At 53.6% G+C, this 71116-nt stretch overlaps 2 long non-coding RNA genes across 2 annotated transcripts; both read right to left on the bottom strand.

The window, feature by feature from the left end:
* Window positions 1–17925: 17925 nt before the first annotated feature.
* On the bottom strand, window positions 17926–27999 carry LOC133236815 (uncharacterized). The gene is made up of 3 exons (XR_009733055.1): window positions 23790–27999; window positions 19718–19759; window positions 17926–19122 (listed from the first exon to the last, which is right to left on the bottom strand). It is a non-coding gene; the product is annotated as an uncharacterized LOC133236815 (long non-coding RNA).
* Window positions 28000–52428: 24429 nt separating this feature from the next.
* Window positions 52429–70666, bottom strand: LOC133236814 (uncharacterized). Its single transcript, XR_009733054.1, has 4 exons — window positions 67227–70666; window positions 66793–67054; window positions 57954–58018; window positions 52429–56320 (listed from the first exon to the last, which is right to left on the bottom strand). It is a non-coding gene; the product is annotated as an uncharacterized LOC133236814 (long non-coding RNA).
* Window positions 70667–71116: the final 450 nt, after the last annotated feature.

Below are 71116 nucleotides of genomic sequence, written 5' to 3'. Positions count from 1 at the left end.
GTTGTTGTTATTGTCCCTTATTTATTTGTTTAGCCGTTCTCATTGTGCAGCACTGACGTCTCTGCTGAGGTTTTTTCCTTTCTTTTGACTTTTTAGAAGCCAGGTGCCTAGGAGTTGCGTGTGTCTGCAAGGCTGGGGAGGCAGACGAGGACCGGTGCATGCAGGTGCCTGACCGCCCTGGCCGCGACCGAGGCTGACGGCCAGAGCGGGGCCCTAGCCCGACCCCCGAGCTGTCACCCTGGGGCGTCTCTTTCTCCTGCAGCCCCAGCTCTGCTGGCCAGGCTGTAAAGTGACCAGAGGCCCCTCTGGTCTCACCCACAGGTGGGCTTGGCCTCTGGGAGCCTGGAGACGTGAGATCTTGTTAAGACCCCACCAGCCGGTCCAGCTCGTGGAATCCCCAGGCAGCACTGGTTACCCATGCATGGCCTGTGCTTCCCGCCCCAGGGCCACAGCCTGGACGGCCGCACTCAGGCCCCACTGGCCCCTCAGGGGTGAGGCCCCCTCGGGGGTGAAGAACCCGCCACCCCCGGCAGAGCAGGAGGGCTTTGCTCAGCTTCTGGAGTGCTGAGACAACTCAGGACCGTCAGCCCAGTCTTGCCGGCACTCTGGGGAGGACTCGTCACCTCCGCGTGCTGCTGGACACGAGCTTTCCCAAGTGCTTTGATCGTCCTCTGACGGTGCAGCCCCTCCACAAAGAACAGACAAACAGAGCTGAGTTCCGGCTCGTCCGCTCGGGGTTCACGGCCCCTCAGCCCCCAAAGCAGACTTGGCCATGGATGACGAGGCTTGTCTGTCTGGTGGTCTGATGGATACCACGGCCTCCATGCTGCAGCCGTGACTCTGGCTCAGTGGCTGCTTCCCCTGGGAGTGGATGTGGCTGACGCGGGGGCCCGCCAGGGGCTCTTGACCAGCTGTGAGTTTCCCCTCCTCTTTGAGGCCAGCCAGGCAAGGAGCACTGGCCCTGGCCTGGCTCTGGAGCCCTGGTCACTCCCACTGGCCTCCCCGCCTCCCATGCTCAGCTGCCCATCACCCGAGGCCACTGTGCCAGAGGCAGCCTCCGGCCCAGCCATGCCTGCGGGGCCTGCAGAGCAGCCTCTGCCAGATGCGGCCTAGCGCTCCCCCGGCCGCTCTGCCCACTGCAGGCTACTGCCCATCGCTGTTCGGTCAGACAGGCTCAGCCTCCACCCGAACCCTGCCTGACTTGGCTTCTACTTGAAAAAAGATAGTATCAATGGTTCCCTATACAGAGATTTCCAAATATAGACTGAGGGTTAGTTTTTTAATCCCAACTCCCAAAGAAGCTAAATGTAAATAGAATTTTTAAATGTTTACAGGCGCAGAGAATATATTGGTGGTTCTCAGTGTAGTTCAAATTGTTAATGGCCTATTGAATTTTTATGTTAAAATTATATATTAATTTACAATTTCACTATTTAATTTCCATTATTAATGTCTTATTTAAAATGTTTTTTAAAATCATTCAATAGTTTTACAGTCTTAACCAGCAGAACTCTGTGGCTTATAATTATTTGCCAATTTCTTTCTGTTTGAACTATTAAAAGATAGCAGGGAGGGGCATACAGCAAACACTCTTCAAAATGTTTATTTGAAATATCTTTTGTTTATTAGCAACACTTGTGAAGTTTCTAATTAATACAAACAAGGCTCTGACAGCAATGGATCAAGGGTTTAGGATTACACTAGGTGCTTGTAGTAAAAATAGCATTTTATAATTTAAGTGGGACAATTAAGACATTTTGCTTTTGATGTTGATTGAGGCTTTCCAGAACTGTCGTTCACTGAGGTGATCTCTCTGAACAGACAGGATGCATTGGTGCCTCTTTTGAAATGCTACACTGTGGGCAGCTGTGTGCAGGACACAGACCCGGTCCCTCAGCAGGGCTGTTCCCTCTGGGTCCGAAGGTGCCTCGTGGCTGCAGGCCTGTGAGCAGTGGCGCAGGCCCCTGGGCGGGCCAGGTCGTGGCGGGGTGGATGTGAACCAAGCATGGAGAAATAACAGGAGACGGGGAGGCCAGTCCACCAGATCCATGAGCCCTCAAGACTGAAGTTCCAAATGCCAGCTTCAAGCTCCCTTTCCACACCACAAACCCCTTATCACTGAGGGCTAGAGAATCAGAGCATGTCTGTGCTGGGAGCAAGTTGAGACATCATTCCGTGAATGCTGTTCCCTTCACAGGTGGGGCCACTGAGACCCAGAGAGGTGGCCTCGTCGGTCCAAAGTCCCACAGTCACTGCAGAATTAGACTGGTCCTCAGGTCTGCTGATGCTGGGAAAAGCCCCTGATGCTGGGAAAGATTGAGGGCAGGAGAAGGGGACGACAGAGGATGAGTTGGTTGGGTGGCATCACCGACAGGATGGACGTGAGTTTGAGCAAATTCCGGGAGATGGTGAAGGACAGGGAGGCCTGGCAGGCTGCAGTCCATGGGGTTGCAAAGAGATGGACACGACTGAGCGACTGAACAATGACCAGGTGTGCTGGGCCTAACCAGACCTCTTCTGCTGCAGCCTCTGAGTCAGCGGCTCTGCTCTCTGACCCTCCGAAGTCCTGGAAAAGTCATGGCTGGAGGCTGGATCCCTGGTGCAGCATCTGAGCTCCCTGGACAGAGCAGGGCCCCTGCCTTTCAGACACAGACAGAGAGACAGCTGGGATAGATGGGGCTTTCCCGGCCTCTGCTGCCCTGGGAACTGGGAGGAGGAGCGGGGCAGGGGGTCCTGTTTGAGTGGGCAGGGGACACGCTCAAGAAGGGGAGGCCCTGCCAGGATCAGATGGTCTTCTCTGCTCACCTGTCAGCCAAACATGGAAGGTGTATGCAGAGAAGCCGTCAACAGCCAGCGTGGGGACGACCCCTCCAACCTCCACCTGCTCTGGAAGTGCACAAAAGTCTTGAGAGGCTGCACACACGTGGTCAGCGGGCAGAAGCGAGTCTGGGTCCCAGACATTCTGCAGAATTGCTCAGACACCTGGAGTCACCGCCAGGCACGGCCAAGAGTGAGCCGGGTCCCTGCTCCCAGCGCAGGGAGTTCAAACAGTGGTTCTCGAATCAGGACCACGTGAAGACCTGACTGAGATGGGCCCGCAGGAAGGCACTGTACGTGTGCTGGCACCTTGGGCCCTGCCAGTCCAGACAGCCTGCTCCTCACTGCCACTCCAGGAGGCCTGCTCTCTACTTTTGGTTCCAGGGATGCTAAGATGGATGCTCCCCGAGGTCGGAGCTCTTCCAGCCACTCGTAGATGGAGCGCAAGCGCTGTGCTGTGGGGTCAACAGACAGCAGAGAGGGCGGGTATTCTTGTTTGATGACACCCCCGACTAACAGAGGGCCTGGCCTGGAATCAAAGCCCCTGGCTGATCATTCCTCGGGGCTTCCCTGGTGGCTCGTAAAGTAAAGAATCTGCCTGCAGTGCTGGAGACCTGAGTTCAGTCCCCGGGTGGGGAAGATCCCCTGGAGAAGGGAATGGCTACCCTCGCCATCACTTCTTCCCCAGTCAACCTGCTGAAAGATAAATTACAGGCAATAAAACCTTGTCCTCAGTAATGGTTCTTTACTGAAGGACCCTGTGCCTTCAACCCTCCTCTTAGGACACAGCTTTCTGCCCAGGTCCCCTCCTGACCTCCCACCCCGCACCCTCAGAAGCAAAGCACACAGTGTTGAGGCCCAGAAAAGTTATTTTCTTTTGGCCAACAGCAGGCACTTGGGTTTATGCATCTCTGTGCTAGTATCACAGGGGCTGCAACGGTGAGAAGCTCAGGACCACGGACTGTGGGCTAGGAGGCCCGGCTCTGTGACCAAGGAGGCCCCTAGCCCAGAGATGTTGGGGGTCATGCGAGACACGTCAGCTGGACGGAGGTGGGAGAAGCCTTTGAAGCTGCGTCCTCTGAGCCCACCGTCCAGGCTGTGGCCGGGGTGCCAGGTGGCCGGGAGGGTGAACGGACCTGAAGGCAGGGGAAAGCACAACTCTGCCCTCTGGCAACCAACTGCATTTTCTTCGGGCCAGTCTTCTTTACACTTACCCTTAAGTATACACCCAGAAATAAAATTCAAATACAGCTCGGTGGTTCTTCCAAGGAGTTCAGGGCCCTGTTGATTACAGGAGTATGCCATAAGCGAGAAGGAGCATCTTAGGGCCGTTCTTGGTAAACACGGGTTGACACGAACCCGTAACACTGCACTGGACCGTGTGTCTTTTCTGCTTCATAAACCTCCGTGACCGAGGAGCGGCCACTTGAGAGACGAGGGCACAACCCAGCTCGCCTTCAGGGCGTGGCTGCTGAGCCTGGAAGGCTAGGCCAGGGTGGCGGTGGGCTGGGGGTGGAGGGAAGACAAGGAGCCCGGGACGGGGCCTCTTCCCGGGGGGGCCGCCCCGACTGGTCACCACGCTGGCCCGCGGGACAGGGGAGGGCTCACCCCCGGGTGGCCCGGGACAAACAGGAAATTAAACGCGGTTGTTTCAAGGCCAAGATGTGTGCCAAGGCCGTCAGCTCCCAAGCCCAGCCTGGTGTTCGGGTGCCGCGCGGGGCTCGGTGAGGCCTGTTTCCTGCAAAGGCTCACAAAGGCCCACCAGCAGTGTTTATAAACCCACCAGCGGGGCCGGCTGACCTCACGACGGGCCGGGTCACGTAAACAGCTCGTTTTTCTGCAAACGGACACGCACAGTCCCCTCGGGCTGGAGCCGCTGTGCCGGGACCGTGGGAAACACCCCCACCCTGAGGGGGCAGCCTGGCCCTCGGAGCAGCGAGGCGGGGGCCCGATCCGCACAAGAGCCAGTAACTTGTTTGTAACTGCTCCAGAGCGGAGGCAAGATTAGGGCAGAACACGGAGCACTGAGACGCGCGAATCTGGGGTCAGTCTATTCCAACAGGCTCTCGGCACACACGTGTGCGTGTGTGTCCCCGAGAGTGAGTGAGTGTGTGGTGTGTGCGCGCACATGCACACATCCCTTGGAGGTTTGCTCACTTGGTAGCATTAATTTTAAAAGGACAGGCCCAGGGGAATTTTATGAGGTAACATCTTAGAATGTAGATATTATAAACGGGATTTCTGTTCTCCCAGTAACAGCAAGCGGGTGAAATTAAAAGAGAGAAACAGAATTAAGGAAGAGCAGCCCCGGCTATCTGAGACGAGCTCCAATATGTAGAAGCATCTCACTCCCCTGGCAGGAATCTCCAGGGAGACGGGGAGGGGTGGTAATTGCTTTTAACCCAAGCAGTCTGCTTGGTCTTCATTTGCCCCAGAATCATGGAGCGTTGACACAGCTGGAAACAGTGCTGACCGCCGAACAGCAGGTGTGAGGAAGTGAGTTTAGAGCGATTTAGAGCTGAGTCATGGCTCCAGGGGCAGGACAGCGGCGAGCCCCTGGGTGCTGGCCGCACGCCTGGGAGGGGCAGAGGGACACTGCCTCCACACAGAATAGGATCTATGACCCCTGCATAGACGCTCAGTGAGCACCAGCACAGCCCCGCGGCGGCGTAGGCATGACGTTTCAGGTGCCGACAAGGCTACACCCTGGAAAGCAGACGCGCGAGCCTCACGTCTGGGGGTGTCACAGTCTCCAGAGAAGCTCAGGGAGCGGGTGGGGGGGTGGGAGTTTGGCTCACCGTAAGGTCAGTTTAAAAGGGAGAGAGAGCAGTCTTAATCTATACCCTAAAGTATAGAGTTTGGAATAAATTTCAGTCTGAGACCAGATTAGTCAAAAAATGTCTTTGGTTTTAAGCAGGTGTGTGAGTTACGGAAAGTGTTTTGGGAATCCTGAGACCTGGAGCTGGGGACTAGGTCCCAGCCTTCAGACAGGTCATCCCCAGGAGCTCAGGGGTGGGAGGCAGAGGGGTCCGCGGGTGGAGAGGTCTGTGTTCACCTTCCATGAGGGGTGGGTGGCACCAGCCCGGGGCTGAAGTCGGGAGAGCTGAGCCCCCCAGGCCTCAGGCACTGCCTGGGGGCTCAGCAGCTGCACTGACGCCTGAGGCCTGAGCCCGGAGATGCGGATGAAGGCCAGGCATGAGCCCACACCCTCGGGAGCCTATCCTCGGGGCTCTGAGAGGCGGGCTTACCCCAGGATCACGGCGCGGAGAGACATGGGCACCGTGAGGGAGGGGCTTGCGAGGACGCGGCCTCCTCACCGGCCCCGGCACGATGACCGAGGCACGGCAGGGGTCACTGAGGGCTGGTCGCACAGAAGATTGACTCTTCAAACGGGGACCTGGGCGCCCCACGCCAGGCTGCAGAGAAGCCAAGGCATCAGCGCCCATGGGGGAGCGCCGGGGTGCCCTGCTGGCCACCCTGGGGGTCTGCCTCACCCAGCCCCCTGCCACAGGCCCCCCAGCGGGTTTGGCCAATGAGAGGCCTTGGTGGGCCCTGGAGGCAGGAGGAAGGGAGAGGGGGGTATTTCTTCCTTCCTACCTGGCCCCATCCCCTGGGATCTGACAATTCTGGAGAAGGCAGGTGCTTGGAAGCAAAGGTTGCTAAATGCCCGAGCTGCAGGAGGGTGGGGCAGCCCCTCACATCCTCCCTGGCAGGGATGCGGGCGGCCCTGTGGCCGTGAGGACAGTGAGGAATATCCACCAGAGTTTAGGAGCTACCGACCTCTGACTCCAGCAATGAGAAATTTGTAGCTCGAGAGTCTCGGAACCTAAAAATCTGTGAACTTACGTAGAGCCTAGGAATCCATCTCTCCCCGGGGCAGCTGTTCTGTGCCCATAGGTATTCGGGGTTGTAACAGTGGACGATTAGGGGCGATCCTCTCCATCAGTAGGAGCAACTTGAGACGGACTACACCCTGTCCAGACTACACAACGTTCCTCCCAAAAGGGTGAAGAAGACAGTCTGTGCTGACCCGGCAGGGAGCCCCGCCTGATGCTCCTGGGGCGGTGAGTACAGGGCCCTGGCCCCGTCACTCAGGAGGCCCTGCTTTGGGGTGTTGCCACCCCGTAACCACTGTGCAGGGCGCCTGTAACTCCGAGTACACCACGTGGCTCCTCACTGATCTCAGAAGCCGCTTGGGGTGCTCCCTGGCAGCCCTGGCCACGCCTGCCCCAGTGGCCCATCCACTGGGCTCTTAAAGGAGACCTTGGACCCTGAGCCCCCAACGCTGTTACTGCAAAGACTGGAGCCAGAGTCATCCACCAAGCATTTTCAGGAAAGAACCAGAGAGTGAACCCTTAGGTGTTGAGAGTCCCCCACCTCCGTCATGACCACTGGGCTTTGCTCCCATAGCCTGAATACACAGAGAGGGCAGTTTAGTTCCCATGAAGCAGTGTATACAGTCACCAGAGCTGGAATTTCATATCATTTTCACCTCATGAAATTTCCTGACTTTCCTTCAGCACTTGAAGATGTGGAAACCATCCTGAGCTCGTGGATAGACGTGACAAGCTGGGGGCTGGCTGTGGTCCCCAGCCTCTGAGGATGGCAAGTATTTCATCTCCTCCGTAAGACTCTATACCTTAGGCCCTGGAGCCCTGGACCAGAGGCACCTGGACAATTTTCTCTTGATGGATGTGCTGAGGATGGTCATGTGGGGAGAATAAAGAATTGTTGATAAAGAGGTGGTTGCCTGCGGCAAGAAGCTTAACACGACCATAGCTTTTCAGAAAAGAGGGAGAGGTTAGAAGCAGAAGGCTTGGCAGGAATGTTCCCCACGGGGGTTGAGGGCACAGCTCCCTTCAGGGTGAAAGCTCTGAATCCACCTTTGAGGATGATCAGGCTCAGCCTGCCATGAGGTTCTCCAGTGCCAACCCCCCGGGTAAACCGCCACCTGGGTTCATGGTGCGCTCCCCGTCTTCAGCGGGATGGAATGCTCGTGAGGGGTAGGTGGGGTGGGCCATGGGGGCAGTCCATGAGCCAGGGCGCTCCGAGCTGCCCTGCTGTGGGGTCAGTGCCCAGGCTGGGCCCTGAGCCTCCAAAAGTCCAGCCCCGCCTGCCCTGCCTGGGATACCTCTGAACCTTCCCCCACACAGATGCACAGGACTCAGCCATACCTCCCGCTTTCCTCATCTTTGTTCGTGAATTTACCAAATTAATGCATGCCGATTCTGAAAGACAGATCCAGCCATTTCTGAGTTCGGCAAACAGAAGGCCAGCCTTACCCCTCTCTCAGCAGCTCCCCTCCTGGCTAACATCTCACCTCGAGTGCAAGCGGCGTCCTGCATAATCCAGGGCCTATGTTCACACATCGGGTCTGTGTTTGGGCTGTTCTTTATGTATTTTGTCCATCTTTTCATCCTCGTCTCTTATGCCTTCATGAGGTCCCCTGCCAGGTCCGTGCATAGGGACCCACATGTGTCATCTGCAGGGCATGCCACCCTCGCCCAAGTGGAAATGGAGCAGTGCATTCATCGGTTTACCAGTGACAGACGTTTGGATCAGCTCCACTTTTTTGGCCATCAAGCATAAGGCTGCGGTAACATTTGTGTACAAGTCTTTGTGGGAGTTCTCACTTATCTTGAGTAGATACCCAAGAGTGGAATTGCTGGGTCACATCGTAAATCTCTTCTTAACATTTCAGAAAAGTGCCAGACTGCTGTCCAAATTGACTGTACCAAGTGTAAAGGCTGGAGCGTTGCTATTTGCTTTTAAAAATACTTTGAGTTCTTTTTAGCTAATGTCGCAGCAAATCAAGATTAATCATTGCAACTTATTGGCCATTCTGGGGAAAAGGTAGTTACTTTCAACGGTTCTGTACAGAACCAATTTCATCTCAATGATTTGTACTGATGTAATATCTGGGGTATCCATCCACCTTCAATTCAAAACAATAATCAGAATAGGAGACTTTGCCCTGTTCTGACATTTCTATCAAATCCTTCATGCCTGGAAGTTAACGTTCTTGACTAATGTCTCTGTGTGTAAGAGACAAGGGTCAAGCCAGAGACGAAGAAACCCAGATGCAAGTTTACTACGTAAATAAGTGTTTGATTGTCTGAAATGCCTGTAGTCCTTACGTTTGAAATGCCTCCTAAGTCAGTCGTGTGTGTGTGTGTGTGAGAGAGTCTCTCAGTTTTGTTTCAACTCTTTGCGACCCCGTGGACTGTAGCCCACCAGGCTCCTCTGTCCATGAGATTCTCCAGGCAAGAACAGTGGGGTGGATTGCTGTTTCCTTCTCCAGGTGATCTTCCCGACCCAGGGATCAAACCCAAGTTTTTCTCATTGCAGGCAAATTCTTTATGCTCTGAACCACAGGGAAGCCCAGTGACAATGCACACTCTCAGCCAGCCAGGAGTGAAACCTGGAATCTTCTGATCTGCGGTCAGACGTGTTATCCACGGCGACAAGGGCTCCTGCACGAGTCAGTCATGCCCAGTAGCAATGAGCAAGCATATTTCTGTTTATCACGCATGTCATGCCCTGTGATCTTTATATTTCAAGGAGGACTTAACATCCCAGCCCATTAAGAGATGTGGCTCTATGATACGAAAACAGCAGTGATAAGCGGGTCTCGGGAGCCACTTGGGAAGGGGCACCGTCCAGTGATCAGACTGAGCGCTGCCTGTGTTTAATCTCAATCCTTTTAATCCCAAGTGTACAGCAATTCCTCAGGCCAGAAAGGCCCCTGATAAGTGGTCTATCTGCTCCCCACACCCCCTCCTGGAAGTCAGGAGTGCTGCTGAACCAGCTCAGGTAAGTAAGTCTACCTTATGTGGGGAAAACAGAGCTCTTCCCAGCAGCCGGCTACTCTTAGAGTCAAGACAATTCCAAGAGAATTCTGTAGGTGGGACTGTCTCCATCTGTGGTGAGCTTGGACATACATGAGGAGCCCCTCTGGGTGTCCCTGGACCCCTGACCCAGGGTTCCGAACCGCCCGTGTGCCCGTCTCCCCAGGACACCCCTGAAGCATCACCCTCTCTCCAGGACACAGATGGCTCCTCCCCAGACTCCCTGCAAGCCCTGGCCGAGGCGTGCGGGGTCCCGCCCCAGCTTCAGCCAAGCAGGAAGCAGGGTCTGTGCTGAGCCCCTCACACGGCAGGGGGTGGGGCGGGGGGCTTCGGATCAAGGCTCTTTCCCACAGCTCGACTGTGTGTTTTGGCTCTACTGAGACTCGACTGAGTTAACACTGAGAGACCAACATTAAAAGACTCTATGTATGCAGCCGTGTAGGAAGTTCAACTTTAAAAATAAGCATGTCTTTCAAGTCCAAACATAATGTTTTGGGGTCACTGGGGTTCAAACCCGTGAGAAAGAAGGAATCCGTCAGGATGGAGGTAGCCCTGCCTGACTTGGGCTGGGGAGCTCGGGGTCCCCGAGATGGCCCAGAATCCCAGGCCATCCACTTCCATCTGCCTCGTGAGGACCCCTCAGCCTGGGGATCAGGGTGCCAGGCCGCCAGGTGGGGTCTGAAGCAACAGCAGGAGGGAACAGAAGCGAGGGCAGCGCAGGGAGAGGGGCGTGCACGTCAGCGGGGATGTCGCGGTTGCAACCTCGTCACCCATGGTAACAGGCTGGACGACACAGCTCCCCGGCCGCACACCATGGCCTCCCACGCGGGTTCTCGTCCCAGCCGAGGAAACGGCCGTGCGCCCTCAGCAGCTGCGGCCCCGGGCCCCTGCTGGCCAGCTCCGCTGGGGCATGAATGGGCGTCAGGGGACCTTGTGAAGGTTGGGATCCTGTGAGACCCCCAAGCTGTGGAAGCTGTCTCCAGAGACGCCTGAGCCAGCTCCGCCACAGCCTCATTCGGTTCTGGGGGCTTCATGGACCCCACGCCAGAGCTCCGTCTCAGAGTCGTGTTTCACACTCTTAGAGAGCGGTCCACTTGGGGAAATGGAGACTCTCATACCCTCTTTTTAATGCCAATTGCAAAACAGTCCAAATAGTGCAGTAAAAACAAAAAGAGCAGAGCGGAGGAGGAGCCGCCCTGGTCAGAGCGCCTGCACCCACTCTCCTGGCTGCAGGGGCCTGAGGCGGGACAGAGGCCACGCCGGGCAGGAGGACTCGCGTCACAGACAACGGGGTTTCGTTCTCCGTCTTGAGCGACCAGGGCTGACCTCTGACCGCCTGTAAGGACGGAACTGCACACGTGCATTTTGTATTTGAACTTGCCGTGGTCACACTGTCTCCTGACCACTCTTTCTCCACCCAGTCCTCTTGATCTTGCCGTAGTTTAGAGTTTGCAATACTCACAATGTAAAGAATTCATATGTAGCTGGTAGTTCTTCCCATCTCTGCAAAGAGATGGGCCAGGATGACAAAGTGGCCAACTGTCAAAAAAGCTTTTTCCAAAGGAGCATTTGAAGTAATTTTACCACTTACTACAAACAAAATAAACCTTTCCCTTTCCTAAGAAATACTGATTGCAGAGAACTGGAGCAGTTCATTCAGTGATTACAGTTATCAGTTATTAGATAATCATGGGTTATTAGTACTGTAACTAAGAGAAGAACAGCACTATCCTTTCCCACCATGAAACTGGGGCGTCCCAGCTGGAAGGGTGGTCCCCAGGCAGGCAGAGCAGGAGGAAGAGCCCACGCCTGGAGGGAAGGCAAGAGGATAGGAGGGGAGTGCCCAGCAGGCGCACACAGGTGTACCTGCCAGGAGTGCCCGGGTGTGCCTGCCTGGTGTGCCCGGGTATACCTGCCAGGCATACCCGGGTGTACCTGCCAGGCGTGCCCGGGTGTGCCTGCCAGGTGTGCCCGGGTATGCCTGCCAGGCATGCCTGGGTATACCTGCCAGGCGTGCCCGGGCGTGCCTGCCAGGTGTGCCCGGGTATACCTGCCAGGCGTGCCCGGGTGTACCTGCCAGGCGTGCCCGGGTATACCTGCCAGGCGTGCCCAGGTGTGCCTGCCAGGTGTGCCCGGGTGTGCCTGCCAGGCGTGCCCGGGTGTACCTGCCAGGCGTGCCCGGGTGTGCCTGTCTGGTGTGCCTGCCAGGTGTGCCGGGCTATACCTGCCAGGCTTGCCCAGCTGTACCTGCCAGGTGTTCCCAGGTGTACCTGCCTGGTGTGCCCAGCTGTATCTGCCAGGCGTGCCCAGGTCTGCCTGCCAGGCATGCCTGGGTGTGCCTGCCAGTGTGCCCAGGTGTACCTGCCTGGTGTGCCCAGGTGTGCCTGCCAGGCGTGCCCAGGTGTGCCTACCAGAACTGCCAACACACACACAGCTGAGGAGGGACTCAGAGATCTGATATCTTTGGTATATATTCAATTGACTTGCATTATTTTATCAATCCTATGAATTAAGAATTTAATTTTTCTCTCTCTCGTGGATAAAAGCACTGGGAAATCAATGGGCAAAATTACTTCTCTGGGATTTCACTGTTGTGAAGCATGCACCAGGATTACCATTCATAACATTGGCTTTTAACCTCAAAATCCTACTCCTGGGAACCTCTTCTAGAAAAACAGTCACCCCCACACACAAAGAGCCATGTCGGGGCTGTTCATGCAACAAAATATTGGAAACTGCTGCTTGTCCATCAGGAAACACAACTTCAGACACTCACTTTTCTGCACCATCAAAAGCTGTACTTTCGCTCAACACTTTTCACCTGCTTTAAACCAGGGAGGCCTGGCATGCTGCAGTCTATGGGCTCACAGAGTCAGACACGACTGAGCGACTGAGCAACAACTTTAAACTGACCACCCTTCTTTTTACTTAGTCTCATTCTAAGGAATAATATCTAAGACATAATGAAGATATGTGGTATTCCTACATATTTTTCTCTGATCTACATTAACATTTTTTAAATTCCCTATAGAATTTGTAGTTCCCATGTTATAATAGCAAAAGCAGGCCATTCTTAATGTGTCAAAGTCACTTACTAATCTGAATTACAGTAGATGATAGCCATCGCACAGACAATCCTAAATCTACTTTGAAGTTGAATCGATCAAGAAGCGTCTGTTGGCAACTATGAACCTTCCACCACACCAAAGATGAGGGCGCTCTCCTCACAGGATGTGTGGATCACGGGTGATCAGTCACTAACCTAGTGAGGGCTCCAATATTTGGGGAAATACTGGAAAATTAAATTAAAATTATTCTCTGGACATAGTGTATCTTTTAGATCTAGATGGGATTAGTTTGGAAAAGGAGTCTCATTTAGTCTGGAAAATCTTCAGAGTGCAATACAGTTCTGGGCTAACCAGAAGCTTTCATTGTTCATTTGCTAAGCTGTATCCGACTCTTTACGACCCCACTGACTGCAGCACACCAGGCTCCTCTGCCCTCCACTATTTCCTGGAGTTTACCCAAACTCATGTCCATCGAGTCGGTGATGCCATCCAACCATCTCATCCTCTGTTGTCCCCTTCTCCTCCTGCCCTTAATCTTTCCCAGCATCAAGGTTTTATCCAATGAGTCAGCTCTTCGCATCAGGTGGCCAAAGTATTGGAGCTTCAGCTTCAGCATCAGTCCTTTCAATAAATACGCAGGGTTGATTTCCTTTAAGATTGACTAGTTTGATCTTGCTGTCCCAGGGACTCTCAAGAATTTTCTCAGCTAAATAACCTTTATAAGAAGTAGGCTTCAAAATCAAGCAATCTTATTTTGAATTAGCATATTTTAGTCCAAAGTATGGGATTAGTGATCAAGTATCAGTCAGGAATTTCTGCGTCCCATTCCGAGACCAAGTGACACTGACATTCTGTTTCCTGCCATGATGACCCATTGATGAGAGGTGAGAGACGTAGAGAATACTGCCGGCTATAAAATGCCTGCGATCACTAAAGATAAACCTTTTTTAATATAAAAACTCACAGAATGAAGAGAACACTAAGATTGCTTTTTGGATGAAAATGTGTATCTGTATGCTGCCTAAAATAACCTTATATACCATTAGTGACACATGTGCTCCAGGTCTGATGAGGAAATTCATAGAATACTATTCAGCCACTAAAATCAGGGTTTTTAGCATATGAAAATGTTTCTTATGAAGTCAACTGGGTTTCCAGATATAGCATACACTAAATTCTATTAAAAATACATATATGAAAACTTGAATCAGTTCAGTTCAGTTCAGTGGCTCAGTCGTGTCTGACTCTTTGCAACCCCATGAATCGCAGGACGCCAGGCCTCCCTGTCCATCACCAACTCCCAGAGTTTACCCAAACTCACGTCCATCGAGTCAGTGATGCCATCAGCCATCTCATCCTCTGTCGTCCCCTTCTCCTCCTGCCCCCAATCCCTCCCAGCATCAGAGTCTTTTCCAATGAGTCAACTCTTCGCATGAGGTGGCCAAAGTACTGGAGTTTCAGCTTCAGCATCTTTCCCTCCAAAGAAACCCCAGGGCTGATCTCCTTCAGAATGGCCTGAATAGAAATACGCAAAAATCATATGGTTGATTACCTCTAGGTAGTGAGATTAATAACTTTTTTTGTTGTTATTTTTCTTCTTGATGCAGTTTTAAGTTTTGCAATAGTGAGTGTGTATTGCTTTTAAACCCTGAGTTTGTTTTCAAGCCTCTTTTGCAGCACACGTTTGATGAGTCTGTGAGCTGGGCCCCTGTGACAGAGGACGACGAGCACGGTGGTCCGGGAGCGAGAGGGAGTGAACGCTCCACAGATGAACGTCTTCCCCTTGGATTAGAGTCCCTCTTCTCCCAGCTGGGGCCTACTGGCTGGTCTCCGGCCACTGACGCTGGGAGGCTCAGCCAAGCCCCTCGGAGGACTAACAGATGTCCAGCAGGGCCGCGTGACTTGGTTGGATCATCAGGGGCTGAGATGCCTTAAAAGAGAGCCCTGGGCGCTTTTACAGACAGCCTGCCTGGCCTTCTAAGACCCCAGAGAATCAGAAACAGATGAGGGATCAGGCCACATCCTCACACGTGAGAACTGCGGGCCCGCCGGGATCTCACAGTCCTCGCTGGGAAAAAATGGTCGGCTGGCACTCCGGACAAATCGCCTGGATGCTGAGGGGTGACAACCTCCAGGAAAATACGGTCCCATCCGTGAGCCGGCAGTCTGCCGACAGAGACCACGAGAATCTGTCGCTGCAGGTCTGAGAGGCAGCCGAGACTGCTCTGGACGTGAACACTGCCCGACGGGGCCCGGCCCAGGGCCGAAGGAGGAAGGACCCAGCATCCCAGCCACAGGGCCAGGTGGGACCGGGGAGCACGCGGAGCCCGGCTCTCCGGCTAAAAAGGCGGCTGCTTTTTGTAATCAAATTTTGCCATGTAACAAATTTTTCTCATTCTTTTGTGGGTTTAGTTCTTCCTTTTCTCAAAGTCCTAATTACTAGTTTCACATCCTAACACTAAATAGCTAGGAAGCCAGATCTGAGAGAACCAGCCCTACACAGAAAAATGCCAGATGTTAATAAGGCATGATTTTGATTTAATTCATAGTTTCTCATCGGTAACAATCACAGAGTCCAATCTTTACAGAGACTTTAATGGGAAACAATAGTGTTAAAATTTCAGTTATTATTTTAGAACCAGTTGAAACGGTCAAGGAAATTACCTAGATGTAAGTCAGAATCTCTACCAAAGGATACTGTTGACTGAGAAAGACACAGGCTCCCTAAGGAGGAGCCCAAGGAGAGTAAGGTTCCGGGGCTCACGCTCCCGCCTCCTGAAATCCTCACACGCACACACAGACACCTACACACAGAGAAAATGCAACACACCTAGTCGGCCTGGATCACCACCCACAGGACTGCAAGGCCTCAGGGGCCAAGGGGACAGCCCAGGATGGGTCCCGAAGGCCCTGAGGTGTCAGCTGGCAGATGGAAAAACCTGAGTACCTGCTCAGTATGAAGGTTGCCTGGGAGAGGTGCTGCTAAGTCGCTTCAGTCGTGGCCGACTCTGTGCGACCCCGTAGACGGCAGCCCACCAGGCTCCCCCGTCCCTGAGATTCTCCAGGCAAGAACACTGGAGTGAGTTGCCATTTCCTTCTGCAATGCATGAAAGTGAAAAGTGAAAGTGAAGTCGCTCAGTCGTATCCAACTCTTAGCGACCCCATGGACTGCAGCCCACCAGGCTCCTCCGTCCATGGGATTTTCCAGGCAAGAGTACTGGAGTGGGGTGCCATTGTCTTCTCTGGATTCTGGCCGAATGCTGACCTCAACTCAGCCAGCCCACCCAGCTGCAGCTGAACCCACCCCTGCAGCTGCCTGCTGGAGCTTCCAGCCGGTCCAGGGAACAGCGCTCTCTCCCAGGGCACAGCACAGGTGGGGCAGGGAGCAGAGACCCTACCGTCAGTCCCTGGGTCCTCTATCCAAGGTCAGCTCAGAGCGGCCCCTAGGGGCAAAGTCTGTGTTGCTTTCAAACCCGGCTCCTGGTGTCCGCGGCAGAGGCTCTGTGTGTTAAGTGTGTCGGGCACAAGACACCGCGAGGAAAGCCTGGTGTCAGCACCCGCTTGCCCCAGAAGTCTTTGCTTTCTAAGAGTGTGAAAGGCTTCTCCATCCCTTTACAACCCTTTTAAATCCTTCTGTGCTGAATATGTGAAACCTGTACCATGAACCTGAAGAGTCGTGGCTGGACCGGGAGACAGATCTCTGCAGCAAGGCTGGGCTCTGGCTCCCCCAGCCTCTAACCAGCCTGACTGCCCCCTCAGAGCCCACAGGCCCAGTTCCGGAAGGACCCCCGCAAGACAGATCTCTGCAGCAAGGCTGGGCTCCAGCTCCCCCAGCCTCTAACCAGCCTGACTGCCCCCTCAGAGCCCACAGGCCCAGTTCCGGAAGGACCCCCGCAAGACAGATCTCTGCAGCAAGGCTGGGCTCCAGCTCCCCCAGCCTCTAACCAGCCTGACTGCCCCCTCAGAGCCCACAGGCCCACTTCCGGAAGGACCCTCACGGTCGTGGACATCGTGTTGGGAACTTCGGCTCCCAGCAGGTTAGGGATCCCAGGAGACCAGGAAGGCCTGCTGATCCGGGGACCCTTACCCAAGTCTCCAACACGGACCGCCTCCCAGGAGTCCCTGGGCACGGCTGCCATCACCGCGGCTGCATGCTCCATCTCCCGGGGCTCATGCTTAGCCATGTGGATAAAGAAAGGCCTGGTAACCTGTTGTTAATACAGCCGGTCAGAGGTCAGACTTTGTAGGAAGCTGGTGACACAAAGATTCTGAGGAGCGTGTCGATGGCAGGTGATGAAGGCACACGGCCTCTGCCCCACAGGGCCCCCGAGGTGGGCTCCCCGAGGTCCAGGGCAGGGGCCCGGCTGAGAGGCCCTGCAGCTGCTGGAGGCAGGCGGCTGCCCGGCGGGTGTCCTTGGAGCAGCCTTCGTGGAACAGCAGAGACTCTGAAGGGCTTCCCTGTGGATGCTGGGGGGCAGACCGCTGCCTGCAGGTGGGACCCTCCCCGGGCAGCACTGTTCTCAGAAGGGGGATCGGGACTGCAGACCCCCTTGAGTGGCATTACCCTCCCCAGGCAGCACTGTTCTCAGAAGGGGGATCGGGACTGCAGACCCCCTTGAGTGGCATTACCCTCCCCGGGCAGCACTGTTCTCAGAAGGGGGATCGGGACTGCAGACCCCCTTGAGTGGCATTACCCTCCCCGGGCAGCACTGTTCTCAGAAGGGGGATCGGGACTGCAGACCCCCTTGAGTGGCATTACCCTCCCCGGGCAGGACTGTTCTCAGAAGGGGGATCGGGACTGCAGACCCCCTTGAGTGGCATTACCCTCCCCAGGCAGCACTGTTCTCAGAAGGGGGATCGGGACTGCAGACCCCCTTGAGTGGCATCTCCAAAGGGCCTCCTGTACCTGCTCAGCTGGATCCCACCTGCCTCCCTGCAGCCCCGTCTGCTCCCTCCCCATCCTGGCCACTCCCCTGACCCCCAGGTCATCTGGTATCAGGATGACAGGTTTCAACAACCAACTGCTCCCTGGCTCATGGGACAGGTCCTGTCACCAAGGATGCCCTGGAGCAACGCAAACCAGGACAGGGCGTTCCCAGCTCTGACCAGCAGGGCCAGCACCCAGCACCCCAGAAATCTGGGGGTACTTATGGAGCAGCCGTATGTGCAGGACGCTGCAGCCCTGGGCCAGGATGATAACACACCAACATTTTAGGGCAGTTTAAATTTAAATTTTACAGGGGACTTAACTCTCCTCCTAAGGCTGTTGGTGCTCAGTGTAGACCCTGGGCTTGGACTCAGGGTTGGGTTTGTGGGTGTGTGTCTCCATCTACATGGCACTCTCCCCACTGAGGAGGTCCACCTGAACCCCGAATATACACCTGCTTTTCCAGTTAGACAGTCACCCCTCAGGTTTAAACATTAAAGGTAGGGATTAACTGGTCCCATCACATCATGGCAAATAGAGAAACGGTGGAAACAGTGATAGACTATATTTCCTTGGGCTCCAAAATCACTGCAGATTGTGACTGCAGGCATGAAATTAAAAGACACTTGATGCTTGGAAGAAAAGTCATGACCAACTTAGACAGCTTTTTAAAAAGCAGAGACATTATTTTTTCAACAAAGGTCCATTAGTCAAAGCTATGGTTTTTCCAGTAGTCACGTATGGATGTGAGAGATGGACTATAAAGAAAGCTGAGCACCAAAGAATTGAGGCTTTTGAACCGCGGTGTTGGAGAAGACCCTTGAGAGTCGCTTGGATAGCAAGGAGATCCAAGCAGTCCATCCTAAAGGAAATCAGTCCTGAATATTCATTGGAAGGACTGATGCTGAAGCTGAAACTCCAGTACTTTGGGTACCTGATGCAAAGAACTGACTCATTGAAAAGACCCTGATGCTGGGAAAGATTGAAGGCAGGAGGAGAAGGGGATGACAGAGGATGAGATGGTTGGATGGCATCACCGACTCAATGGACATGAGTCTGAGTAACTTCTGGGAGTTGGTGATGGACAGGGAGGCCTGGCGTGCTGCAGTCCATGGGGTCGCAGAGTCAGGCATGACTGAGCGACTGAACTGAACTGAAGGTGAGCAGTATGAGGGGAGCTGACTTCTATTAAATGTGAATATCCTTGTCTGTTTAAATCAGTTTCTTTCTTTTTCAGAATACAAGTGCCCCTTTGATCTTCCACGGAGAAATTCAGATGGTCCAGCTGTATCTGTGAGTGAGGAAGCTGATCCTTGAAGGGCGTGAGTGTCTGCGGTCAGCAGGTTTGGGAGGGAAGCAGCTCCCTGGCACCAGGCAGGCGTTTGCCATCCAACCTGGGCATCGGCTCATTATGATGCTTTCATTGGAGTGTAGTTGCTTCGCACTGTTGTGTTGGTCTCTGCTATGAAGCAGAGGATATGTTTACATATATCCCCACAGATCCCAGCTTCCAGTGTGTGCACATACACCCCCGCAGATCCCAGCTTGCAGAATGTGTACATACACCCCCTCAGATCCCAGCTTCCAGTGTGTGTGTACACACAACTCTGATCCCAGCTGAGAGTGTGTGAGAAGCATACTTCTGTTTCCTTCAAGAGCAGGCAAACCTGTTCCTGTCCCTTCATCCACTCCTGTAGCAACCTGCGACGTCCCCTGATGGGAACCCAGGTTTCTTCCCTCCTCAAACACCGTCGCCTTGAGCACCGCCCCCGCCCACGCCTGAGTCCCACTTGACAGGAGCACACAGAGCCCTTCATTCAAGCGGCTGCTGCCGGCTCCACTGCAGGCAGCACACAGGAAGGAACAGCCTACGGCCACACCTCCCTGAACGCGCCCAGTCTCATCTCATCTCGGAAGCTAAGCAGGGTCGGGCCTGGTTACACTTGGATGGGAGGAAGGAAATGTCAGTGGAGGCCTTTGAGTGTTTCTAACTTTTCCTCTTTGCAGCATTTACCCAGAATTCTTTGAGCCCAACAGCCAATGGCATCTTTACTCACCTTGAGTATTATTGTACTCTCACCAAATCCTTTAGGAAACTCCTGAGAAAAGAAAGGAAAAACTCTTGTCAACTGTAAAAACCACTACCTGAAGGCACTGGAGAGAAACCAAAGGCAGCTGAGGCGTGGAGGAGCCCTGCCTGGGGAAGGGAAGTGCTCTGGGGGACTGCGTCTGGGGTTTCATCAGACCAACCCTGTGCTCAAATGAAAACCCACCAGTCTCAAGAGGAACACACTGCAGTTCAGAGTCCTTACAGCAAATCAACCACAATTCCTAAAAAAGGATTAGAAAATCAGGTATTTGGAGAAACTCAAGAGTTTCACAGGAGGCAGACCCGTATAACCCAGCTGCTGCAATTAGCAGGTAAAAACTCTTACGTTTTGCTCTAGGACATACAGGAAATCACTAGGAAAGCTCATTAGAGAAACAGACATTTGTTAAAAATCAAATAGACATTCTGGAGTTAAAAAATAGAATATCAAAAAAGAAAAACGTACTAGGCAAGCATAACAGGAGAGTGGAGACGACAGCAGGTGCAGTGAATGTGAACACTGACCTATAGAAATCAACGAATGTGAACAGAGAACAAAAAGATGGGGAAAGCAAGCAAGGTCTCAGAGGAACCGAAATACATGCAGTTAGCGTAATTAGGGGGCTTCCCTGGTGGCTCAGATGGTAAGGGATCTGCCTGCAATGTGGGAGACCTGGGTTCAATCTCTGAGTTGGGAAGGTCCCCTGAAGAAGGGAATGGCAACCCACTCCAGTATTCTCGTTTGGGAAATTCCATGGACAGAGGAGCCTAGCAGGCTACAGTCCATGGGGTTGCAGAGAGTTGGACATGACTAAAGTGACTCACACACACACAGTGTAATTAGAGCCTAGAGGGAAAAGACAGAGCGGGGATGGCACAGAATGTTTGCCAAAAAAGTTTCCAAATTTGATGAAAGACATAAATGCACATATTCAAGAAGTTCAGGGACTTCTTTGGTGTTCCAGTGGCTAAGACATCACACTCCTAATGCAGGGGCCCAGTCAGGGAACTAGATCCCACATGCTACAACTAAGACCCAATGCAGCCAAATGAATAAATAAATATTTTAAAAAGAGTCCAAAGAGTGTAGAGTGATAGACAGTATATAGAACATCTCTACTCGAATCTTATCAACACTCTCTCTTGCTTTGTGTGTCATTAGAACAGACCACCCTGTGACTGCTGAAATGCCTTTTTGCTTCTGATGACCTTGAAATTGTCCTGGAAACTTTCTTTTACATCCTCATCCTTGTTTTGATAGAATATGATCAGAATACTTCCTCCTTTTAGGATTTAGCTATTCCTAAATTATTTTAATATAATGTATAAAATTTTTTAACTCTAAAATAAACGGTTGAATTTGAAATACAACTGAAGTTAAGAAACACAGGTTCAAAGGAAATAGGGGTTTTAGACGGTATCAAAGCCATCTCTCGCTCTCTTAGTTTTCAGTTTATCCCTCAAGGTCACAGAATGAACCTGAGACTTTGGCCGATCCTCCTTCCAGAGGAAGGCCTGCGTTTCGCAGCAGCTGGAGTGGGACCGTTGCACGTTTGTGGCCTGTCTCTCCATGGCCCTGACGTGACAGGAGGGGGTGATCTGTGTTGTCTCCAGCCTGCCCTCCTTGCTCTGCTGGGAGCATGTGCCCCCTGGATCAGCCGACCAGGACCAGGGCATGCCCCGGTCACCAGAGACTGCAATTGCACAGTCGTGTGAGTGCTCCGCACGGTGTTCCTTGGAAGAAGCCGGGCCAGGCACTAAGCAAACAGAACCAGAAGCAGCTTCCAGACACTTCTCCGAACAGGAGGCTCCGTTCTCAGTCCCTCCCGGCAGACCGGAATCAGCCCTTCAGCTCAGACCAGCGCCTGGAGGTGCACTGTGGCCCAGGCTCCGGGGGCCGTCCACAACGACAGTGACCCACAGCATCTGCCGCCCACGCCTCCCCTCCTCCCCGAGCAGGCTCCGTAAGAGCCCGTGGACGGCAGTCTCCCGCTCTCGCTGGGTCTCTGCACCACCAGCCTCGCTACATGGGGGCATCTGGACGGCGTGCTATGTTCTGCAGAGAGGGGCGTTCGCCCAGGCCTGCGTGAAGGCTGGAGGTGACTCAGTGGCTCTGGCTGCTCCCTGGCTGGCGTTGGCAGTGGGTCTGTTTCTGCAACCTGGACACGTGATCCTTCCTAGCATCACTGCCCCTGCCAACGTCTCGCAAGTCAGCCGTCTGACTTATTAACAGCGACGAGTCCATTAGCACTGACAGACACCTGGATCAGCTGCGAGCAGCCTCGGCCCTGTTGGTGACCAGGCATACACGGGGTGGTGGGGCCGCCCTCTCCCTGGGCTGTCACCCAAGGGACTACAGGAACCAGACCAAGACACGCACAGTGATGGGGGGTAAGGATCTCCGCTAAAATTAGAAATATTTATGACTTGGCTCAAAACCTTAAATTGCTGTAAAAACAGGACATTAAACACACACACACCTCTCTGCGGCATAACTGGCCTCTCCCTGCTTGTTTCAACCACTCTTCCTTAATGGCACATAACGATCAAGAAGCAATGCCAGAATCCCACCCCGGGCTCCTGTTGGCAGAGTGCCCACCTGCTTTGAAATCTAGGTTACTGAAATCATCACATGCATTCTTAAAGGATTTGGAAAAGTGATTAATGTGTTTTAACCCACACGCATGCACTGAAGGGAGACAGCGGCTGCCACGTCCACGGGCGGAATGTGCCTCACGGTGGGCCTGAGCGGGTCTGTGCAGACAGGTACAAGTGGGCGTCTGGGCAGAGGCTCCGAAGGCACTTCTGTGAGGTAAACACAGAGTGGCTAGAGCCGGGCTGAGCTGGACAGAAGTTCTGATTATCTTAAATAATGCGGCTTGCTTTATATACAGTGGATGGAATGTTCTAAAATAGCCTCCTGCTTTGTAAGATCAAGAGAATTGCAAAAATCCCTCTGAGAGATGTTACCCATTGTGGCTTCAAGAATTCCAGGGATGCCTGGCTGGTCTATTTTAAATCCTGGTGTCACTCGCCCTGCGTAAACTCAGAAATTTGTAACACAGGAGAGCAATCTGCAGCAAATAATCCCAGGCTGGAAATTTTAGCAGTTTTATCTCATGGGGCTGTGGTGAACTTCAGATAGCTTTAATGAGTCAAGTGTGCTATTGATATTTCAGTTCCATCCTATGAAGCAACAGAAATAGCTGGTAGAGGAGGCCATGTGAGGGGCAATGCTGAGGGATGCCAGACGTCCTGTGGCCAGGGACGTAGCTCGTTCCCAGACTTGAAGACATCAGTTCTAGAAAGGGCTGTCTAGAGTCAGGAAAGATGTTTGCCAAAGCACTAACCAGCTACAATCCATCGAGTTAAGCTATAAAACCCAACGCGCTGAGACACCAACATTGTAATACCAGAGAGAGGGTCATAGCCTGAAGACCGAACTTGATTGGTCACTTCCATGGCTCAGATACACACCTCATTGTTGCCGTTCAGTTGCTCAGTCATGTCCGACTCTTTGCAGCCCCACAGACTGCAGCGCACCAGGCTTCCCTGTCCGTCGCTATCGCCTGGAGTTTGCTCAAACTCATGTCCACTGAGTCAGTGATGCCATCCAAACACCTCGCTTCTGTTGCCGTCTCCTCCCACCTCAATCTTTCCCAGCTTCAGGGTTTTCTCCAATGTCAGCTCTTCGCATCAGGTGGCCAAAGTATTGGAGCTTCAGCTTCAGCATCAGTCCTTCCAATGAATATTCAGGACTGATTTCCTTTCAATATTCAGGATTGACTGGTTTGATCTCCTTGCAGTCCAAGGGACTCAAGAGTCTTCTCCAACACCACAGTTTGAAAGCATTAATTCTTTAGCACCCAGCCTCTTTACGGTCTGACTCTCACATCCATACATGACTAGTGGAAAAACCACAGCTTTGACTAGACGGACCTTTGTCAGCAAAGTGATGTCCCTGCTTTTTAATACACTGTCTAGGTTGGTCATAGCTTTTCTTCCAAGAAGCAAGCATCTTTTCATTTCACACACCTTACCTTGCTGCTAACCTGTTGCTCCTGTGCCAGGGTCTCACCATGCCCATTGTGTGCTGGACACTGGTCTGCCTTCCCGGGGCTCCTCTCAGGCAGGGATGCATCTGCAGTGTCCACCTGCCTTGTGAGGAGGGTGAACGGTGTCTCCTAAAGACAGAAGCCGGCAGAGTTTAATAGACACTGTCAGCTCCTGTTTGGGCTGGTGAATCCTGAGGACTGTGAATGAGCCATATTCCTCTTTCCCATTTTCTGAGTTTCCTACCCCAACTCCAGCTTGCTCTAAACTCTGTGGCTTCTAATAGGAACAAAATCCTCATGAGACTGATAAGGGTCAAGCTGATTTTTGATGTATAAATACAGTCAACCTAGATTCTAAAATTTGAAAATAAAGCAAGCTACCAATTTCTAGATATGACTCGTGCTGTCTGTAGAGTTTCTGATAATTTTAAATGAATTAATTTTCCTTCTTGACAAATTGATTTAACTCTCTGATTATTGACAGATTATATGAACAATCCAAATGCCAGCCTCTGTGGATCAACCCCTGTACTATTTCTTCACAATAAGACCCATTAGTTCAAAAGCCTGCTTACACCAAACTCAATTTTTTACATATCCAGTTATTTAAAAAAAATCCCAAACAAGCAGATTTTTGGCCATTTAGAGTCTGTTTTCTTCGCATCCCTAGGAAGTATCACATGATGGTTAGAAGAGAAAGGATGGAAACAGATATGCTAACGTCTGTCAAGAGAAGCTGTGACGATGACTTCAATATCAGACAGAAACAGGTTTCAAAACAAAGGGTGTTCCCAGAGCATCGGGTGGCTGTGCAGTGGTTCAGGAGTGGGTGCGGCATCGCTGCAGGGCTCCAGACACACGCAGCGAAAAACGGTGAGACTCACAGGGCTGGGGACACCAGAGACGTCTTCTCTGAAATGACTAAACAAATAGATGGAAATCAGCAAAAATATCAAGCAACCTGACTTAGCTGGCACTGACAGAACCTTCGTCCCTTCAAGTACACTTACTGAGACTACATTCTGGGCCACAGAATGAGTATGTGTTTCTATATGAACACAGATGCAAATATTCTAAACAAAATGTCAGCAAATCAAATACTATATATAACACATGCATTAAGACTAAGTGAGGCTTAACCCAGGAATGCAAGTTTGGTTTAACATTCAAACACCAATCAACATATTTTACCATATTAATAAACTGAAAAAATTGCCTGATGATCTCAATGGACACAGGAGTATTTGACAAAATCCAGCTTCACAGTGCACTGGACACAGGAGGGAGATTTCCTCGCTCTGTAGGGTGCACCTGAGGGTGAAATGCTGATGGCTTTGCTCCTAAATCAAGAACAAGACAAGGTCATGGCTTTCACTGCTTCTACTCACTGTTGTGCCAGGTGGCTGAGAGTCCATTCAGGCAAGAAAAGGAAATCAAATGCACCCACCCAGGTTAGGAAGGAAGAACAAAACCTGTCCTATTTACAGACAACATAATCAGCTATGCAGAAAATCTAATGGACTCTACATAAAATGATGCAAGAATTGACAAGTTAGAATGTCAAGAGTGCAGGGCACAAAATTAATATGAAAAATCAAATGCATTTCTTCACACAGTCAGCCCTTTGTATCCACGCGTTCTGCATCCTCAGATTCAACCACAGATCAAAAATATTTTTTTAATTCCAAAAATTTCCAAAAAGCAAAACTTGAATTTCCCGTGTGCTGGGAACCATACATATAGCGTTGCATTTACCAGCATCTGTATAACATGCACTCTGTATCCGGTATCAGCAGCTATCTAGAGATGACTTGAAGCTTATGGGAGAATGCGTGTAGGTTATTTTATAGAGGAACTTGAGTCTCCTTGGATTTGGGCGCCCTCAGGGGCCCTGGAACCCGTCCTCCGTGAAGACAAAGAAATGACTGCATGCAGTGAATGAGGAACAACTGGGGATTTTAACTAAAAACACACCACCATCTGCTGTGGCATCACATGTGACTAACTCCAGCCTGGGAGCGTGAGACCCGTGCAGCTCTGCAGCGAGGACTCACTCCCGAGCCAGTGGAGAGACACACCTCGTCCCTCGGGAGAGGCAACACTGTCCAGATGCCAGTTCTTCTCAGCTGATCTGAAGATTTCAAGTGACCCCAGTTGAAACCCCAGCCAGACTTGTACAGCCTCAGTTCACAAGCGGGTTCCATCCAGCCTTCACCAGCGTCAAAGTGAAACCCAAACCCCAAACCAAGCAGCCTGATCGTGGACACGGGACACACGTCAGTCCTATCTTTGGTCACACTTTTTTCTTTCTGTGTGATGAATTAGTTTTGTTTGTTTGCATTTTTATTTTGATGAATCTATTTTTGGGAGAAAGAAAGGGAAAGACGTTTGTTACAGGAAAACAGTGAACCTCCCTAGAGGAAGAAGGGAAGCCACACTTGAGAGTGGCCAGGTCGGGAGGGACTTGGTCTGTGAGGGGCCCTGATGCTTCAGCGGACAGCTCTGCAGAGCCTGGGCCGGGAGGGTGGCCTGGGGTGATGCCCAGGTCCCTGGTGTGGGAGCTGGCAGCCCCGGCGCCCCCTGTCCCAACAGCAGCCACCCGTCTGCAAGGCCCCATGTCTCCTGCCTCCTGGGGGCAAGTGCACTTATGGTGTCATGGGCCATGCTGTCCACGTGTGTCCACTGACACAGCGGCTGCCAAACTTCTGAATTCTCTACCCATCCTCCTGGAAAATCTTTGAATATCTCTACCCTGAAGGCATATACTTACCTATTTATGAATTACGTATAAGCATATATTTGATCATATCACTATAGCACACGAATTGTAAAAAGCTGCAGAAACGACTCTAAAATGAGATGAAAACAAATACACATGATCACTTTGGAGCAGGTTCCAGGCGGGGCCTCATGGTCCACCATATCTGCCAGAGAGGACGGAGGGACCCCCGAGCAGAGGCCCCTGAGGCCCGGCCACCCCCACACCCCCCTGCTCGGATCTGCCTCACTTCAGAGGACCAGGGTGGCAGGAAGCGAAGAACCATCCGACGAGACGTTCTCTCTGCCCTCCTTGTCACTCAGAGCAGCTGTCTTCCTCCTTCCTCCCCACCGCATGGAGTACGATCACCCTCCCTGACCGGAGATGCCGACTAACCTTCCAGGACGTTTGTTGTTTATCCACGGGACCAGCCTGGGTCGTCACACCCAGAGTGGGTCACAGAGGAGCCAGGCAGAGGACCGTTCCCATGAAAGAGATCAGAGGGAAGGTTTTTTTAAACAGCTAAATATAGCAGAGTAAGCGAGGGCCACTGTATAAACTGCTCCTTTTCATATCAAAATTATCTGAAGGAAAGCACCCAGAGGACACTCCCTGCTCAGATCTGATGCCGCCCCAGGGCGCATGGCACCCACGCATGGGTTCCTGGGACCCGGTCACTCCCACGGGGCCCTGGGAGCCTCCCGCCACGGCCTTGTTAGATGGCCGAGTCACACGTGTCCCCCGTTGAGGACAGGGTGGCCGGCACCCCCACCAGAAAGCAGGGGTGTGGAGAGTGCCTTCGGGGCTTCTGCTCCAAGTTCCCAGAGGCGATTCAAGACGCACCAAGACACTCTTGACTGTGACTCAGCCCCTGCCCTGAGCTCCCTCTGAGTCAGTCTCCCCTCGAGGCCATCTGGGGAGAAGGGGAGAGCTTCTCTCCTACACCGGGTGGAGGCCTCCTCAGATCTGGCAAAGGCACCACTCTCTCGTGGCTCTGCTCTGCCCCCTCACCCGGAGGCCAGGCTCTCCCACCCCCAGAGCCTTCCTGGAGCTTCTGCTGCCCACGAGGGCTGGGAGGTGGGTGAGCGGTGGTGTGGACCCGGGCGTGTGCATTCCCATGCATAGTGCACACCTAGTGGGCGCCAGCTCAGCACACTCACCCATCAGTGAGGACAAGAGTCGCAGGCTCTGTGCCAGGCCGCCGCGTCCCCGGCCGCAAGCGCCGCACTTGGCAGCGGCCACAGACCCAGGCCCTGACCACATGGGAACGCAGGCCACCGGCAGCTCAGTCCCTTAAACCCGCAGCCCCGCCTTCCGGGAGCAGGGGCTCGACAGGAGTGAGCGCCTGGGGAAGACGGAGCCTCGTCTTTCCCACCAGGAACCCTTGGTCCACAGAGGACGGGGCTGGAATTCCCGTAGACAAGCGTGTGCGAAACGGTCAGCTCGCCAGGCCCAGGAACGAGCTCGCCAGGCCCTGGAGCGGGAGTCCTCCTCTGGCAAGCGTGCCGTGTGCTGAGTCCTCTCTGAGGGCCCAGCAGGCCGTCCTCGAGGGCATCAGGCCCAACCCCGATGAGAGGAGGGCCCACTGGGCTTTGGGTCCAGGGTTGGATGCCTTTCCAGACGCTCCCTCCCGCCCCTCGGGCCCCGGGGACCACAGCACAGCCTGGAGCAGCAGACGGGTCCTCGTTTTATGGAACGAGCATCCCTTTGGAAGACTGTCAACAGTGCAGAAAATGGCAAGAGAACCTGGAAAACGGCTCAGGGTCAGGATGTGAGATCCACAGGATCCAGCCTGCTCCTCACTCCAGGGGCCCAGCCACCCGGGCACCCCTCAGCACACTCCACATTCTTGTCTCTCTCGACCCTGCAAAGCCCACTTCGGGGGCCGTTTGGACAGTGAATGAGCATCCAGCAGAGCCTGGAACGCTAGGGGAGACGCGGACAGCAGGTGTAAGCTGAGGGCTGGCACCTGGGCTTGGGGGCGGGCGGGCTCTGAGCCCCTCCAGACCTCTGCTGATCCATGCAGACGGAAAAGCCGTCCATGGTGTGAATGTCGACACCTGAAAACTCTAAATGAGAAGCTCATTTACGTCTTTGCTGTGAGAGAATCCGTCCCTGGGCGGCCTCCTCAGCCCTCCCCGCCCGCTCCTCCTGCACTTTCTTGGGGCCCCCGGAGGTGAAACAGGAGCCCCTTGTGAGGATTGTGGGCCGGGGAAAATGGTTCAAGGAATTCGGGACACACCACGAGGATTATTTCCGGGGCATAATGATTCATAACTTATGATCACACTTCTATCAGGCTTATCTGGGAACAACAGATGCGTCTCGCGGGTGCTGATCGAGTGTGTGATGACACTGCTGACCCCCTTGTATCGTTCCTCCCAGCAGCGACCGCAGTTAATGGCGTGCGATAAGGTCCCCCCAGGCCTCTTCTGGGCCAGATGGCGCGTGTGTGGCCTGCGTGGCCGCCCCTTCACAGCGGCATCTCCTAGTCTTGCCTTTCCAGCCCGAGAGCCTCTGTGAAGTGCAGAGGGGAGCAGCAGCAGCACAGCCATGCCCGGTGACCCCATCTTCAGAAACGCGCCTCCTCAGCCACCCTGGCTGCTGAGCTAAGACCTGCAAACATGACGAGAAAACAAAAGCCTCTGGGCGTCGGAAGGTGTCAGCGGCGCGTGATCTCAGACTCCCCAGGTGGCGCCTCCAGCAGCCGCCCGCCCTGTGCTCCCCACTGACTTCTGTTTTCTAAAACGTTCTCAGCGTCTCGCAGGTGGTCAGCTGGCTTCCATAGCTTTCTAGGTGCACAACCACGCCGCTGTCCACGCTGCCCCTGGGGCCGGCCTCCTTGGAACCAGCTTTATGAAGCCTGAGGCGGCTGCCATTGGCCTTTCGGAGGAAAGGTTTGCCAAGCCCCGCTCAGCTCACACCCGAGGACCGGACTTAGGATCCAGGGCCTGGCATATGGCTGTTGGTCGTGTCTGTCCCTCAGCACAATAAAGGGCTGCTATCTGTGTTTGTAAACACGAAGGTCCAGAGGGAACAAGCATGAGCGATAATTAAAATGCAGTTAATTAAGGCAGCGAAGTAGGTGCCATCAACAGTTACATCGTATACAAATACTTGTGTGGCGTGTTGACTCTGAGTCTCCTCAAACGCCGATTCCAGCCTCATCGCTAATTAGGACAATTATTATATTTGCTTGGGTAATAGCTCCTCTTTATCTTCCTCCAAGTAAGTTAAATGCATATGCAAATACACGTCAAATGCCAAGATGATTTTCATCCTCTGACCTTTCAAAACTTATCTGAGCCTTTGTAAAGGCGGGGCTCCTCGTGAGGAGCAGCAAAGGCCAGGCCACTGTGAACCACTCTCCCAAACCCCACAAGAGAGAGGAGCAGATAACAGTTAAGGGGTCAGCCTCAGGCCGCCACGTGAAGCCACCAGCTGGAAGGTGGAATAAAATGCAGGCAAGTACAAGCAGGCATTGGGTGCGACCATAAAATTTAAGGACGCGTAGCAACCAAGAAGCAAATCCACTGGGTTCTGAGGTTGGGATGTAACAGCTCAGTATCCACAGTGCTGACACTCTGCCTGACCAGGGGCTTCTCACAGCTGCCATGGATAAATGAACTGCTGCTGCTGCCGCTAAGTCGCATTAGTCGTGTCCGACTCTGTGCGACCCCATAGACGGCAGCCCACCAGGCTCCCCCGTCCCTGGGATTCTCCCAGCAAGAACACTGGAGTGGGTTGCCATTTCCTCCTCCAATGCATGAAGGTGAAAAGTGAAAGTGAAGTCGCCCAGTCGTGCCCGACTCTTAGCGACCCCATGGACTGCAGCCCACCAGGCTCCTCTGTCCATGGGATTTTCCAGGCAAGAGTACTGGAGTGGGGTGCCATCGCCTTCTCCTGAGAAGTGGCCAATTCTCAAAAGGTAGGAGCGGATGATTGTTCGTAGAAACTTTCAGGAGCGTGAGTTTGGAGGCCTCCCTGTGCGGCCCCTTCCCGGGCCTCCTCTCCTCTCTCCCCTCTCCTTGCGCCGCTTCCCTTGCTTTTCCTGTCTCCTCTCACGCCTGCCAAACCGCCCCTTGCCTGTGGGGGGAGCAGGGAGCAGACAGCCCCCTCAGGGACAAGTAGGATGGGCCGGTGGGGGACCAGCTCTCCCTTCATGAGCATTGTGGAGAACATGCCACCTCGATCATGAGCTTCCCCCAGGATCAGATGTGCCCTGGTTCCCAGAGTGTCCTCGCAGGCAGCAAAACACGCCCGCTCTCCGTTGGGCGTTGTCGGGCTGACAGGGGCTCCTCTGTGCTCTCTGTCTCTGGTTTCATCAGAGCTGTCTGTGCGTCATCTAAGTCCTCCTGCCCTTCCTTCCAGGAGCTCACAGTCTAACCGAAGAGATGAGAGGAAGGCACACACTTTAGGAGGAGTGTTTCAGGAGCTCCTGTCAAGCACGAGCCCCTCTCAAGAGAAAATTCTGGAAAATTCTGGGCTGCCAGCCTGGAGTCCACGAACCCTAAGCAGGACCCCTGCCCTCTGACTGTCTTCACAGCGTGTGTGCCCGGCGACCTCCGAGGAGAGTCTAGCTTCCCGCCAGTTCCTGCAAGTGCCACCTCCGTGGTCCTCGTGACGGGATCCTTATTTTTCATAGAACATGACACAGTCCTGGGACCGTCAAGATGCTCACCAGCAGTGTGAGCCCATGGTACCTTATTTCCAGATCCTTCTCTTGAACCTCTTCCACACGCTCAGTTCTAGCATCAGAGTCTAAGTTCTGGGAAGGAAGGGCAGTTACACTGGAGCGGTGACCCTGGGGGCTGGCTGGGCTCCAGACGCCCGGCGGTTCAGCACCCGGGAACATGGTGTGAACTGCAGTTGGGCAAGAACAACTGATGATTAAGGTCTGAGAGTCACGGCAGTCCCTGAAGTGATTTTAATATCAGAACCTCTACAGCTGGAGGAACATTTTCTTCTCTTGAATTAATTCAGTTAAAATTAAAGAAGATTGTTTAATGCCTTGAAAAGTAGGTGCGTGTCTCTCTTTTCTGATTCAAAGATAAGAAAGACCAGGATGGGGAAAAGAAGTTGACGACATAATTCATCACCCTCTGTTTCCATGTCGACTGGGAAGGAAGCCCATTTGAGTTTTAAAGAGTCGCGTGTAACATTTAGAAACATGAATCAGATTAAAAATCCATATGCTGTTTTTACAGAAATAAACACGGGGAAAACAGAGTGCGTGAGCCGCTGCTCTGAGCTAAGCAGGACAAGCTCACTGGGTCTGATGGAACGGTGACAGTGTCGGTCCTCAAAATAAGCACAGGGTGTAAAAATACCCCCTCCAAACCCATGATTAATACCTTTAATTAGAGATGTTTTACCTTGCAATGACTTGACAAGTATCCACTCCAATTAGAAATGGTTCACACACAACCAAACTAATGTCGTGCTTCCTCATTTAATGGCAAAATTAATCTGGAAAATGTAATTAAATAAGCACTATTTTTAAATGAACAGCGTGCCTCATTTTTCTTGTCTCCCCCCTTCCCCAGTCTCCTCCTCCTCCTTCCTAAATGAAATTGGATTTGCAGAATCAAAAGGCTTTAAATCAAATCTGCTTAAGATCACTCATGAGTAAAAATAAACTAGTTTCTAAACCTTGGCAATAAACCACTTAGAGAAACGTTCGCACTGGTTCCTAGGGGAACCTGGGGGATGAGATGGGAGCTTTCATGCTCAGAGGCAGAGTGGTGACCCAGATGAACCCCGGGCTGCCCAGAGCACACGCCTCTGGCCCCCATCAGCAAAGGATGTCCTCAGACCTTTGGGTGACTACTTGACGTATGGACCCCGGAAGCACTCACTTTGAAACTAAAAACATAAGGAGGCTCTGTTCATTGTTTCAGGTCAGTTCAGTCACTCAGTCGTGTCTGACTCTTTGCGACCCCATGGATGGTAGTACACCAGGCCTCCCTGTCCATCACCAACTCCCGGAGTTCACTCAAACTCATGTCCATCAAGTCGGTAATGCCATCCAGCCATCTCATCCTCTGTCGTCCCCTTCTCCGCCTGCCTTCAATCTTTCCTAGCATCAGGGTCTTTTCCAATGAGTCAGTTCTTCACATCAGGTGGCCAAAGTATTGGAGTTTCAGCTTCAGCATCAGTCCTTCCAATGAATATTCAGCACTGATTTCCTTTAGGTTGGACTGGTTGGATCTCCTTGCAGTCCAAGGGACTCTCAAGAGTCTTCTCCAACACCACAGTTCAAAAGCATCAGTTCTTCAGCACTCAGCTTTCGTTATAGTCCAACTCTCACATCCACACATGACTACTGGAAAAACCATAGCTTTGACTAGACGGACCTTTGTTGGCAAAGTATTGTCTCTGCTTTTAACTATGCTGTCTGGGTTTGTCATAGCTTTTCTTCCAAGGATCAAGTGTCTTTTAATTTCATGGCTGCAGTCACCATCTGCAGTGATTTCGGAGCCCAAGAAAATGAAGTCTCTCACTGTTTTTATTGTTTCCCCATCTATTTGCCGTGAAGTGATGGGACCATATGCCATGATCTTCATTTTTTGAATGTAGAATTTTAAGCCAACTTCTTCACTCTCCTCTTTCACTTTCATCAAGAGGCTCTTTAATTCTCCATTTTCTGCCATAAGAGTGGTGTCATCTGCGTATGTGAGATTATTGATATTTCTAACAATCTTAACTCCAGCTTATGCTTCTTCCACCCCAGCATTTCTCATGATGTACTCTGCATATAAGTTAAATAAGCACAGTGACAATATACAGCCTTGACGTACTCCTTTCCCAATTTAGAACAAGATCATTGTTCCATGTCTGGTTATAACTGTTGCTTCTTGACCTGCATACAGATTTCTCAGGAGGCAGGTAAGGTGGCCTGGTATTCCTATCTCTGAGAATTTTCCAGTTTGCTGTAATCCGCACAGTCAAAGGCTATAGCGTAGTCAATGAAGCAGAAGTAGATGTTTTTTCTGAAATTCTCTTGCTTTTTCTATGATCCAACAGATGTTGGCAATTTGATCTGTCTCTGCTGCCTTTTCTAAATCCAGCTTGAGCATCTGGAAGTTCTCGGCTCACGCACTACAGGGCCACAGTAACAGCTGCTACCACTGGGTCCTTCAACCCAGGCGCCGTTGCTTTGCTTTGCTTTCTCTGCAAGGTAAGAGGGGTAAGCAGAGACATGCTGGAAAATACGTGATCACTGGTTCTATGGAAACACAAAATCCCTGATTCATAGCATCTGCCAGTTTCTCTGCAGAAATGCTGCCAATTACGGACGACTCCAAGCTGCCGCGTGACGTCACCAGTCAGCGAGGGGACGAGCCGGGCGCTGGCTCTCGCCGTGTTTTGCTGATGGAGACACAGAGGCACTAAAAGCCCCAGACTTTCCAAACCAGTGTCCTCGCCGGGAAAAGCCGAGCGGGCACCTTCTGACTCCAGCAGGTCCACTGTGGGTGAGAAGGTCCCCGGAGAGGCGACTGCCCAGGACTGTGGCGGGTGCGGCCGCCACATCAGTGGGGACGGAGACTCCTGGGGCCCAGGTGTGTGTTCTCAGCCCAGCCAGTGTTAGTCAAATGGTAAGGAGAGGATTCGGAGAAAGTGGACGCTGTAATGCTGGGGCCCAAGGGAACATCAAACTCCACCAGATGGCAAGGTGGAAGTGACGTTTTAGAGTCCAGCCTCCCCTCCTCCAGCCGCCAGAAGAAGAAAGAGAACTAGGAACCTCATCCCCTCCCCATTGAGACCTTTAAAAATTTCCTCAACAGTCATTTTAGGCTTGCTGGAGTCAGGGCACCTTTACATGTTTACAGTCTATGGAGGGACCCTGGAAGGGCTTTCATGAAAGTGTGTTTGCCACTCAGTCATGTCTGACTCTCTGCGACCCCATGGACGCCAGGCCTCCCTCCCTGTCCATCACTATCTCCCAGAGTTTGCTCAAACTCATGTCCATTGAGTCAGTGATGCCATCCAACCATCTCATCCTCTGTCATCCCCTTCTCCTCCCACCTTCAATCTTTCCCAGCATCAGGGTCTCTTCCAGTGAGTCAGTTCTTCCCATCAGGTGGCCAAAGTATTGGAGCTCCAGCTTCAGCATCAGTCCTTCCAATGAATATTCAGGACTGATTTCCTTTAGGATTGATTGGTTTGATCATCTTGCTTATAGTGGTAGATAAAAGTTTTCCAAAATTCTAGTTTTCCCTTCAAAACTCAGAGTTTATCATTGGCTCATAAACACCGTCAGTTCTCTTCCTTGAAGAAGCAGCCTCTCTCCTGCGTTCTGGAGATGACATCTGCCACTATGCCCAGTCTAGAGGACCTCAGTTTTCTGCGCACTCTTCTGGCAGGTGACAGGGCCGTCCCCCAGAATGTAGCCAGTCCAGTGTTCCCCAGCCCGAACCCTCCCCTGGGGGCGGCTGCACCCGGGCGGGCCTGGCGGGGCCCCACTCCCTCTCCCAGGCCGGATCGGGACCTGTCCCCCAGGCCACAGCCAGATGCCGTCACTCAGTTGCCTGTTCTTCACAGGGGTCGAGGGGTGGGGTGTGCAGACACACCAGTGGGCAGAGTCAGCACCCCACCCGCTGCAACTTTGGCTCTATCACAGCAACAGGGAAAGGGGCCCAGTACTCAGGACCCCAGGAGGGCCTCGGCCGCCAGGACCAGGAGTGGTTCTGGGGGAAAAGCTCAGCCCCTGGAACCACCTGCACTGAGAGGAGTCGGGGGGTGGGGCGCTGATCGTGGTGGCTTCTTACCCCAAACGGGCCTCACACAGCTCGGGGCTCCCTCTCCTTCTTCAAGTGGAGGAAACCCGGAGAATGAGTCCTGCAGGTCGTGACCTTTTGTTCCACCTTTACAAAGTCGAGTCCCTCCACCAGTGACCACGTGTTCGTACCCTGAGACGAAGCCCCTTGAAAGCCCAGAAGGGTGGGGTCTGGACCTCGGTCCACGTCTCCCTGGAGACGTTGCAGCCCAGGACACGGACCTGGCATTCCAACACCTCAGAGCCTCCTTCTTCTCATCTGTCAGCGGAGAAAATAACAGTACCACGCCCTGCTCCCGCCCCGGGACTCTGAGGACAATTAAAGGGGTGATGCGTGGAGGAGGCTGGCCGCTGGCCGCCCCCAGGGGACCCACCAGACACTCTTACAGCCAGGTTCAGCTGCTCACTGCGAAGCGCCATGAACAGAAGGAAAATTCCGCCTGGAGGACGTGAGCCGCGTAATTGGGTTGGTGGCGCCCAGCGCAAACTGCCGACTGCGGGTTATGTAAACTCTGCTAATTTATTAGTGAGGGAGTGGCAGGCGGAGGATCAGGGTTGATTTGTTCATGTCTGGGACAAGGAAAAGTCATGATTTTCAAGTCTGACCATGTCAGAGTCTGACAGGTAAATGGGCAACCCTCATGCTAATCCCCCTGAGAGCAGGCAGGCAGGGGAGGGCGCGGCCCAAGGGAAGTGGATTGGAGGTGTTGGAGGTGAGCCCCTCCTGGAAGTGAGCCCCCCTGGAGGTGAGCCCCTCCTGGAAGTGAGCCCCCCTGGAAGTGAGCCCCCCTGGAGGTGAGCCCGTCCTGGAGGTGAGCCCGTCCTGGAAGTGAGCCCCCCCAGAGGTGAGCCCATCCTGGAAGTGAGCTCCCCCGGAGGTGAGCCCCTCCTGGAAGTGAGCCCCCCTGGAAGTGAGCCCCCCTGGAGGTGAGCCCGTCCTGGAGGTGAGCCCCTCCTGGAAGTGAGCCCCCCCCCCGGAGATGAGCCCGTCCTGGAGGTGAGCCCGTCCTGGAAGTGAGCCCCCCCAGAGGTGAGCCCCTCCTGGAGGTGAGCCCATCCTGGAGGTGAGCCCGTCCTGGAGGTGAGCCCCTCCTGGAAGTGAGCCCCCCCCCCGGAGATGAGCCCGTCCTGGAGGTGAGCCCGTCCTGGAAGTGAGCCCCCCCAGAGGTGAGCCCCTCCTGGAGGTGAGCCCATCCTGGAAGTGAGCCCCCCCGGAGATGAGCCCATCCTGGAAGTGAGCCCCCCCCGGAAGTGAGCCCCCCTGGAGGTGAGCCCGTCCTAGAGGTGAGCCCATCCTGGAGATGAGCCCCCCCCCGGAAGTGAGCCCCCCTGGAGGTGAGCCCGTCCTGGAGGTGAGCCCGTCCTGGAGGTGAGCCCCTCCTGGAAGTGAGCCCTCCTCGAGGTGAGCCCCCCATGGAGATGAGCCCCCCTGGAGGTGTGCCCCCTGCTGGCCTGGACCCCCTGTAGGCTCAAGCACAGCAACCCCCTCAAGCCTCCAGCCAAGCTCCATCCAGTCTGTGTGAACCTGGGTAGCTTCAACACACCAGCGTCATGAACAGAAGGAAAATTCTCCTGGAGGACGTGAGCCGCGTAATTGGGTTGGTGGCGCCCAGTGCAAACTGTTCAAACAGCTTTCCAGAAACGCTGTTTAGGACAAATGGACACACGTGTGTGCTTGTGTCTGCAACAAGAGGAAGAACAGCCACGGACATCGATTCAGTTCTAATAAAATACTGAGAGCTTTTCACTTAGCTGCAAGTAACAGAAAATTGAACTACAGTGGCTTTAAAAGAAGAGTTCAGGGCTTTCCTGGTGGCTCAGTGGTAAAGAACCCACCTGCCAATGCAGGAGACTCAGGTTCAATCCCCAATCCGGGAAGATCCCTCAAACCATGAAGCAGCTAAGCCCGTGCGGCACACCTGTTGAGTCTTTTCTCAAGGGCCCTGGAGCCAAGGCTGCTGAGCCTGTGAGCTGCAACTGCTGAAGCCTGTGCCCAGAGCCCGTGCTCTGCACAAGAGCAGACTCTACAGTGAGAAGCCTGAGTGCTGCAGCGAGAGAGAAACTGCACACAGCAGCGAAGAGATCACTCCCAGCGCAGCCCAGAATAAATCACTTAATAAAGAGGAAGGCTCAATTTCCAACACAAGTTTCTATGTAAGCACCTGCTAGTGTTGGTTCGGTCACAGTAATGCCAGGACTCACGTCTCTACATCTGTTTTCTCTTTTCCTTCAGGGTTGCAATGCTGTTGCTGCAGCTCCAACCATCACATTCCCATTCAAGGTGTGACGAAGAACAAGACACACCAGCCCTGTCTGTCCTTTCTCATCGGGAAAGAAGCAGCATTCCCAGAGATCCATGGCAGCTTTGGCTTCATGGCCAGTCGCTGAGACCAGCGTGTCGCCCCTGGTTAGGAGCAAGGCTAGAGAAGCCCGAATCCGGGCTTATTCCTTCCCTGCACTGTCTTTCCTCCAGCGAGTGGGGACGACAGCAGCACAGGTAACAGGCTCCAGGTAGAGCCGGCGTCACTGTCCTCACCGGGCACACCTGCTCTCCTGTGCTCAGCAGGGGGAGTCAGTGTGGACCCCGCAGCAACCGGGCTGCCAGCTTCCCCCTTGCCGTTCCGCAGACCCCAGGATCATGGGGACCCTCCCCTTGAGGATGGTCGTTGCCAAGGGCCCATGAATATTAACAAGGAATGGCCAAGAGCGTAGGAAAGTGAAGCAGGTCAGTCACGTGCCCTTTGCACTGGAAATGCTGAGCCTCAGTGAGAAAAGCAAAATAAACGGCTAAAATGAGGAGGTGTCATCGTGACACCTGCCTGCCAATGCAGGAGATGTGGGTTTGATCCCTGGGTTGGGAAGATTCCCCTGGAGAAGGAAATGGAAACCTACTCCAGTATGCTTGCTGGGAAAACCATGGACAGATGAGCCTGGCAGGCTACAGGGCTACATGAGGTTGCAAAGAGTCAGACACAGCTGAGTGACTAAACTAAAACAGTAGGAACAGTGAGTGGAGTCAGAACAAGGCCGAGCCCAGGGCAAAGCCAGGCCCTTGGAGACAGGGTGGACCAGCCGCTGGTGGGGCTGGTGTCCTGGACCAGGAGCTGAGTGGGGGTGGGGGTCCTGTGAGACGGAGTGCCCAGCCCTCCTGAACTTGGCAGGGTCTGAACAGGCCCGAGTGTCCAACATTCCCCCGGGCACACGGCAGCGACGAGAGGCAAGGACGGGCCGCAGCAGGACGGTCTCACTCGGGGACAGCGCCAGTCCAGCTGGCAGGACAGGAGGGACTGGGCCAGGGACCCACGCAGGACCGGGAGGATGGCCGGCCTGGTGCAGACCTGGGGCTCCGGCACCTAGGAGGTCTGGGTGCAGGGTGGGTGCAGACCCGTGCCTGAGGATGAGGAGGAACATTCCGGAATCTTCCACACCATCCCCAGGCCGGAGCGGTGTAGCTTGGCCCCCGCTGAGACCCTCGGGAGTCCTGGCTCCTGGGGGCCCATGTCCCTGCGCCTCAGCCTTGGGGGCTCTGCTCTTCCTGCTGACCCGTCCCCAGCTCTAGAGCCACAGTGGACAACACAGCCTCCGTGTCCCGGGTCCACACTCGCAGCCCACCCCGGCCACCTCGGATCCCCGGTGCTGCTTCCTGAGGGGGACGTCCCAAGACGAGGCCTGGCCCCAGCGACTGGCCTGCTGAGCCGCCCGTCATCATCTGACGTTTCCTCCTGTCCCCGCCCCATGAGTTTGAGTGTCACCTTAAGGAGAAGAGAAAGAAGGCCATGGACCTCAGACAGGGGCCTTGTGTCATGAGAAGGTGTGGACTCTAAACCGTGTTGATTATGAGAGTAGGGGACATATGGATACACTTTGGAAATGCACACACACACACACAATTCCATACACAAATGTTCCACAGGTGTTTTGTTATATGTGAGACTGGGATTTATGAGAGATACACACTTATTTTTTCCTGATGTTTCCGCAGAGCTCCTAAACACTTAGAATGTCCTGAGTGCTGAGATGATGAGGCTGCCTTTTGTCTTGTTGATGAGGCTTTGGAAGCACCCGAGGAGGGGCTGGCAGCCTGCAGAACCCACAGAGATAAGAGGGTTAGAAGCCTCAGTCGCCCCTCCTGACCCCCGGGGTTGGAGGCTAGATTGATCGCCAATGGCCAGCAATCTGATCAGTCAAGCAAAGCCTCTGTAAACCCCAGAAAACAGGCCTGGAGAACTCCGAGATGGGGAGCATGAGGCTTTTTGAGGACAGAGCACCTGGGGAGACGGGGAGGCTTGTGCCCTCCCCAGCTCTCCTGCACCCTGAGCTTCATTCTTCATAATTCACAGGGGTCTGGTTAGTAATACACTTCTCTGAGTTCCATGAGCTACTCCCGGAAATTTATTGAGCCTGAGGAGGGGGTCCTGGGAGCCTCACATCTACAGCTGGTTGGTCAGAAGCAGTGGAGACGCAATTGGGTCTCAGGTGGGGGCATCTTGTGGGGCTGAGCACTTACCCGTGGGGTCTGAGGCTATCACTGGGCGGCTGGTGCTAGAGTTGGGAGAAGGTACTGGACTGGGGAGGCTCCCACTCTAGGAGTCGTCCAGGGGTCCACCCACCAGCTTGAAAACCAGGACATCTGCAAGCAAATGCCCCCAGCTCAGGAATTCTGCACCCATCTGCCGCACGGTCTGGGCCTCTTCTTATCTGAGATGTCTGTATTCCTGATCCGATTCTCAAAGGGGGTCACATCCTCAGAAATTTAAGGGTAGTTCTCTTGTATCAACCAACTCAAGACCTTTATTTGAGTATTTTGTTGATATTAATAACTCAATAAAAAATGTTAAAATGATCCTAACGTACGCTATTTGATGTGATTTAGGAAAAATCTAGTTTTTATACTTTAAAATGTAAGTTCAACTTGCAATTTTAACAACGGAACCAGATGTTGAAGTTTATGTCTAGTCCTTTAGGAAAACGTATGAAATAATATTTTATTTTCTTTTGAAGGTAAATGGATACATAAAGGAGCCTTAAGACAATTGATTCTCTTTAAAAGGTGTAATCAAATCCCCATGGTTTCCTTAATTCTTAATTTAATTACCAAATCCTTTCTTTTGCTGGTAGTTCAAGGTGAATCCATCCAACTTCTGTCTAAATTCCTGCACTTGTCTACAGTAAGACCTCAAGCCAATTGCTTTATTGCAGAAATGCAGAGTTAGCCAGACACCAGGTACCAAACCAGGTAACAGCTAGTGTTGAAGTCAGGTGACATCAATATTGGATGATCTCATCATCAAGAATAAAAGGGGAAAGATGCGCCCTGCAGGCTAGACGGATACCGTGCAGGGGGCTGGAGGAGGAGGTGCCAGGGGGCCCGGAGCCGGGACAGCCAGCCAGGCTCTGTGCCCGCTCCCGCCCTCCTCACCCGCTCCCGCCGAGCGCCCAGGGTGTACCTCACAGCCCCACCCGTCGTGGCCCCTTAGGGAGGTTCTGTAATTACTGCCTGCTCCTTTCCAAACCTGGCTGCAAGTCTCTGCTCGGAGGGTTCTGAGAGGGTCTGACCCAGGCTTGGGGCTCGAAAAGCAGTTGCCTAGAGGAAAGGAGGGTTCCGTCGTAAAACAGGTATGAAAACACAGAGACCTGAGCCCGCACCCGAGTCCCGCCTCAGCTTTCTCTTGAAAGCACAGTTCGAGGACTTCTGGGTGCTTCCCGTGGACACAGCAGAGGTGCCTGAGCCCTGTCCACGCCCTCTAGCGACCACACGCCCACCACTCACCCCCACCAAGCCAGCCCCGGGCACAGACGTGTCCCTGCAGGCCCACGTTGCGCAAGCCTGCGGCTCCTCCGCTCTTGTCGACGGGGAGCCTCGCCCGGTGAGTGACTCCTGCACTGTCCATCTTCCTGGACAGCTCAAGCCCGCCGTCTCGGGGAAAGGCTTCAGTCCCCGTCAGTCAGCCTTGAAGCATCACCAGCTAACTAGCTGGCCGCACTCCCATGTGGCGTTTGATTAAAGCCTCTGAGGCCGCAGCAGTAAGAACAAGGTCCATCAAAAAAAGCACATGCCACCTGGGGCAGTCCCCCTGGGGGTCCCCGCTGGAAAGTGACTGCCTGAGGGAGAGTGGAGACTGCTGCCGGTCACCTGAGGGCGACGTGGAAACGCATCCAGACCTGGGGATGGGGAGACGCCCGCCAAGCCAAACACAGAGGCACAGAGTTTCCAGTGAGCCCACGAGGCACCCTGGGGGCGGTGGCTGGGCCTCCCCGTGTCCACCCCGAGGCCAGCCCTGGGGGCGGTGGCTGGACCTCCCCACGTCCACCCTGAGGCCAGCCCTGGGGGCGGTGGCCGGGCCTCCCCGTGTCCACCCCGAGGCCAGCCCTGGGGGCGGTGGCTAGACCTCCCCACGTCCACCCCGAGGCCAGCCCTGGGGGCAGTGGCCAGACCTCCCTGTGTCCACCCCCGACACAGGCCTGCATGCTGGGGAGCAGTCCGGCCTCCCCACCCCGCTACCCCAATCCAGCCTGTTCTCGTCCTCAGCCCCATGCCCTCCTCTCTCCTCTCGCGTCTCCGTGAGATCAAAGGCTGCTCTGAGGTCAATAAATCAGGTCTAATGAGAACACTGGTCACCGTGTTCCTGCTCCGCCTGGACGGCAGGGCAGCAGCCACGGGGGAGGTTGTGTCCTGGGTTGGTGGGGGAGGCCCTGATGGAGTCGCCCGCTCCTGCTGGGACGTCCTGGGCGTCTCGGTTCAGCCCAGCAGGGCCGCTGCCCACCTCCCTGTGTCGGCCCTGTGAGGCCCCGAGGACCAGGAGGGGTGGCTCATGGCTGCCCTCAGCGTGCTGAGGCCCCACTGGGTCTCCCTGTGTGAATTTAGGGCCGTGGTTAGGGACGCAGACCCCGGCCCCCCGCTAGAAGCGACACGCTGTGAAGCGACACGCTGTGAAGCGACACGCTGTGAAGCGACACGCTGTGGGGACCTGTCCAGGCTCCACCGTCCACCCTGCCACACTGGGGCTGGCCTGGGGGCCTCCCCCTGCCCCCGCCCAGGGCCCCTCCTCACCCAGCCCCTCCTGCCCCGCCAGGAACCCAGAGCCTACATTCCTGGGTTCACTTCCTGTTCAGAGCGGGGGCCCAGGAGGTGACCACGTTTCTTCGTTTCAGATCGGCCATGGGAGCTTCCTTGAGCCGCAGAAACTCCTCCTACCAGGCTTTCTTCCGTAATATTGGTCAGTAAACCGGTATGAATCACTGCATGTTATCCTGAAGTTGCCTTAACCAGAAATCCCAAACACACTGGACAATACTGTCAGGCTTCCGTGTCGCCGTCACTGGTTACCAGGCACACACAATTTACTGGCAAATACATGAGATCTGCTGAGTGAGACCAAGCAAGCTAAAGTGAGACAACGAATAGGAACCAGAGTGGGAGACGGACCCCAGGGAGCAGCTGAGCAGGTGCTCGTCCCTCCTAAGGTGGCAGTGTTTATTCAGAGCGACAGGAGCATCTCGGTGAACTCGACCTGGGTGGAGTAAAACCTTTGCCCCCGGATGGGGCTTTTCAACTGTCCTTTTGTTTGTTTGCTGAGTGTGTGCAAGAGTCTGGGGTTGATGGATGGCCATTGAAAAGCACAGGATTCTCAGCTCTGTGGCCCGGATGGCTTCCTTCCTAGCAGGGACGCTCAACCGAGAGTGACCATGGCCTCAGGGGATAGTTCTGTCTTCACAGCTGGGCTGGGGTGCTGCTGCATCTGGCAGGCAGATGCCAGGGGATCCTAGACGCCCTCCAAGGAAGGGCCCCGGGCCCCTGTGGCCACCGGGCACAGTCTGCCCCAACATACGCGTGATCACCCCACGTGCCGCTGGGGCTGACCCACAACCTCCTCACTTCCACATCACCAAACATCGTCACCTGTCGCTCAGGGAGCGGCCCGTGGGGGGCTGTCCTGGCTACTGTCCCCCCCACACCCCCCTGAAGGGCACCTGTGCCTGCCACCCTCAGGGCCTCCTGGCGACAGTCACCGCCTCGGGCTCTCTGCTCCTGGCGGCCGCACCAGGCGTCTGCAGACACTGCTTGCTGCCCTTCCTTCCTCCCCTCTGCAATTTCAGAATAAAAAGCCTTGAATTCTCTGAGAGTCTCCTGCAGTGTAAAACAAAACAAACAAACAAACAAGGCCCAGGAGACTTTGTTGAAGAGAGAAGGGCCTGATCCTCAACCCAGAAATTTGACGGTGAAAAGAGGCCATGGTGCTCGGCCACCCTAGTCAACCTCCAGGGCGACCTGGCTTCCCCTGACTGGGATTAACGACGAGAGTCAATCTCCTAGTGGGACTAGCAGAAAGAAAAAATATCTTTAGATAGTTTTTCCCTCCCCTGCTCCAACCACGGGGCTCCCCTAGCCAGATGGAATGCAAGACTTTCTGTAGCTCCGCCTACATGGCATAAACAGGGCTAGGGACTTGACAAGCCCTGTCCCAGCCGAGGCCCGGGACAGACCTCAATCTGTGCCAGGCCCATCCCGAGTGAGTCAGATAACTGGAACCACGCTATCATCAAAGCGAGATAAATTCTGGGGCCCTGAACCCACAGCAAAACATCAGATAATGACCGGCCTATTAATGAGATGAAAGTGTTATTTTTAGATTAGGCTAACCTAGAGAAAAGTTGGCTCAGCCTTGGCTCCCTGAGATGGCCAGGACCGTACACTCCGGTGGCTCAGCTGCGTGCGCTCAGCCAGCTCAGACCTTCCCCCCGCCCTCCGGCTGGTGGAGCGAACATGCACGATCTAGGTCAGCATCGCCTCTGGGAACAAAAGGCGTTTCTCTTGAAAACATCTTGAAATCAACTCCAAACGCTGCACAAACCAAGGCCCATAAAGATGCTGCAGGACAGAAACAGATTGGGCTCCAATGGCAGCTTCACACAGAGTCAACGTTTGCCCTCCTCCTCCAATTTCCTGGACGGGGTGTGCGGGGGGAACAGATGGCAAAGGTGGGCATGACACGGGACAGAAAGGGTTGCTGTTGTCTGTTGTAGCAAGAGTTCTCAGTTCTCACGGGGAACTAACTTAGAATGAGGAAGAATAACAAGAAAAATCTTCCTTTTGACTCTCTACTTCATTTAAATAATTTCAGTAGCCCTAGCAATGGCACCCCACTCCAGTACTCCTGCCTGGAAAATCCCATGGATGGAGGAGCCTGGAAGGCTGCAGTCCATGGGGTCGCTGATGGTTGGACACGACTGAGCAACTTCACTTTCACTTTTCACTTTCATGCATTGGAGAAGGAAATGGCAACCCACTCCAGTGTTCTTGCTTGGAGGATCCCAGGGACGGGGGAGCCTGGTGGGCTGCCATCTATGGGGTCGCACAGAGTCGGACACGACTGAAGCGACTTAGCAGCAATTAAATAGACAAGCATAGTTCAGACAGGACAGTGGACCAGAAAACCCACTGTCACAGAGCACTTTCCTATGGATTCTGGAAAGAAATCCAGTTTTCCTCATTTTGATTTCAGTGTTACAACCCAGGTAATGTCTATTTCATTATCCAAGTGGCTCAAATGAGACCAGAGAAGTAAAGCTTGCAACTCAGAGCTGTGGTTCTAGGACTTTCCTCTCTGGCTCCAGTGAAGGAGCCGGTGTCAATAAGACCATCCTGCCGAGAATGAGCATAAAATCTGGATGAAATGCGAAACGAGCTGCTGAAAGACAGTAGGCTGCACTCAAGCAGCACTCAGACCAGGTGCTCGGAGAAGTAGGGATCACAACTGAGCATCACGTTCCTCCTGGCTTTTCCACCAGAGCATCTGCTACAGCCTAAGTGGAGAAGGCAGGAACTCAGCGCATCTGCTGGGGATCAGGTCAGAGTCCCCACACCAAGGCAGTGGCACCAGAGAAGCTGAGAATCTGGAGAAACAGAAGCCACAGAGAAGCGAGCCTGGCCTCGCGTTGTGTCCACCCTGAGGCCTGTGCCATTTCCCACCCTGCGTGCGGCCAGCATCCAAGGAGCCAAGGAGAGAATGTTGCCCAAGAGGCCACAAAGCTGAGCAGAGCTATCAGGAAACTCAGGATGCCAGAGAGAATGGAGGGGCCCCCGAGGGGGAGCCCTGGGCGTGGGCCTGCAGGTGAGGAGTGACCAGGAACAGTCCTGTCCACGAGAAATGGGTGGCCAAAGCCCCTGATGGAACCAGGGTACGCTAGCCCCACAGACTGCCTGTGAGAGGAGGAACTTCCACAGAAGATAAAGATAGCATCATTAAGACCACACTAGCCCCATGGACTGCCTGTGAGAGGAGGAGCTTCCACGGAAGATAAAGATAGCATCATTAAGACAATCTAAAGCTTTTATACACAATATCCAGCATCCAACCATGAATTGTCAGGAGTCCTAGTAAATAGGGCCAAAGGAATGAAAACCAGGGAGAAATTGAAGACAATAGAAACAGCCCCTCAGGTCATCTGGGTTTTACTGTTATCAGACAGAATATTTAAATAGCTGTGATTAATAGCTAAAAGAAGAGACGGCAAAGATGGAGAACTGATATTTTTTAAAAAGCTATAAAAAGAAAAAAAAAGCTAGAAATGAAATATATAATTATCACAGTGAAGAATGCAGTCAAAATAGTGAACTCAGCAGAGCCGGGGAGAGACAAGGGAGACAGGCTTGTAGGAAGACTGACCAAAGAGAGGACAATGCTGAGAAAACATATATGAGAGCTTGAGAAACGCATCACACAGTGGGAAGGCATGACATCCATGGAAAGGGAGTTCCAGAGGAAGAGAGGCAGAAAAGGGTCAGAAACGAAATTTGAGGAGGAATTGGCCAAGAAATTTCACCAAACAGTAAAAACAGAAACCCATAGATGCAAGAAGCTCTAAGAAATTGAAGCTGGATAAAGGCAGTGTGGGAGAAACACGCTTAGATCCATGTACGTCACGCTAGGCTGTAAACATCACAGGCCAACATACCAAATATCAAAGCACAGCCAGGGGTGAGAGCTGTGGACAGTGAAGCAGGAAGGGGCCGCTGCCTCCAAGGAAGCAGAGTCGTATCCACAGTTGACTTAAAAAAAAAAAACAGTGGAATGCAGAAGACGACGATGGTGTCTGTAAACACGGAAAGAGAACAGTTGCCAAACCAGACACAGAAAAATATCTTTTAAATGAAGCTGCAAGAGGCATTCAGTCAAGTCCATCCATCCATGTCCAGCACAGTGGATGAAGCTGTGAATACACATTAAAAGCAGTCTGTGCCGCTCACCCCTCTCTAACATCTTGCTTGTCCCCACCAGCTACAGCCCTGAGGAGGCAGACGTGCGGGAAAGCACGTGTGGGCGGTAAGAGCAGCCCACCAATGCCTCCCCCATTCTTGGTCCAGTTTACAACTTCCAGCCAACCTTCACCTTGGTCTTCAAGTATATAAATGTGCCTAAGAAGCTGTGTCTCTGCCAAGTAAACCCCTGTGGCGATTCAGAAACGTGAGGAAGATGCATTCCAGTGTTGCACCTGTTCCGCCCGGCCGCTGATGACCTTCCTGGTGCTCCTGCTGTGGACGGAGGCCTGGGGCGAGACGTGGCCCTGAGTGAAGGCAGATGTCATTTCTGGAGATGGGCTGCCCCAGGAGGGGCTGTTGAGACCGCCTGAAAACCTTCTTAGCAAAGTCCCCAGGGCACAAGGGAAAGCTCATGGGCTTTAGCACTGACGCTTCATGCTGACCACTTCACCGCTGAATGACCACAGCACGGAACCTCCTTGAACTTGTTTTCTCCATCTGCTAAATGGGCACACGAATACCCACCTCAAAGACTTGTGAAAATTAAAGTAGATCAAGAACCTGAGGCTCTGGTGACAGTGCATGAGGTGTACTCGGCCCCCAAATAGTAGGAATTTTTCTGTCGTGCAGGCGTGTCGGTGAGTCCCCTGGGAGGAAAGTGCGGAAAGACAAAGTGCAGAGTGGGAGAGACAACAGGTAATCTGCCCTCGCTGGCGGCCGGTGAGCAGCGGGGCTGGGCGCTAAGAAGCAATGTGGAATTTCTACACCCTAGTTTCTACTCCGTGAGCTGCGAAGTTGGGTTGCCTTAGAGATGGCACAGTCATTAGCCACCAGCAAAAATAAGCACACTGCTGAGAATTTATAGGAAAACGCATTTAATTAAGTGCCATCTGAGCCACCCACACTGAGAACAAGGATTCTGGCAACAAGGGGGCTATTGTTGCCAAGTTCCTGCCAAGCGTTGTTTTTCCAGGTTCGTGTGCTGGTTTTTTCTGACTGAGGCCTGAACAAAGAGCTCCAGACAGCAGCGTGCTGAGAGAAAGCTGGTCCCCCCCAGACCAGAATCTCTCAGAGCCCCAAGAAGATTGGGAAAGACTTTAAAAATATTTCCCTGGATGGAGGAAGGGCGTGGGCACCGCCCGCATCAAACGAGAAGTAGGGAATGGCGGTGACTAAGCGTCAGGGCGAATTCTCACCTCTGATGTGCCCCCAGCCCACAGGCCCCAGCAGAACACAAGCTCTCACCACGTGCCAGGCCCCTCGTGCGTTCATCTTCAGTCCTCACCGCAGCCCGCAACCAGCACGCTTCACCCTCGGCTTCCAGGACGCGGACGCCCAGCCTCAGAGACATTTGAGAGCTCGCCTGTGAGCACGGAGCTGCGAGTCAGTGACAGAGCTGGGCTCCGCACAGGGCCGCCCTGCAGTCAAAGGCCACGGACCACTGCTGCCCTGAGACCCGGGCAAAGTCCTGAAAAGTCCACCTTGACATGAATAGGTGACGAAAAAAATCAATGCGTAAGATTAAGCCCAGCCAATCAGGAAAGACAGGACAATCCGAGAATACAGGACAAGGAACACAGACAACTCCTACCGTGTTGGGAAATCGCAGGACGGTCTGTGCACGAAGAAGTGTGGTGTCCCAGGGTCAAAGTGGCACCGCACACCATCCCCGAAGGCCCTGTGTTTGACGCAGCCCCATCCTTCAGGGGCAAGCATCCCCACCCGCGCCTCTAAAGCCTCTTGCAGCCTCATGGAGTGCTGTGATTGGTGCAGCTTTCTCCTTAGCTGGTGGAAAATGAGGGTGTGCAAGTTTCAAGTGTAAATGTGAAATCCATTTAATCCCCTGATCCCCTGGAGAAGGGAATGGTAACCCACTCCAGTGTTCTTGCCTGGAGAATCCCACGGACAGAGGAGCCTGGTGAGCCACAGTCCAGGGAGTCGCAAAGAGTTGGACACGATTCAGCACGAGCATGAACAGTTTTCTCCTAGATGTCAGGTGGAACACTGAAGAGAGACAGCAACAGAGGCCTTGTTTTCATGAGTCATCGAGACAGAAGACACTGGCGTGTAGACGTGCCGGTGCGTCCGAGGGGGCTGCCCATGCGACGCAGCCCCACTGGCCAGCTCCACTCAGGGTCCCACCCCATCTAGACCTGTCGTCCTGAACTGAAGGCTCCTGCTTCACTCCCAAATGTCTCTACGGCGCTGGGAAGACTATGTTTAGTTTAGCTTCTCATTAGTGTCTTCAGTTTTTTTACCCTGTCGGCCTTTGAATTTAGAACGACCACATCTGGAGAACTTAAAGGCAACTGGGGCAGACTGGACCCTCACCCAGGCCCCCTCACGTTGCAGTCCAGGATCAGGTCTGTCAGAGACTCAGACAAGCAGTTAGCTTCCAAACAGTTTAAGTTCAATAGATCCAAATGTCCAAAAACATTCTCACCTGGGTGCCCCCCCCACCCATTTCATTGACACCCCAGGGCATCCCACAGCCATGATGGCGGAGACAAAGGTCATCTCTCCTACGTCCTTCTGGGTCCCTCTCTGCCTCCATCAGCCCCCAGGTTCCACCAAGCCCGTCTTTGGATGTTTCCAGCTTCCTCTCCATCTCCAGGACCACTCTGAGCTCACCTTTGCCTCATTCCTGTGAATAATGAGGTTGTCACAGGTCCAGACATCATGTTATGGCCTGATGGAAATCCAGACCCAAACCCTTCCTGCGGCACGTGACGAGCCAGAGGAGCCAGGGAACTGCTGTCACCACCTCTTCAAACACAAGCATCTTAATTAAAAAATTGTAAGCTACCTTTTTGCCAGAGACTTAGATAAACATCCAGGATGGGGGCAAGGGGGCAGTGGCGCTGTGTGAGTTAGAGAGTGGGTTCATGCTTAGGGGATGGCGCAGAGTCCCCGGAGGAAGCTCCCGACCCCGAGGAAGAGGACTGACCAGGGAAGCCCGTGTGGGACAGGTGGTCCTGCGCCAGGGACCGCACGTCAGACCAGCTGCTTCCCTCCTCCCGCAGCTGGTCTCTGAGAACAGGCCTGTCCCAGCACGTGGGGAAGCACACAAAGCCTGCTGAGCTCAGATATGAATCTGAATGCATGGAAAACAGCCAGCGAGTGGCATCTCCTCAACCCCCAGGGATCTTAGCTGTCTCGGCTCCCTGCGGTCAGTGAGAGCCAGGCAGCCGGGCCCCCAGCAGAGGACCGCCGAGTGCGGGGAGCGCCTGGCAACAGACTGGGGGAGTCCGGCTTGCTCCTGCCAGGAGTACTCTTGGGAGGACAAACCGGATCAAGAGGAAACACACCTTCTCCAGTCCCACACGGACAGTGAGCGGACGGTCGGTAAGCATGTGGGCATTTGCATAAGCAAGCTTTTGTAAAATGCCCAATGAACAGCTCAGGATTTTCAGTGAAGAGGCTGGAACTCTGAAAAGACAACTGGCTGGCTTTAGTTTCCCATGAGTGTCTTCAGTTCTTTACACTGTCTGCCTTTGCATTTAGAATGACCATGTCCGGGGAACTTAAGGGCAACTGGGGCAGACAGGCCCCTCACCCAGGCCCCCTTCACTCTGCAGCCCAGAGTCAGGTCTGGTCAGAGACTCAATCAGGAGACTTTGGAGGCCTCTCCCCAGCTCTCCCACCTGCCAGCGCCGCCATCCCAGGCCAGGCCAGATGCCTGGTCCCTGCGGCTGCAGGTGAACCATGCGGCCTAGAGAGCACATGCCTGCTTCGTGAATCTTCTGCTTCAAGAATTGCTGAGGAACCCCTGAGGACCAAGGCCATTAGCCGTGCCCAGTGTGGGGAGAGGACTGTGCACAGCCGCGTGGGTGAGGCTCATTGCCCACCACGAGGCTCCCGGCTGTGGCTGGAGGTGTCTCAGAGGCACCGCACTTGACCCCTGACGGTGCAGAGCAGACGGTGAGGTCCAGGCTGGGGTTTCCTCCCCTGGTTTCCGGGGCCAGAAGGCAGCCGTGTTCACAGCCCAGTGGGTGAGACCGTCTCTAGGCAGCGGCCACTGGCCATGCAGGAGCCGGGTCTGCCCAGGGGCCCTTGACGCCTCCTCCACACGCCTGGTTCCCGGGCCCCGCTGGTCCACCTGGAACCGCACTGTGACCCCGGAACCAGGCTGGGGGAGGGTGCGTCTCACTTACGCCTCCCTCCCCGCTTGTCTAACCACTCCTGTTACTTCCTGTCTTGGTTTCTGTCCAAAATGTGTTTCTCGGGCTATAAATTGAGAAGAAACAAACAGCATCATGAATGATGAGAAGTCAACGTGCAAATCCTCCGTTTGACTCTGGGTGAGGACTGAGCCTCTTTCACTGTTGCACACAAAGGGCCAGGCTCCCCTACCTCCCCATCACCTGCCGTCAGCGGCGAGCACACAGCCTCCCTCTGCTGACCACGACCAGGGTCTGGGGGCCCTGCAGCCGGGAAGTCCACCAGCCCTTCCACTGGACGTGTCCTCAATTCTACCCCTGGGGGATGGGAGGCTCACAACTCTCTTCAGAAAACAGGACTCTGAGCGGCCCACCAAACAGTTCAATACCAGTGAACTGTCGATGGGCCGGGACAGCCCAAGGGGACTATCAGAGCCAGGGAGGAGCCCTCTCCCCCTGATTACAGAACAGCCAGGGGCGCGTGGGCCCAGGGGGAGAGGGTTTGCTCCCCAGACACCAGCGCAGCACGACGGGGCCGGGATCAAGACGGCAGGACGTCGGGGAGAAGAGGAGACAGACCCACCGAGCAGAATGAGGCGCCAATCAGACTCTTGCACGCGTGATGGGCTCACATCTGATAGAAGCTGGATTTTAAAATCAGAAGTGAAGACGGATTATTTAGTAAAGAACTTCATTCCCAAATCACATCTTACAGCAAAATAAGTTTTGAATGGAATACAGAGAGTTATGTACAGAAAGTTACCAACAAAAAGACTAGAAAGCAATAAAGCTAAATGCTGATCTGATCCCTAGTAGGGACAGTGACCCTAAGCATAGTCACAAAAAAATACAATAATGAAAGATAAATGTGCAGGACTATATGAACGTCTGAAATTTTCTACATTAAGAAGAGCATTGGTTAAAGTGAAAAACGAACAATAAACCAGAAGGCGAGAACTTAATATGACAGGCAAGTGGTTAAGATTCCAAGTCAAGCTCTTAATAAACCAGACTGTGTCACTAGCTGTGTGAGTTTGTGTGGCTCATTTAACCTTCATAAGCTTGTATCGTTTTAATGGGGATAATAATTGATTAGACCTCACCAGACAGTGAGGATTAAAAGAGAGAAAACACGACAGCATCAGCCCTGCGAAAGGCACTTAGGGAAGGCCTCCTAAATGTCTATTCTCGTTATTAATTACCACTACTGTTAAATTTTTTACTATAATAATAAATGAAGTTACATATTTACACTCATAAGTAATGGATTTTATTATTAAACACTTCAATAGAAGCCTGAGTGAACACTTGAGAAGGTAATTCAAACCGGAAGACTACGAATGGGAAAACCCTCACCAGTCTCAATAAGCCATGAGAACAGCCGGGCATCTGTTCTGGGGTAACTCGGGGTGGGGTGGTGGGGCCGGCCTGAATATGTGCCGTTTTTGAGACTCACAGTGAGTCTCCAGGAGTGTTTTGGTGGTCGTGAGGTCTGCAGGGTGACTGTGCATTTTCACGACCTGCTGTGCCAAGCTGGTCCGTGACCTCCACCGTCGCAGGCTGACAGCGTCACGCAGCTGAGCACCAGCCCAGAGCCCGGGCTGCACTGCTCCTGAGTGGGCCACGCTGGTCCTGAGCGGGCCGCGCCGGTCCTGAGCCCAGGCCGCATCGGTCCTGAGCGGGCCGCCCAGCCAAGCCCTCGGGAGCAAGAAGTAAACAGTGTGAAGCACAAACAGAATCAAAGACCATGTAAACAACCGCGCAAACCTCGCAGGGCCTCAGAGATCCTTGTAAAGACAGCAGGAGCTACAATTACGACTGTGAAGCAGTAATTACGGTAATTAACCCTAATGGGGGTGATTAAGCCGCTGAAGCACACAGCCTTCCCCAGACGTCCTTGGGGTTCAGGGAGCAAAGTACACAAACAGCCACAAGTCTCCCTCCCAGGTTTAGGGAGAAACCCCCAAAGATGCCCCTGGACTCCCGTTGGAGGGGCTCGCGCTCAGGGTGGGGAGGGTTAGGAACGGGCCCTGGCGGGTCCACGGCCATGGGGGTCACTGGTTTCCTGCCAGGGGCCTGCAGGGTGGCGGGGACCACGGACGAGAGCAGACTGGAGTTCGGGGGACCCTGGCCAGCGGGGCCCCGGGGGCGGACTCCCGCGTGGAGGGGACTCTGACTTTCACTGTGGACAGTGCTGGTACAAAGCATGCTCCTGCCTCCTGAACAGCCAGCCACAGCGTCGCCATGGAAACACGCTGAGGTCTGCTTTCAGGACGGGCTGCGGTCATTCCCGCAGGTGACGTGCTAAACCCCCTTCCCTCCAGCTCCACGCAAAAGAGGGGCTCCGCCTGGTCTTCTCCCGTCTCCCTCTGATGGCCTTGGGGTCCAGGGTGAAGCCACAAGGGTTGTGCTGTGCACGCCCCAGAGGAAGCCATGGGAACCTCGAGGGGAAGGCTCATGCAAGGACAGAGGGGGCGTGGACGCCCCCCAACCGCTGCCAGGTTTGGGGGAGGCCTGTGCACTCTCATGGGCCCAGCCCACCGGGCCACTGGCACCCCTACGTCCTGCCTGGAGGAGGCGGCTGCTTGGCACAGGGATGGGCACACATGCGCCCAGGGCAGGCGTGGCTCCTGCCCAGTTTCGGTGGTTTGGGGACCCACACCGCTGCCTCGGGCTCCAGAGGAATATGACGACAAACAAGCCCTTGTTTTCTAAACCGCACGGCTTCCCCTGACTGTGATCCGTTCCCAGACAGCCAGGCCTCGGGTCGGCACCGAGGCTGGCCGGCCGCGCCCCTCGGGGCCCCTCCCCAGGGCTGGGCGTTGCTGCCCCTCGTCCGCCTCAGGCCTCGGGCCCTCTGCTCTAGAACCTCCGTGAGCTTCTGTCCTTCCGTCCGGAGTTCCCGCCACAGCTTTGCTCTGACTTGCCAACCATGGTCTAAAGGGCTAGGAAGGGGGCTTCGGGGCTGGGCTGGACGTCAGCACCCTGAGGCCTCAGAGATTCTGTGTGGTTTTCTCCGCTTTTAATATGAAATTCCAAGAAATTTCCATCAGTGCCAACTACTAACAAAAGTTACGATCCATGGAGTGTCCACGAAGCAGCAGGTAGCATACAGTCACCCCTTGGTGTCTGATGGGGAGGTGGGTTCCAGGACCTCCGTGAAATCTAAAACCTGGGGATGCTTGAGACCCCTTCATATCACACGTGCCCTTCCCGTATTCATCCTCCCGTGCACGTCAAGTCACCTGGACGGCATGTAACGCCTAATGCAGTGTGAATGCTGCGTAGACTGCTGTAAATGCAACATGAACGCCTGTAAATGCTTGCCAGTGTGTAGGAAATTCAAGTTGTGCTCTTTGGAACTTTCTCGAATTTGTTTTCAAATATTTTCCATCCAGAGTTGGTTAAGTCTGTGAGTGCAGAACCCAGGGATATGGAAGTCTTCTTGTCTGTGTAGCACTCGCTTGATCCTCACAAAGGGAGGCAAGGAACTGCAGTTCAGAGATGCTACGTGACTTGACCCAACCCGTTGGCGAGCAGAGCCAACGGAGGTGGACGCCTGCGAGCAGTGACTGCTGGTCAGGGTGAGGGAGGATGGAGGGGTGGCGGGGTGTCAGGCGCCCCTGACAGAGGGGTGGAGCGCTGGCCCAGGCCCACCCCTGCCAGTGCACAGAGCAGGTACCACGGACCCGGGTGTGGCCACGTCCGGGGCGGCACCTCGGACCTGCAGCTGCTGGGTTGTCCTGGCGTCGCCCAGCCACAGTCCTCCCGGGAAGCAATTCAGTGAAGACCGGGTTGACGGACCTGCTCCCAGCACATCAGACAGACCCTCTGCTCCCCAACCCGCATCCCGGCTCCTTAGGGAGACTGGGCAGCCTGTGGACCTCTCCCTCCCGTCTGGCTTTGGGGGAAGACCCTAGACTATGACAAAAGGGACCTTCCCCAGACAGGACTTTCGGAATAAGGGGGAGAAATGGTTGGTCACGTGTTGAAGGGAACGAGCCCCTTCCTTCGTAACAACATTAACCCCCTGAGGTCAGCCTTCAGCCCCTCTGCTCTCTGATCTCCTGAGCCCCCCTCGCCCATGGGGCTGGCCTCTCCTTTGGGATGCATCTTCTGCAGCATCTCTTCTCCAAGGGTGTTCGGCAGCTGCATTAAGCAGTGAAGGCTGCTGCTGTCAGCCACGTCTCTGTGCCAGCCGCCCCCCAGGTCTCTGCCCGCCCCGGGTCTCCCCACCCGACGGGTCTCCACCCCCCACCCCTGCCTCCTCCACGTGTGGCTCCTCTCCCTCCACCCTCACCCCGGACGCGGGGCTGCGGGCCCCTGATGACTCGGCTCCATCCCGTGCAGCCACAGCCTGGCAGGGTCCTGACCTGGAGTTCTGGCCCCCTGACACCAAGGGCTCCGTTTGCCTGGTGGCAGACGCTCTGCGGGGCCCCGTTCCCAGCTTGGGGCCCAACCGCCCCTGCCCCCCTGCCCCGATCCCCACGAGGAAGAGACAGGGTGAACGACCAGCCCTAAAACGCTCCGCCTGTGACAGAGACCTCCCCCACAACCAGCACAGTCAGGACCTTGAATCCTCTGCACCCAGCACAGCAGTCCTGGGGCTCCAGTCACCACTGGTGATGCCCCCATGAAGCTGTCCTCGCGTAGGGGTTCCAGGGAACACAGAGTCTGGTGTGGCCACCTGACCCCCGACCTGGGCAGCAGGTTCACAGGTGCCTCTCACCCAGTGAGACAGGATCTAGGTGGTCGGAAGGGCTCTGTGAGGACAGGCGACAGGTGGGCGCCCAGTGGAGGAGGCACGTACTCAGGGCCCGTCACTGTTGCGTCCATCACCGCTGTCCAGAATACTCTCATTCAAACCCCGGAGTCCTCACTGTGTGATTCAGGCTGCACAGGAAGACGTTTAGAGCTACACTCCCTAGTTGGTTGATGGCAGCTTTTCCCAGTACAAGATAATAGCCTCACTGGCCTTGTAGCCGCATAAATTAACTCCTATTAAAATCCGGTAAATACAGTGAACCAAACAGACTCAGAAAGCGCTAACCCAGCTAACAGCCAGCCTTCCCCCTCAGGCCTCTAGTATCACTCCCTCGGATGAGGCTTACACACGAGGTAGGGGTTTAACCAGCCTCGCTGAGCCTCGCAGCCTCGAAACCCGAGGTCTCTGAGTGTCAGGGTGTGCAGACCGCCCAGCACCGGGCCTGTCAGGAAGGGGCTGTTGATAAAGCAGAGAAGGTGCACTGCAGGGACTGCTCATGTCAAGACTACACTGTTCTTAAAAATAAAAACAAAACCCTGTAATTAGAGCCTTGAAGTCGTGACTAAATCACTAAACACAGCCGGCAGACCACAGGAATGCATCTGGGGAACTCGCCTATTGAGTCCTTCATGTGACTCTCGTGCCCACATCCAGCGGTGACCTCGCCCGGCGAGGCTCTGGGTGCACACCGGTCCGGCTGCTCCTTGAACCCTCGGGAACAAAACGCTCGGAACCCTGGGGTGTGGCCTGTGCCCCCAGCTCCCCGGGCAGCTCGCCACGTTCACAGCCCGAAGCTGAACAGCAGAAATCACAGATGAGAGACGTCATCAGAAAGGCGAATCAGAGTCTGTTAGCTCCACGCACCACCACCCCCCGACCCCAAGCCCGTGGTTAAACACTTAACAACATTCCTTACAGATGTTTAATTTGGCCCAACTAACCCACAAAGCTTCAAGTCTAAAATTAGAACTACCTGAATCAGTCTTCTTACTAATGCACTTCTTTACAGGGACAGACCATTAAAGTGAAGTAGAATTTATTCCACTTTTAATTTTCTCATTTTTAATATGTATATATTTGTGTACATTTCAAGTTAATAAATATTTTTATGGGAGGAGAGAGGCCTGGTTCAAAATGAGAAGAACTAGGATCAATAAGGGACGCTGACTTCAGAGCACACTGAGTCACCTTCCTTATCCTGTGCCTCGCCTGGGCCCATGCCGAAGTCTCCAAATTTCTGTCTATTATTTAGTGATTGATTTGTTTTCTTTTTTTTCTTTCTGTTTTTCTCTCCTTTCTTTCTCACTCATCCTCCTCCTTGCTCTGGGAAGGGTTTAGGGTGATACCTGCATGCTGTGTGCTTGTGTGTTGAGTCACTCAGTCGTGTCTGACTCTGTGACCACGTGGACTGTAGCCCGCCAGGCTCCTCTGTCCATGGGATGCTTCAGGCAAGAATACTGGAGTGGGTTGCCATGCCCTCCTCCTGGGGACCTTCCCAACTCAGGGGTCACACACAGGTCTCCTGCATTGCAGGCGAGTTCTTTACTGTCTGAGCCCCCAGGGAATGTGAGTTTGTTGCAAACTGATGTACAAGGCTATCCTTTGTCCAAAGGTGGACAAAACACAGGAGTGAAGAGATAGCCGACGAAGACAGAGACACTAGGCAACGGTGATGAGAGCAGGAGCTACAATACTCACATAAAAAATGCGATGTAAAGGTATTTAAGAAAAATATAATAGTCACAAATAGTAGTAGTTAGCAAAAAAAAAAAAAAAAAAAAAACCACAGCAGGATTTGCTTCTTTCAGAATTAGACAGACCTAACAGAAAAATATGTTAGGATATTCTGATCATAACCCAATAAAATTAGAAGAATATGATAGAAAAAACCTTTGTTAGAAACTAAAATATCTCTTTGTAAATAATCCATTTAAAAATATTGAAAATCAATTTTTAAATTAAATCTATCTCCAAAACAATAAAAAAAAAATTTTATACTAAAACAGATGCGGCTAAAGCAGTGCTAACTATCTATCTTAAGATACGAGGGAGAAAGAGTGTGAGAAAAACTAACTGGGAGAATCAATAAAGACAGATATAAGCTGAAATTAAGAAAAATAAAAAAAAAATAGTAGAAAAGACAAATAAATCTTAGAACTGACTACTTGGAAAGACCATTAAAATAAATAATCCCTCCATGGACCTGATTAAGAAAAAGAAACATAAAAGAAATACACAAAACTCCGGAAGAATGTACACAGACACAAAAAATATAGGACTAATAAGTAAATGCATCCGTAACTCTGGGGCAATGAAGCTAAAACCTAAAAAATGTAGTGATTTTTCTAACAAACGCAAAATTTCCCCTTAAGAAGAAAAAAAGATGTGAGTTACTATATAAGAGACTCAGAGTGATTAAACATATACCTTCGAAAAGATCCCAGGCCAGCTGGCTTCAGAGCTGGGTCCAGTCTCATATTTCTGTACAGTGCCTATTAATGTAACATATATTCACATGTGGCGCATAAGAAGATGAAAATTTCCTTAATTCACTCTCTAAAGCTAGTCTATGTTTAATAACAATCTTTATAAGATTAACACAGTATCCAAAACACCCTGTAGACAAATAATATTTATGAATTAAAAAATTTTAAAGTAGTGAATAAAATGAACTCCTAAGTGTCTCAATAGAATAACAGAATAGGGTCAAATTAGTTTTAACCCAAGAATAAATGTGCATTTACTGTTTGAAGACAAAGCAACATAGCTTGTTAAACCCACGAGGAGAATCTCACAAGCACACAGCTGATGCTCTGAAGACGTCTTGTAAACACTCAAGGGCTGTTCTGCCCAAGTTCAGTTAAATGGGAATGGAAACTGAATGCATGCAACACAGTAGAGGACGAAGAATAACAGGCCTCCTTGTAAATGAAAAAGGCCGGGCACCTGCATCAGAGGCAGGGAGAATGCAGGGCCCTCTCACCAACTCAACACAGATAACCAGCGATCTGACACTGAAACGAGAAAAAGAAACAGCCCACACGAATACTGGTGGAGCGAAGGCAATTCATTCCTTGCTGGTGATGTGATTCTACAAAATTCAAAAGGAATCTGGAGGGGGAAAAAAATTAGAACTTGGAGGAAAAAAATTAGAATTAATCGAAGTTAACGAAGTATCCATATACAAGATAAACACAAAAATCTGTAACGATTTTTTTCTATACTGGTATTAAATAGCTAAACATAGATATTTGGGGAAATATTTAATTCTTAATAGAGAAGTCTATAGAATAGGAAAACATTCCATAAGAAATACTGTGCAGGTGATGTGAAGAATACCATAAAATCTTATCAGAAGTTCTTATCAAAAAACAAGTTCTGAGGAATGCAGACAATCTATTATGCTCTTGAGTGAGAAGAGTCAATCTGATAAATTTTCAATCATCGAAAAGTTAATAAATAATCTAAAAACTGCAATTTTAATCCTTTTGGATTGGTAGAAATGTAGGTTTAAGTTATCTTAATGTTCCTATGGAAAAATAACTGATCAAAGATAGCAAAGAAAAAAGTTTCCTGGTGTGTGGGGGATGCTGTGGGTTGGGGGTACTTGTCTTACCAGCTGCCAACACACACTATATGACCTGCACCATGATAAACACGATGAGATGACTCTGGCATGAAGACAAACAGACTAATGAAAAAACCAAATTCTTGAAACAGCTTAATTTATGTAAGAATATAATAAATGACATGACTGGCATTTCAGTTTGGTAGGTGGAGGTGGGTTTATTAAATAAATGAGACTGGCCACATGGTGATCCATCTGGAGGGACAGAGACTCACAGCACATGCAAAACGAACGCTGGTGAGAAAAGGACCTAAACGCACAGAGGAAACCAGTAACAATTTACAGTAAATCTCAGTACAATGCATTAAGGCCCGAGAGCGCAGAAAGAGCTACTACGGGAACAAAGGAGAAAGGAGGAGGGGTTCAGAATATATGCCCACACACCACACACACAGACACAGACACAGACACACACACACACACAGACACACAGACACACACAGACACAGACACACAGATACACACAGACACAGACAGACACAGACAGACACAGACAGACAGACACACACACACACAGACACACACACACAGACACACACAGACACAGACACACAGATACACACAGACACAGACAGACACAGACAGACACAGACAGACACAGACAGACACAGACACACAGACACACACAGAGACACACACACCACACAGGGACACACACACACCACACAATACACACACACACAGACACACAGAGACACACACACCACACTCACACACAGAGACACACACACACACAGACACACACACAGATACACACAGAGACATACACACCACACACAGACCCACACACATACACACACAGACACACGGTACACACACACATACCACACACACAGATACACACAGAGACACACACGCCACACACACAGAGACATTCACACCACACACAGAGACACACACACACCACACACAAAGACACACACCACACACACACACACATACACCACACACAGACACACAGTACACACACACAGATACAGAGACACACACACCACACAGACACACACCACACACACAGACACATACACACCACACACATACACACACCACACACAGATACACACAGAGACACACACACACACCCCCCACAGACATACACTTGTAAATACGCACACACCTAATCAACTACAGAAAAGAACTTCAACACGTAAGGCAAAAGTGGAGCATAAATAACATCGGTAGGCAGACGGCACACTGGGGCACACAGCTGTGGTGCAGCTTCTGAAAGGGACGGTGTGGACAAGCCAGCGCCCCACCACAGACAGGGGCACAAGCTTCCACAAGTGGTGAAGATGAGGAGAGACCCACAACCCATCGCGAAGTGGCCCAGGAAGTGAGGCGACTCAGAGACACACACGAGCAGCAACGCACGTGTGAGGAGGTCGGCCGCGCGGGGCGAGGACGGGCAGAGACCCCGCACGGCCCGCGGACACGACGACACCACCGCACGGGCTCAAGGTGGGGCCGCTGGGGCCTGCAACTGCCATCTGTGCCGGGGAGGGGAAGCTCGCACCCCTCAGCCAGGCCGCCCGCCTCCAGGGCTCCAGCCGGCAAAGTGAAACCACCAGGGACCGAAGCCTCTGCAGCTCAGGCGCTGCTGTGTTCATGGAGGTGGGCCGTCGGGAGAGAGCCAGACAGCCCCTCACAGAGCCATGTGAGCACGTGTGAGCACGTGTGAGCACGCACAGCACGGCATCACAGCCTCTCAGAGGAGGGCTGCGTGGCAGCGGCCCAGCAGGAGGATGACCTGGCTGAGGGGCACAGAGGGCAGTCCTGCTGGGACGCGGGCAGGGTCGGGACTCAGTCCTGCCGCTGCTGTGACCCAGGTGGACTCTGTTCCAAGGACGCCACAGGGAGCAGGTCCAGGTGAGAGGCTCTAAAGGAAGCTGGATGAACCCATAGCGGGTCAGAAGGGTCGTCTGGGGATTGGCCAGAAGGGATTGAGTAATAAGACGTCTTCCAATTTCCACTGGGCAAAGCTCTTTCTTTGGTGTCTCCTAAGTCCTGACCATGCTAAGTCCTCTAATCAGAAGCCAGATAAGGGCTTGTCCAATTTCTTCAACTAGTCTTCTAAAAAAAGAAAAAAAAAATTACAGGTAGACAATGCACAATGAATATTGTAACGTGACTTACAGAACACTGAATTATTTGTAAAGACATTCTCAGTGGTGTCAATGCTGAGAAATTCTGGAAGAGAGACAGAGATGTAGGCAAGTCAGTTCACAGGTAAGTAGGTAGGTGGGTAGGTAGGTAGGTGGGTGGATATGTGGATGAGTGGGATGATGGATGGATGAGACCAGGCCCCAGAAGCTACTCTGACTCAAAAGACTGACTCAAAGCCTAATGCTTATCCTTCCAGTTTCGGTGTGATCTTGTCCTGTGGCTCCTGGTCAGGTCATTCAAATATAAGGTGTCTTTCTAAGCAGGTAATAACGCAGTCAGTCATTACTTAGGAATAACCTAGTAATACTGAGGGGTAATGTGGAAGCTTATAGAAATGGCAACACCTGCCATGATCTACAGCATAGCTATGCGAGAGGAGAAAGAAGCAAACACGAGAAATTATTTCAAGATTCTGAGGCTGATTAGAAGAGTAATGACACCGTTCATGGAAATAAAGGACTTGAAAAGGGAAACCGGTCACGCTGCTGTGTCTTCAGGTGCGTTGAGTGTACCCTCGGAGATCCAGACAGCAGGCAGCAGAGATGAGCGTCTCCAATCCGAAGTCGTATCTGAAGTCGCGAGACAGAGACGGTCACCAGGAACAAGACAGTGGGAACACTGATAGGAGCATGGACCCTGGAGAGCAGCCCCTGGGAGGAGCCTGAGGAAAGGGGGTCCGTCAGGAGACGAGGACAGGAATCTGGAAGGCACAGAGGCTCGGGGAGAAGAGAATTCGAAGCCCAGAGTGTGGCTTCAGTGCCAAGTGCTACCAGGAGACGGAGAGCAAGGAAGGGGGAGGAAGGATCAGACACTCTGAAGCATTCCTGGGAGCCTCTACAAGAGCAACTGAGCAGGTGATTAAGGGGTCGTTAATCATCAGAATGTCTTCCCTGGTGGCTCAGTGGTGAAAAATCTGCCTGCCAATGCAGGGGACACAGGTTTAACCCCTGGTTTGGGAAGATCCCCTGGAGGAGGAAGTGGCAGCCCACTCCAGTATTCTTGCCTGGAGAATCCCATGGACAGAGGAGCCTGGAGGGCTATGGTCCGTGGGGTCGCAAAGGGTCAGACGTGACTGAGTGACTAAACAATAATTCTTAAACGGAGACATTCTAGGGAGGCCGATGGCTTGAGGAGCGGACCATGGCATGTGTCCCAGACAGGGGCTGGTTGAGCAAAATAAGAGCTATTTAAATATGCCCTTTCGGAGAAAGCGATGGCACCCCACTCCAGTACTCTTGCCTGGAAAATCCCATGGACAGAGGAGCCTGGTGGGCTACAGTCCATGGGGTCACTAAGAGTCGGACACGACTGAGCGACTTCACTTTCACTTTTCACTTTCATGCATTGGAGGAGGAAATGGCAACCCACTCCAGCGTTCTTGCCTGGAGAATCCCAGGGACGCGGGAGCCTGGTGGGCTGCCGTCTATGGGGTCATGCAGAGTCGGACAGGACTGAAGCGACTTAGCAGCAGCAAATATGCCCTTTAAAGTATGTGGGAGGGGAATAGTTGATTAAAAAGTGATCTCAATTGAATGAATTGCTCTTCTAAGAACAGAAGGGGAAAACAAGGAATGAGCGTGACTATTTGAAATGTGAAAGCAACCAATCAATACACATCATCCAAGAGGGATCAAGTACTTGAACATATTTCCTTATCTGCCAAACAACAACTTTAGGAACTATTTCCAATTACCAAAAAAAAGCTACAAAAAGAACTGGATAGCAACAAAGACAATGCTCTCAGTGTGTGTTACACTAACATCTGTAGAAGTTGTTCCTACTTTCCTTTTCAGATTAGATTTTACAGCTTCCAGGAGAAACTTACGCAAGATGTTTGGCATAAACTTGCCAATCAATGCTTACATTTCAAAAGCAAGAGTAATGAGTTAGCTCAGTAAACTTGCTTTGATGCCAAGGGGGGAAATGGTAACAGTGACCTGAGGAGGTTCCAGTGACTGATAATCTACATGAAAGAAACGTGATGCAACACGGGCTGTAATGGCTGCTGGCAGTCAGAGCAGCAGAGCGACTCGTCTGCTGCTTTGGCAAGGCTCGCCCCGAGTTCAGTTACGTAAACATCCTTTGTCAAACTCATTACAGAGTCGAGAAGCCCAAATCCAACCCCTGTAATTGCAAAAGTATTTTCCACACTCTTAGCAGAACGTAGAAACTGGGTCAAGGATAATCACCACTCAGATTTGAAACAAAACTTTGCAGCTGTCCACTTTTTTCAAGCACACCTTATTCCCAGAAGCATTTATCGCTGAATTTCTTTTCTTTATAGATATGTAGCCTGTCTTAAAATTCATGGTAGAAAATGACCAGAACACGAGAGCATGTGGCACAAATAAAGACCACAGAGACTCCCAGGCACGGCTTCCTGGGCACGAGCACATATGGACAACAGTCCGTATCAGAGGGCAGGGGGTAGGGGAGCTGGAGCTCCTTCAGCCCAGTGTCCCCGACAGCTCGCAGGAGCTGAGCAAACCCACCAACGCCAGCGCACTGACTCCCTGAAACATTCCTTTAACCCTGAGTGTAGAGGAGCTAGGACAGAGTCCTGATGACTTTGTCCTCAGAATTTTGGAATTACCCTGAAGGTTGGCATAGATTTCGTTAATAATAATAGTCAATAAACAATAACAGCAATAATCATAACTGTGGGTTTGCCCTTGTTTGCCTCAAATCACTTTTGGAGAAAATAGCGATAAGTTTCAAACCTCTCGATTTCTGGCGTGAGCTCATCCGAGTAAGTATGGTCTCACTTCCCTCGAGACCTTGAGAGAGAAAAGAGCCCCCTGACGCCTGTCTAGGAGAACTGCTACATCTCCCAGAGGCGTCTGCACTTCAGAGAGGGAGTGAGTCAACCCCGAGTGAGGGGAGAGGAAACCGAAGACGCAGCCCGTGGCCCAGGACGGCAGGACACTCAGAGAGAGCATTCGACGAGCGTCCGACGAGCGGCTCCCCCAACCTTGAGGCCAGCTCGCCGCACTCCTGGCTCCCCTCCTCCTGAGGATTTCAGGAAAGAGGACTTCCTGAGTAGCCAGCTCCACCTGCTTATACGACCCCTGGGGAAAGCCTCCAGCCAGGCCGCCCCTAGGACTGCGGGAGCCGAAGCCTCTGGCCGGTCTCTCTCTCTGTCCGTCCGAGGGGAGGGGACCTCACGGGCATCCAGGCAGTACCCACGCTGTTCCCCACGCTGTTCCCCTCGCTGTTCCAGGCCCCCGGGAGGCACTGTGACTAATAGAGACGAAATCCCCGCCCCACGGGCCTGGCACTCTAACAGGGCAGAAGGAGAAGCAGGCGTGCGCACCCAGAGCGTGCGGTGTCGGGCGCTCGGGGCCAGGCAGAGAGCAAAGCGCTCGAAGGGCAGAGTGGGGGCTGGCATCCTGGGGCCCGAGGAAGTGAGGCGAACAAGCCGTGGGGTACGTGAGCGGCAGGTGGAAAGGCCCGGGGGAGGAGATCCCAGGCAGGAACATGGGCGGTAAAAGTCCAAGGCCCGGCCCAGCGGGAGAGCAGGAGGGCTGGTCCGCAGAGGAGCAGGCCCAGGGCCCCAGGGCTGGGGCCAGGGCAGGAACTTGACTGGGTCCTGGGGATGGGGAGCCCTGGTCAGGAGGGGGCCTGACTTAACGCACATGGGAACGGGCACACTGGCTGAGGCTGAAGAAATCAGACTGGGGTGGGGCTCAGGGTGCCGCGGGGTCCTTGCAGGGGACCAGCCCCAGTGACCTTGGGTGACCTTGGCAGCACGGGCCACAGCAGCGAGGTTGGGGGGAGCGGTTCCAGGTAGGGTCCCCGGGACCCAGGGCCAGAGCAGCAGCGCCGTGCAGGAGGGAAGGCAGCAGGGACGGGCACCACCCTGGTGGGCTCGCAGTCACCGAGCTGACAACAGCAGGAGACTGGGGGCGCCTGGGGTCTGCGGGGCCAGGCTCAGGCGGAAAGTGCCAGAGGAACGCGGGCAAGGGCACTGCCTGGGGTGTGGGATTCCAAGGGGCTGGGCGCTCTCAGGTGGGAGCCGCCACAAGGCAAGGCGAGCTCTGACTCCCCCAGCCGGCCGTGCGGTGGACGCGGGGCAGACGGCGCCGCGGCTGCTGCCACACACCACGGGTTAGCGCCGCGCCGGGAGGGGAGAGCCCGGGAGGAGAGGGGCTGGGGCTTCTGGGACAGCACCTCACGGCCACGGCCCAGGGTCTCAGCTGTGCTCCTCACGCCCGGGGCTGTGAGCCGGCATGGAGGGGCCCTGCGCTCAGGGGACATGCTGCCCTGCGGCCTGCGAAGGGCCAGCAGCACAGCACCCCAGGACTCACCACCAGACAAAAAGATGTCCAAACGTCCCTGGGGCAGGTCAACCCAGCCAGAGCCTCTGCCCTCCCCGGCCCCTGGGGGCCGTGCCCCTCCCCCTATTCGGCACCCACAGGAGCCCTGGGAGAGATGAGAGCGGACCCCACGCAGGACTGGCGTCCCCAGAGCCGGTACGACCCCCGCTCCAGAAGCCCCCACAGGGACTCACGGCTGCCCTGGGGCCCGCGGGCTCACCGAGAAGCTTCTAGGACAAAGGCACAAGCCGGGAACGTGACACCCAGGTCTCCATCAGGCCAGATGACTGCCCGCCACGGGGCTCCCAGAGAGGGCTGATGTGTCCCCCTCATGGCCTCGCAGATTCTGCGTGGAGCAGGGTGCTCACCACCACCCGGCCGTGACGCGGGACAAACACACAGACCTGGGCAAACAGCCCGCCTGGGCCGCGGGCTGGCCAAGAGCCCACCACCCCCACAGGCCCGACCCCCCTCCTGCAGGCGCCCTGGCCCCAGGCGGACTCACTGATCCCCACATGACAATGCCATCACCCTGAAATCTGTGTGTTTAGAAAGGAAAAGCCACTCGCACATACAAACATAATCACACACCACTTCCTTGAAGCGACCAGAAGGGCTGGGTCTTGAGCAAACAGTGTCTGTTGGGAAGCCCACTGGCCAAGGTTAACCATTGATGGGCGAGCTGGTCTCGTCCAACTTGGGGCAACTCTCAGAGCAGAGAGCAAAGGACCCACCAAAGCCGCATCTAGGAGGTGGCGCCCTGGGCCTGCTCCGAAAGAGCAGCTTTCCAGGAGGGCTTTGTCAGAAGATGGGGCCTGGGGGCGGGGAACCCCAGCTCTGGCCTTCTCTGACCAGGGTCCATCCGTCCTCGAGTTTCGTCTGAAATCACACTTCAGATGCGGCAGATCAACACCCACAAAGGCCTTTATCAAGCAGACTTGGACACACGGAGCACCCCGCCCACTGGCCCGTCTCACACCTTTATCGGCTGGACGGCCATCGTGGCTGGCTCTTTCAAAGGTCGGGCGAGAGAAACAGAGGCTGTGAGACCAGAGGTCAATGAAACATCCTCCAAAGGGGAGTGTGGTGGGGGACATTCGACTGAAACCACGCTGCGGTGACCCTGGAGCTGGGCCCCAGCCCCCAGCCCGACGCCCACCTAATGGGCTCCTGTACGTTTCCAGCCTGGAGTCACCCGGTTCTTGGCAGGAAGAGCTGAGCCTCCAGGCGACAGTTGCGGGCACCAAGCAGGGTGTTTTGCATCATCTCCCTTTCAAGATGCATACTTTCCAGATGAGCCCAGAGCCACGCTTCTCCAAACACTTCATCCCCCGGGGCCGAGGGAGGGCCCCTGCTCTCTCTGCTCAGTGGCTCTGCACCCGGTCCTTTCCTGCTTTCTTCCCTGCGTGTGAACCGTGGAGCTGGAAAGGAGAAGATGTTTTCTAGGCAAAACAGTTCTGGGCAAAAAAAAGAATGTTTTCATCTGCAGCTGGGGCTGCCCTGAAGGATGCTAGGCAGGGGACCAGAGAAGGTTCAGGGGTCTCTGGGGACGCTGGGCCCCCGGTGGGGAGCGAGGGCGGGTCTTCCACCCACCTCTGCAGGTAAACGGTTTCCACGCTTGCCATGAACCCAGCTCCAGCTGCAGACTTGGGAGAGGAGACAGAATCTACGGTAGACGCTCATTCCTCTGAGAAGATCTGTGTGCCTCCCGTGTGTCAGGCCCTCCATCTAGCAGGAAAGGCCCCAGTGTCCAGGCTTCAGCCTCAGCACCGCTGGCCTTTGGAGCAGCTGGGCCTGTATCCAGGGGCTGCCCTGTGTTCCAGCTGCTCTGCAGCACCCCGACCTCTACCCCTGCCCCCCAAATTGTGACAACAAAAAACGTCTCCAGATATTCACCAGTGTTTTCTGGAGAACAAACTCATGGCCCCCAGCCCCCGCCTCCCTGCCCTTGACCAAGGACATAGACAAATAGTTGTAACATTGTATAAAAAATTTAGTGGTAAAGTTACATAAAAGACTGAGTTACACAAAAGAAAGTCTAAGCCTCTTTGCCTGCGTGAGAAACTGCACAGAAGTGTAAGGCATCTGTGGGCACAGAGTGGAGACGGCCAGGGAGCCTGAGACAGAAGCAAGGCCACACCCGGAAGGATGGAGACCCTCGCTGCCTCTGAAAACGATGGCTATGCGTGCACTGCTGCCATTAAACTACCATTGCAGAGTCTCCTTCTGTTCAAGGAGACTGTCTCATGCAGAGGACGCAGCAAAGGCCAAGCTCTACGGTGCACTCTTGACAGGCAGCCTGAAATGGGTGTAATGAAGGCTGTGACCCTAATGTGAGTGATTCACTCCTTAACAGGCAGGAAGGCTGCTCTTCAGAGGACATTTATTCATTGCCCACTGACTTCATAAAGTTCACGGCAGTATTCCTAGTACTTCTACAATTAACCTTTAGTCATGCCGCTTTCTTACGGAAGAATCACTTAGATGGAACATAAAACTCGTGTGTGGAGGCTCAGCCTTTGATATGGCTGGTGCGCTGTCCACACAGGACTGACGAGGTACCATTGTGAAATTCTGAGAGGGATGAAATTCTCTGTGATGTTGGAGACAGAAAAATCATTAAGTTTTGCTGTCTGAGCTGTGGTGCCTTCAGTTTAATTGTTGGTGGTAAATCCCTTAGCTGAGTGATTCCTTTAAGGACGACTGTTGTATTAGGACAAATGGAGGTATTCCGAGGCCTGGCGAGTGCGCTCCAGGGTGTGAAAGGCCTGAACATCTGATCAAATCGTAGGCTTAATCCCCTAATTGCCCACTGAGAACGGCTTCGGGAGTAATTACAGAACCTAGTCCTATTCACCGGCACAGCTAATCCTTTCTAGAATCTCACGGAGCTCTTTGGCTCAACAATGTCCTGAGGCTGAGGTTGCCACGAGATTGATAGACACTTGCTTTAAAATACAGCCCTGGACATATACACACAACAAACATACTTGCTTTCAAAGCGCTCGCTGCATTTAAGTAAGCATTGACTCAGGAATTTTTGCCTGACTCCTCGGGTGTGTAACCGAGCCCTTTCTTCTCGGGGGTGAGGGGTGAACTCTTGTGAAGGTCAGACAGACTGGTGTACCTTAGACGTCAGCACCTCTGAGAAGTCGTTGCTAAAGACCAAACTGAGGTCAGACAGCCTCACTGCTGCGCCCCGAGGGTCCTGGGCCTCCTTCCTCCAGGCAGGTGCTGGACCCTGGTGTTTTAGAGCAGAGAACAAGCCTCCAGCAGGGAAATCCCTGGGAAACAGTGAGGTCTCTGCTGACCTTGACACAGGGGTGGCCAGAGAAATCTGGGTGGGCTTCATGGAAACGGTGAGCTAAAGCAGGAATGTCTTAGATCACTTTTCAAAGAGTCTCCACGGACTGCCCCCTGGGCCAAGCAAACCTGGAGCCACGCACAGTGGACTCAGTGCTAAGTTGGTGGATGGAGCCCTAGAATGAGCAAGCCCAGAGGGAAGAGTACATGGTTGCATCTTTAACACAAAAAAAGCAGACAGGTCAGCTCTGGTAAAAGCTTGCGGCGTTTTCTTTGGAACCCCCGACCCCTGATTTCTCTGTTTTGGTACTTTCCATCAAAAGTTGCTTCTCCAAAACCATCCAGTCAGATGGGTGATGACTGCAGTTCATTCTGGGGTGAAACTGAGCCGAAGGTGTAAGATGGCAACGGATGTGGGAGGGTTCCCGGAAGGAGACTCACTGGGGAGAGAGCGGGCCGGGGCTGCAGGCAGGGCTGCCCGCGGGCTCATCGTCGTTACTCGGTTTAGGTTGTGCCGGCCATGATGGGGGCGAGGCTGCCGTTCAGGGAAGCTGACCCTTGCCTCCCGGGCTCCACAGGCGGGGGACGGTGGCTCAGGAGCTGGCTGTGCCGAGCACAAGGCGCAGGAGCGGCCCTTGGTCTGCAGCGCTGGCCACTGCTGGTCCCCTTGGAGAGTGGCCTCGGTCGCGTCGTGACCTTGCTCCCCGTCCGTGATGTCACCGTAGGACTTTCCCGGCTCTGCAAGATGGGAAGGTGGACTGTTCAGGCTGCCTGGAAGGTCAGCACATTTTAATATCTTATTTTTCTTCCAAAATTGGCCCAAGTCAGTTTCTGCTGCAGCTGAGAATGTCGCCTGGAGGAGGGATGACCCAAGAATGGCTCCCCAGGTGACCTCAGGGGTGGGACCCAGGATGTGACAGAGGCTAACGCAGTGAGGGTCACCACCTCCCACCTCACAGCTCAGTCTTCTGCTTGAGCATCATGAGTCCTTGCAGTCCAGGGTGGCGGGGGCGGGGGTTGAGGGTGAGTGGGGAAGGTGGGGTCCAGTCTTCTGGGCGCGTATGGCACCCCCTGCCTCCGGCTCTCAGCTCACATGCACTCCGTCCCCTGCACAACCCCAAGGTCCTACATCCAAATGCCAGCCCAGTGCCAGCCCAGGGCAGGAGCCCAAAGGGTGGGAGTGTCTGGGGGGATGAGGGTGCTGGATGTCCGGAGACGTGGGTCAGACATGAGGCACCAATCCGCCCTTCACACACATGACCTTGACATGTCATAAGACCTGACACCATCCCAGAGTGCTCCCCAGAGGACCGCAGTGAGGTTCTGACACCATCCCAGAGTGCTCCCCAGAGGACTGCAGTGAGGATCTGACACCATCCCAGATGCCCCCCAGAGGACTGCAGTGAGGATCTGACACCCATCCCAGATGCCCCCCAGAGGACTGCAGTGAGGTCCTGACACCCATCCCAGAGTGTCCCCCCCAGAGGACCGAAGTGAGGTTCTGACACCATCCCAGAGTGCTCCCCAGAGGACTGCAGTGAGTTTCTGACACCATCCCAGAGTGCTCCCCAGAGGACTGCAGTGAGGATCTGACACCATCCCAGAGTGCTCCCCAGAGGACTGCAGTGAGGTTCTGACACCATCCCAGAGTGCTCCCCAGAGGACTGCAGTGAGGATCTGACACCATCCCAGAGTGCTCCCCAGAGGACTGCAGTGAGGATCTGACACCATCCCAGATGCCCCCCAGAGGACTGCAGTGAGGATCTGACACCCATCCCAGATGCCCCCCAGAGGACGGCAGTGAGGATCTGACACCCATCCCAGAGTGTCTCCCCCAGAGGACCGCAGTGAGGTTCTGACACCATCCCAGAGTGTCCCCCCCCCAGAGGACCACAGTGAGGTTCTGACACCATCCCAGAGTGTCCCCCCCAGAGGACTGCAGTGAGGTTCTGACACCATCCCAGAGTGTCTCCCCCCCAGAGGACCGGAGTGAGGTTCTGACACCATCCCAGAGTGTCCCCCCCAGAGGACCGGAGTGAGGTCCTGACACCATCCCAGAGTGTCCCCCCCCGCCAGAGGACCACAGTGAGGTCCTGACACCATCCCAGAGTGCCCCCCCAGAGGACTGCAGTGAGGTCCTGACACCCATCCCAGAGTGTCACCCCAGAGAGGACCGCAGT

This window comes from Bos javanicus, chromosome 23 (genome assembly GCF_032452875.1).
Source record: "Bos javanicus breed banteng chromosome 23, ARS-OSU_banteng_1.0, whole genome shotgun sequence".
Lineage (NCBI taxonomy): Eukaryota > Metazoa > Chordata > Mammalia > Artiodactyla > Bovidae > Bos > Bos javanicus.
Note: the sequence above shows the minus strand (reverse complement) of the source record. Positions and strands in the feature narration are given on the sequence as shown.